Source organism: Passer montanus, unplaced genomic scaffold, assembly GCF_014805655.1.
Source record: "Passer montanus isolate IOZ18808 unplaced genomic scaffold, ASM1480565v1 scaffold178, whole genome shotgun sequence".
NCBI classification, from domain to species: domain Eukaryota; kingdom Metazoa; phylum Chordata; class Aves; order Passeriformes; family Passeridae; genus Passer; species Passer montanus.
The window spans coordinates 60990-131374 of record NW_024365159.1 but is presented as its reverse complement, the minus strand read 5'-3'; the positions used below and the strand labels follow the sequence as shown (position 1 = coordinate 131374).

General features: G+C 49.6%; 1 protein-coding gene and 1 long non-coding RNA gene across 3 annotated transcripts in view; both read right to left on the bottom strand.

Moving 5' to 3' along the window:
- LOC120500141 overlaps nucleotides 1-7601 on the bottom strand; it is an 8205-nt gene extending 604 nt beyond the window's left edge. The window contains exons 1-2 of the long non-coding RNA XR_005627035.1: nucleotides 7391-7601; nucleotides 6427-6508 (exon numbers count right to left, since the gene is read on the bottom strand). This is a non-coding gene — a long non-coding RNA (uncharacterized LOC120500141). The remainder of the gene's footprint in view (nucleotides 1-6426; nucleotides 6509-7390) is intronic.
- Nucleotides 7602-47235: 39634 nt separating this feature from the next.
- Nucleotides 47236-54959, bottom strand: ASB1 (ankyrin repeat and SOCS box containing 1). Of its 2 annotated transcripts, none has more exons than XM_039704613.1 (5): nucleotides 54797-54959; nucleotides 54264-54405; nucleotides 52423-52725; nucleotides 49030-49415; nucleotides 47236-47611 (listed from the first exon to the last, which is right to left on the bottom strand). In XM_039704613.1, the coding sequence occupies exons 1-5, from the start codon at nucleotides 54855-54857 to the stop codon at nucleotides 47478-47480; spliced, it is 1026 nt and encodes a 341-aa protein (XP_039560547.1). In that variant the 5' UTR covers nucleotides 54858-54959; the 3' UTR covers nucleotides 47236-47477. The 2 variants fall into 2 exon arrangements, with proteins under 2 accessions (XP_039560547.1, XP_039560548.1); XM_039704614.1 differs by lacking the exon at nucleotides 54797-54959 and adding an exon at nucleotides 54491-54548 and having other exon boundaries at nucleotides 54264-54410.
- Between the last annotated feature and the right edge of the window lie 15426 nt (nucleotides 54960-70385).

Here is a 70385-nt window from a genome sequence, read left to right as displayed (position 1 = left end):
CTGGCTTGGCTCAGAGGGCTGCACTTCAGCACTCAGCCTGTAGGGAAAATCCCAGCGCTTCATGGAATATCACCTGCTAGGCAGCACTATTCCATAAAAATGGGGGCTTTTCCTGGCTGTAAATGATGGGATTTTACACACTCACTCACAGAAATGCACCTGTGATGGATGTCTGCACATACAAGGGGTTTTGCAGAAATGCAAGGGTGGGATGGGATGGGATGGGATGGGATGGGATGGGATGGGATGGGATGGGATGGGATGGTTCAGTATCTGCTCCAATCCTGGTTTAGGCATGGCAAGATCTCAGCCTCATGATGCCCAAGGGTGTCCATCGATCATGTTGCTCCCTATGCTGTTTTTTTTTGGAAAACACCCTCTGAGCAGGGAGCTGGATTTAGGGACAGATACAAGAGCCATAAATCCCAGGAAGCCCCCAGATCAGAGCAATGGGCTTTTTGGAGATTGTACACAGTGGAGAAGTGCTGATGAGACAGATTTTTCCTAGGAAACTTGCCACTTCACAGAGTTGCTGTTTCCCATGGGGAAGAAATGTGCTGAAAACTTACAGTGTTCTTCTTTTATGTCTTTTTTTCTTCTCCCTATTTTATTTTGGTAGGTTGAGGGGAGACAAACCTGAAATGAAACACTTCATTTTGGTCAGTTTAAGCTGATAGGGGGAATATTTCATTCTTTTGATTGGATGGGTTTCAAATCCATTCAGAATATGCTTCAGCTTTGCTTAGGGAAAGTGCAGCTCCATCTCTTCTCCTTTATTGTGGATCTGCTCTTGGGGGGACCTCCATGCCCACGAGGCAAAGAGCAACTTTTGTGCTGGCCAGGCCCATGGGAATGGAGTTGATCCAAGGGCATGGCTGCACATTCCAAAGAACAGGGAGGTTGAGAGCAGCCCTGATAATCCATAGTTCCTCTCCAGAGCTACAGGAAGGAGAATGAGAAAAAGAGAAACTCTCTGGAGATCCTTGTCCCGAGCCCCTCCCTGCTGCCAGCCTTCAGCAAAGCACACAGGGTAATTGATTTAACACAAAGACCTGAAAATAAGTATTTTGCAATAGTTTCTGCTCCTTTTCAGGTTTCCAGCATTTCAAATCATCTTTATGTCACATCAGTTCAAACATATCTATAGAAAATATTGGGGTTTTTTACTCAACAAGTGTCCTGGAGCCTCATTTGGAATTTCAAGTTGTCCCAGCCTTCCTTCCCTCCAGCTGAAGTCTGTGGCTGAGATAGAAAGACAAAGAAGAGCTGGGTTGAGCCATCAGTTGCTGATGTTTTCATGCTGAAGAGCTCAGTGATCACTACTGGTTGTTTTTTTTTTTCCTGTTTGTTGGCCAGCTCCCTCCAAATTTCTCTGGTTGCTTTCTCCAGAATGGTTCTGTTTTCCTCAGTAAAATTTAAAGCACAGATCAAACAGAGCAGGTTGTCTTGTTTTTCTGTTCACATTTCTCAGGAAAAACCCCCTAAACTGCTGTGTTTTGAAATGGTATTACCTTATCCTAAAAGTGCTGAAACCCAATCTGTTATCAAAAGCAGCATTCTCCTGGGATTTTGGGATTTTTTTATTTTTTTTTTTCAGTCCAAATGCTACAAATGATGCTGGCTAAAGCAAAATAAAATAACAAAATAGGGAGTCATGAGGTTTTACTGGGACAGACTGGGGAATGTGGCCTTGTTTCATCCAGGATCTCTGGCCACTTCTGCAGCTCCTGCAAGGTTCAGTGCAATTGCAGAGTGGAAAATATGATTTTCCTGCAGGAGGATCCCTGATATTCTTTCTGTGTGCATTCACAGAGCTTCTGTGCTGGCATGGGTGTCAGAGAAGGAACTGCAGATATGCATCTCCCCTGGATTTTTTACTTCATGAATTTTCTGGGAGAAATGCAGGAATTGCTGTCCCACAGCAGGTGGGAGATGTCCTGTCCACGCTCATGGACTCTGCAATAAACCCCCCAAAGACACAGCAAACCTGGTTTGAGCATTTGCTCTTGTCTGAACCTTGGCAAACGCTCCTGCAAACCTGCTCCAAGTGCAGAGTAACCTCTGTGAGGGAAGATTTATTGCTCTGGACCCAAACCAGGCAGCATTTCATCGTTTTGGAGCCCCACACTCCGGGCTGGGTGAGCTGTTAGGTCCTGATGTTCAGCCCACGGGCTGGAAGGAACCTCCAGATGACATCTGCTCTGCCCTCCCCGCTCCAGGTCTCAGGTGTGGCTTCTCCAGAGGTTTCTCCTCAGGCTGGAGTTCCCCTCCTTCCTTCTGACTCCTTGATGGGCCTTTCCTCTCTTCCTGTAATGTTCCTAGCAGTCGTGCAACAAAGAATTCCCCAAATCCAGAGGTTTTGGTGTGTTTACTGTGAGCTGGATGGGAGCCCCGATGACTCTGATGCATTCAAAAGACCAGGGGAAACAAGGAATAACAGGATCCGTTGCCATAACAGAGGATGATCCAACTCCTTCAGCCCTAAAAATAGCTTCTCCCTGTTAACCTCTCTGTGGGAAGGAAGGACTCCAGGAAGGAAGGACTCCAGGAAGGAAAGAAGGACTCCAGGAAGGACTCCAGGAAGGAAGGACTCCAGGAAGGAAGGACTCCAGGAAGGAAGGAAGGAAGGAAGGAAGGAAGGAAGGAAGGAAGGAAGGAAGGAAGGAAGGAAGGAAACCTGGCAGTTCCAGGAGCTGGAATGATGAGTGGAAGAAGAGGTTTGCTGTTAAATATCTGGGATGAGGTTTGGCAAGACCCAGTTCCACCCTTGGCTTTTCCCATGCTCCTCATGGACTGATCCTTTCTGTTCCTGGTTCCTTCTGGCTTCTTCCTCCCTTAAACATCCGAGGGAAAAGACTATTCCCAAAATGTTCTTCCAAAGGGTGGAGTTACCCCAGTCTTGCTGGCCTTGGAAGCAGAAGTCCAAGGAAACACTTTTGAAGACCTCTGACCCCACAGCCTGTCTGGCCTCATGCCCTGTGCAACAGTCACCACCAGTCATTCTCAATAGTTGGGAAATAGTTGGGATTTCCCTCCTGGAATTTCCCAGTAAAACCAAGGACTGACCCCAAGCTGTCGTGCTGTGTCCTTGCTCTGCAGCTGGAATTTGGTGGTATTCCCTTTTTTTCCCCCACTGACAAAACACACCAAGTTGTGGAGGAAGGGGAGACCTCGATGGATGAAAGGCCTCCCCAAATTCCCAATTCTGGAAAAGGGCTGCTTTGTTCTGAGCCTTTCCAGGGGTGTTCTGGCTGAGGATTTGCTGTGCCAGAGATCCTATAAGAAATCCCAGGAACTGGTTGCCAAGGCCTGGATAGCTTCCACTTCTCCCCTGGGCAGCAGGATGCTAATTGCCCTCTCCTAATGATGTCTGCAGGCTGAGGAGCTCATGAGGGGCAGCTCTGGGAGAAGCCACAGCTCCATTCCTGTGCTTTAACATGGAACTCAGGAGATTTGTGTGTTTTAAACAACCCAAACCAGAGCACATGGAGCAGGGCTGGGGTCTCTGCCCACTTCTTTTGGATATATCTGCTAAAGATCTCATCAATTCCGGTTCCTGAAGTTCATACCACAGCACAGCCAACCCAAAGCCATGGAAAATACAATTTATTTGGAGAGTGAAAAAGGCCTCTGGATCTGCAGCTGCTATAAACTCACAGGAGACTTTTTTTAAACAATAAGTGGGAAAGTCTCATTAATTTTTCCTGCCAGTTTCTGAGCTTTTGGGGTATTCCAGCATCTGCCTCTGTGAAGATTAGAAACCTTGTTTCTGTGAAGGCTGGGATCCTTTCCCAGCAATAAAAGACAGAGGTTATTTTTAGTGGAGGGCTGAACTTAGCAGGGTCACGAGAAAATGGGAGATAGACGGGAAATATTGGTTAAACAGTCATTATGGGAAACCCCTGGGAGATGAACCTGCACTTATTCCCTAGGTCTGCCTATCCCTGCTCTCCATAGGTTTCAGTGCCATGGATTTGGTGTCTGTGTGGAGCTGGGGGGGGATTACCTTGTCCTTGGATCTGTCCACTGTGAGAAAGGGTCATCAGAAAGTCAAGGAATCACCAACCACTGCTGCTCTGTCCCCTTCCTCTCCTTGTGAAGGACTCCCAGACTTCTCCAATCTCCTTCCAAGAGGAAGCTGATGGGTGCTAAATAGATTTATGGAAGAGAACAACACTCCAAACACTCTGATATTGCTGTTTCTGCTCATCCACCATGCTTTCAGCATTTTAAACAGGAGCAGTCTTAGTACAAAGCTGAAAATTCCGCTTTTAATTTGGGAAGAAAACTTTGATTTCACTGTTTTGCATCAAAATCCCTATGGAATTCTCACTCTGTCAAGTTGAGGGGTGATGATAAATTGCAAGTGGCAGAGCTGGAGATCAAACAGGGGAACTCCTGGTTCCCTTTGCTTGAGCAGGACCATGAGAGCAGTTCCTGGAATGCTGTTCCCACAGACCCTTGGGCACGTGCAGGTGCTGATTGTCGCACTCTGAAGGACCAGGAGGCCACCTGGGAGGCATGGTCTGGCCACAGCTGCTGAGACTGGGAAATCCACATCCCCTCCTCCACTGGCAGCAGGCTGGCGCACTGACATAGGAGGAGACACTCAGGTAGGCACTGGCAGAGGCCACAGCACATCCACAGCTCCCCAGGGTTTGGCTCCGAGATGGGAGCTTGCTAAAAACCACGAGCTCTGCCAGGAAACAGCTGCCTTCGTTCATTCTCTCTCTGTTTATTGAGCTCATTTCCCGGGCATCTCCTCTTGACAGCTGTAACAATGGGAATCTGCCTCTGGATCATTGTTAGCACAGAGGGTGTCCCAGCATGGGTGGTTTGAGTTTTCTTTGATGAAAATTGAGGCAGTGCTGTTGGATAACATTGACCTGCAGTGTGCTCAGGTGTGAATCTCCTGGTCTGGAGGCACAGGGAACTGTTGTATTCACGGGACCCTTGTGGAAGGAAGAAATGATGCATCTGACTCCATGTTCTCAGAAGGCTAATTTATTACTTTATAATACTATATTATATTAAAGAATACTATACCATACTATACTATACCAAAGAATACAAAAAGGATACTTACAGAAGGTTAAAAATATAACAATGGAAACTCGTGACTCTCTCCAGAGTTCTGACACAGCTTGGCCCTGATTGGCCAAAGAATGAAAACAACTCACAGCAGAATCCAATGGAACAATCTCCAAACACATTCCACATGAGCACAACACAGGAGAAGCAAACGAGATAAGAATTGTTTTCCTTCTTCTCTGAGGCTTCTCACCTTACCAGGAGAAAAATCCTGGGCAAAGGGATTTTTCTGAGAATGTGAATGCCACAGGGAACACCTCCACTGAGCATGGAGCTGGAGCTGGATATTCCAGGCAGGAACTCCTGGGCTAGAATATAACCCCAGGGAAGCAGAGGGATGTTGTGGCATCTTAACTCCTTTTTGCCAGGGTTGTGATTAAATGTGCGAGATGAAATTTCTTGTTGGAACTCAGATGTTTGTTAGCTCTTATCTCTGTTACAGTCTCACAAATCGTGAGTTCTACAGCACTCAACTCCAATGAACTACAAACTAAAAATCTATCTCTGTACAAGGCCTTTTAAGAATAAACTGTCCAGTTAAGAAATGACACCTAAATTATTTTCAATTTTAACCCAATAACCAACCACAATTGGTGGCCTGCAATGGGGACTTTTTATTTAATTATCCAAAACTACCCAAACCCATGGAGAAGAATGTGAAGAAGAAGGAGCAGCCTCCAGCCTAAAACCTCCATCTTGCTGTATATATGTTACTATATTCTAAAACCTTAAACTCTAATTTCCCACCCTGTGTGATATTACACACTTCTATTCAAACTCCACACCCATCATTTTAGTTCTATTATTCAATTTTGGAAGCCTTCTCCATGCCTCAGGTCAAATGCAGTGTTCTCTTGGGGGTCAGTGCCTGTCAGCACACAAAGTCTAAAATTCCCAGCAGCCAGGGTTCCAAGAGGATGTCTAATTTGGGTGTTCATCAACCACTCCATCTCTGCCCTGGTGGTTTGAGTCTGTGTTGGTTGTGGCTTCCCTCGTTGGAGCTCCGTGGTGTGGAACCGCCCCCGCGTCCCTCCGGCCGGGAGGGCCTGGCTGACCCCTCTGCCCGTGCTGGGAACCCCACGGGGCTCCTGCAAAGTCAGGAAATCTCTGCCACCACAACACAGACAAACCACATCCATGTCTGTCCGCGGCTCTTTCCAGAACTCCTGGATTCCACTTGCAAATTACAAAAAAAAACCAAACCAGTTTGGGTTGTTTAGTAACACCGGAAAACCCTCCGTGAGTGGGAGTGAGTCCTCCAGGACCAGACATGGACATTGGGAATGCTCCATGGTAGGAGCAATTACCCCATTGCAACAGGCTTTTCCCACTTACCTTCAAAGCCAAGTTGGGCTCCAATATATCCAATGCTGTGGCATGGAATAATGTGTGCTTGGGAAAGCCGGGCGATAGTTGGCTGAAGAAAAGAAAAATATCTTTCAGATATTTTATAATCCAAAAAACGTGGTCTCCAATGAGCTTTTCCAAGCACATTAGTGCTACAGCCATTAATAATCATAGGGCTCAAAGAAGGAAAAAAAAATCAGCTGGAAGAGAGTTGAAAAGGAAACCTATTAAAATAAAAAAAGCAATTTCCCAAAAATATATACAGCTTCATTTCCAATTTTTTTCTGGGTTTTTTGGTGTTTTTTTTTTTTTTAGGGTTTTTTTTGAGTTATTTTTTGCTGTAACTAAAACTTTCAATGACCTAATAGTCCTTTAAAAAGACAGCTGCAGGGAATAAAATGGGGCTGTTTTGTTCCTCTTGCATTGTTCCTAACAGCGGGACCCATTCCTCCTTGTCCTGATTGAATGCTTCCCAGAGTGTCTAGACATGTTACCACCACTGCTGAGGAGCCAGAAGGTACCAGGGCTCATCCCAGGAGCTGGGAAGGCCCCTTATCTGTCCTCCTCCCCATGGAGACTCTCTCCAAACCCAAGACTTGGGTGAAAACCCAGATTATGCGATTCCTAAAAATATCTCCTGCGTTGTTCATTTTTAGATTGTGCTGGGGTCATATTTTCCATGTTTTCGGCAGCGGGAAGCCCAGATTCCTGCCAGACAACACAACTTCCAGAGCAGGGATTTAGAGGGCAGCACCCAGCTCCCCACGCCTGATGACCACAGAGCAGAAGGTCACAGGAAGAGCTGTCCCATCCTTCCCCAGCCGCTCACATTCCTGCAGCCTGGGACAGCTTTCCCTGCCTTCCAGGGAGGCTCCAGCTGCACCTACCTGGCCCTCCAGGTAGGTGCACCTGGAGACCTGCATCTGACACTGCAGATGTTCCCAATATTTACCCTTTGTGAGATGTTTCACCCCAGTTTCCGCTGCATTGTCCAACTCTCACTTCGCAGCCGCTCCTGGAATGTCTCCGGCCAAGATGAAGTGCTGGTCCAGTCTTCTCCTTCCTGCCAAAGGTTGTTAGCACATCCATCCCACAGCTCATAGCTCATCTCCAGTCACGCCCTTGGATCCCAGAAATCCTGTGTGCTAAGGACAGGAAGGCTCTTGCCGGCAATCCCGAGAGCACTTGAGGCAGTAGGAGCACTTCCCAAATAAAAAATAGCAGGGACAATAATAGCCCTTATCCCTGCATCCCCCCTCTGAAGCACCAGGACTTGGCCAGAGCCTGTCATCTGTCAATTACAATCTATTTCTGTCTTGTGCAGAAGGATCTGGCCAGGATTCCTGGGATTGGGCTGCTAGCATGACTCATTCCCAGCTGATTGCTCTGTGGCTTCAGCCAGGTGCTCCTGGGACTTGGTGTCCTCATCTGGTGTCCATAAGGAATCAATGCTTCAGGGGCAGGAGGGAGAAAGGGAACGGTGGTGAGGAGCACATCCCTCAGAGTCCTCTGCCCAGAAATCGTCCTGTGTGGAGGCTCAGAGGTATTCCAGAGGTAAGGATAGGAAAGACAAGGATGAAAGTCCTCAGTGTGGGTTTCTGTTGCGCTGAGGGAAAGATGGGGTCACAAAACCCTCAGGAATCAAATCTCAGGGATCCACAAGATTCCTTGAGGGATTTCTTGTGGATCCAATCTCAAGGATCCACAAGATTCCTTGAGGGTTTTCTTGTGGACTCATCTCAAGGATCCATCCACAAGATTCCTTGAAGGATTTCTTGTGGACCCAAGAGCCAGAGGAAGGATGAGATGGAGGAACAACATCCATGGCAGGGTCTGGATGATGAGGTTGGCTCTAGAGTTGCAGGATTCACTATGGGAGGGCTCAAAGCCCTTCCTCAGGAAGCACATGACTGGGAAGTAGGGCCTTTCTCAGCCCTAAGGATGATCCCTGAGGAATGCCCAGGAGCAAAGGCCTGCACCTGTGTCCATGAGGCCCCTGTATGTCCATGTTCACCAGAGGCATCACTAACATCCATGGGCTCCTCTCCAGAGCAGAAATGCTGGCTCCTGCTGCCTGTGATCTTCTGGGCCTGGAAGAGCAGATCCATGAGTGTAAAAAGGGAGGGAAAAGTCCCTTTAACATGCAAGGGCTGAGAGGAACTCCGGGTGAGAGCTCCAGCCCAGGACTCTCCCTCAGGGGCACCAAAGGGGGATATTCTCTCCCTCAGGGGCGCCAAAGGAGGAGGGATGTTCTCCCCCATTAAACACGATGTCAGTGGCATCCCAGTCCCATTGGTGTCCAACACGCTGTGTTTTCCAGCACAGCCTGGAGCAGAGGGCTTGGGAATGCAGCCCAGGCCGGGCTGGCTCAAGCTGCATCCCAAAACCAGCAGCGTTTTCCAAATTCTGTGGTCATTCCCAGCTCACGGAGAGCCATCAGCAGGATTTTGCAAGAAATGAGTCCTGGATAATCCTTGCAGAGGTTGTTATCCCATAGGTGGTGGGGGCAGAGGGCTGGTGGGTGGCATGGGGGATGGAAAACGGGGAAACCTTCTCTGGCGCCCCTTCAAACTCAGTTCCTTTCATTTCTTTTTTACACACAAAATAGATGCTGCAGGTGGCAAGGAGAGGAGGCCTGTAGAGGGGGAAGCACGATCCCCAAAAAAAACCCAAAAAACAAAAAGTTGTGCTGGTGTTGGTGTGCAAAAGGCAAAGCTGAAGGTGAGCTGAGATCACGGTGCAGAGCTCCGGGCAGGCAGGGGAATGAAATGTGGTCCTAATTACTCGCTAACTATCCCACATTTCACAAGTCATTTTAATGGCCCAAATGGATTCCTTTCAACTGGGAGCTAGTGCTGGAGCGATAGGGATAGAGTTCTCTCGCAGGGGGACATGTGGTGCCAGAAGCCTGCTCTGAGAGGAATATTGTTATCTGGAATGACATTAATACATCCTGTTATTCCCTCACGCCGGATCATGTGCCGGGAAGGGACCGTGCTGTTAAAATGTCAGCATTCAGGCAGCATCTCGGCACAGTAGCTGGTGCTGAGGGGTCAGGCAGGCAGCCCTGGGAGTAATCCCTATTGCCCTGGGCAAATTCAGACCCTTCCCAGGAGCTGGATGCTCCATTCTGCTCCACCCACCTGTGCTGTGCTTCCAGGTGATCTGGAGAAGGGATGGGTGACACTGAATGCTGGTTTGGTCCAGGGTTTTTTTTTCCTCCAGTGTAATTCCTCTGCACCCAGCAAAATGCTGCTCGGTGGATAATGACAGCTCTCACAGGAGATCAGTGCTGCTTTTCCATAGCCTCTGGACACCTCACAGTAATTGGAAACAAGCTATGGAAAGCTCAGTAAAGGTGGCTGCTGAAACTCACCACATGCCTTTAAAAAACAGAATATTCTTCCTTCCCCTTCCCCTTAGGTTTTATTGGACTTCAAGTGGGGAGCTGTTAAATTGTGTGGATGTTCTTCCAACCTCACCTGCCCAATGAGTGCCTCTGCTCTGCTCTTGTGGCTTGGCTGCTGAGGAAATAAACCAGAAAAGGGAAAGGAAACATCAGCTTTGGGTTTTCCTAATTGTGGGGAAAAAAAACCCACAACAAAATGAAACAAATCCCTTGTTTATTATGCAGAGCACTGGTGTATGGGGAAGTTAAAGGTGTGGTGGTCTCTACTACTCAGTTACATGGCTGCTCTACAGAAAAAATTGGGATTTTAGGGTTTTTCCAAGCAGGACAGAAAATTTTTTAGCCCCTGTCATTGCCTTAGTTTCTCACAAGTAAATTCATGCCTGGTGAGACCCTGGGGTTGCAGTAGAGAAGGATTTGTCCCCTGGAAGGCTCCAGGCCAGATGCGGCTGTTCCAATGCCATAAGTGGGAGAACAAGCCTGGTTCCCCTCTGGAAGATCATTCCACAACGCCAAGGGCTCTGTTCTCTGCTCTGATGTGAGTACCTGACACACTGTCGGTGCAGATGACCTCATATCCCCCTCCCCACTCCCTTCTCCTGCTTTTCCACTCCATCTCCTCGGCCTGGCTTGGCTGGTGTCTCCCAGTGCCGTTTGTCCGGAGCTGGATGAGCACATGGATGTTGGGAGGGAGTTGTGCTGACACCCCTGCTTGGCCAGCACAGCCCAGCACGTGCTGAATCCATCCCTCCCCTGAGCAGCAGCTTTTAACACATCACACTTGAAGCTTTGCTCTGAATTTCCAAGCCTAAAAGGCGACATGGAAGGAGAAGCACCAACTCTTTTTCCGCCATGGAACGGTTTGGGTTGGAATCGACCTTTAAAGCTCATGAAGCCACAAGCAGGGACACCTTCAATTAGATTTGTTAATGCCTCATTTTCCTTGCCCATAAGTGGGATAAACTGGCATGTTTTCAGTCCCAGCCTGCCTGAACACAGGAGGTTTAGGGCAGGTCTGTGTCGCTGTTCCGAGCGCGCTGCTCAGCGCTGGGCCTTGGCCGGGCTCACTTCCACTGCTCACTGTGATTATCCAAGATAAATCTGGGACATGTTGGGATCCAGCTCACAGGGAACTCGCCTGGGCCCTCCTGAGGGAGTTTGTTGTTTCATTTGGGTCTCCTCATCCATTCCTGAGCTCTGATTGTCAACACTCTGCAGAGGGATGGAGGCAGCTCCTGGCTGGGGAATAATGGCTTCATTTGGGAGTGGAAACCAGCTTAATTTTGGGAAGCATTACCCTGGCTCTACTCAGGGACACAGGTTCATATTAAATGACAGTCCATCCTGCACTGCACCACCTCCATTGCACCCTACAGCTGTGCCAAAGTGCTCCCCTGCTCCCAAATCCCACAGCAACAACTTTTCCACCCAGGGCAGGAAAATTTACTGCCGCCAAGGAGAAGCACCACGTATCCACCTCCTTTCAGCCCCCACGCTTCCAAGGGAGCTCCTGCCCCATCCTGGGGACAAGATGTGTCTCCCACCACCTTCCAGCCAAGGCTGTCTCCCTTGCTCATGAGCTTCATCAAGGAATCATCAGGATCAGAGAGCTCTCCCAGTGGCCAAATTTGAACTCCCAAGTGGAAAACTCAATAAAATCATGTGTTCCTCGACAGATGTGCTGACAGAATCCATGTTGGATCAAATTTCTCCTCAGGACCCTGCCTATCAGAGAGATTGTTTCTGGGGAGAAAAACCAGTTCAAGGACATCCCAATGAAACAAAATGGATTCTTGACCAGCTTGGAGCCAAAGTCAGGTGGATGAGTTTGAGTCAGACCTCACTGCACAAGAAGAGGTTCACTTTTCTGAAAATCTGCTCTCAGATTCCAGACCAAGGAGAGGAAAGCTCTGGGATTCATTTGCCAAAGATTTCTTGCAAAACTACCAAGGAACTGAATGTGCAGCAAACCATATGTCCCCTGTAGAGCTCATGTGTGTGAAGGGTTCCCAAGCCAAATTAAATTGAGATGTTCTCCAAAAGCCCAACCAAAATGATGGAAAAGGTACCACGAGATGCAGCTCAACAGGGTGTTCAGCTAACAGACTGAATTGTTCCTGTCCAAGCCCAGGGGCTCTTTGCTGAGGGTTCATAAATGCTAATCTGTGAAAAAGTTTAAAGATTAACGTCAGATTCGTGGATTTATGGGAGGCTGTGATGGAAATGATTGCTAGGCCTCAGAAAAGACTGAACAGAAAACAGCCTTCCAGCCTCTGATGCTATTTTTGAGAATAAATCAACAGCAAAAAAAAAAATCGTATTCTGATGTGGTATCAATGTCAAGTTGAATTCAAATTTGACCCAAACTACCAGCTGAAATCTACAGGGGGGAAAAAAGCCTCTTTCAGATCAATTCTGTTGCTTCATCTAATTTTTTTAAACATCTCCTCCAGTAAAAATAAAATTATCTCACATTCTAAAGACACCAAGGAAGAATTATTTTAAAAAATTAATTTTTAGATTAAATTTTAAATTAAAAATAGAACATCTCAGCAGTTTGGAAGCAGTAAATGCCAGGTGTCCAGAGCCCCTCTTTAAAAATCTTTCATGGAAAGCAGTTTCATTTTTAGCAAATCTGTTAAGAACAAGCAGGCAATGCTTCCTGGAGGAGACAAAAAATAAGTATTTCTTCAATATTTCTCAATCCACGACCTGTTTTCCTGCTACTCTGGTGTGAAGCCTCCTCTCCATCAGCTGTTTGCCAACCTCCAAGGGGTTGGAGAGGGTGTCCTGCTGAGGAGGACGCAGCTTCACCCCTTTTTGGGACCAGGTCTCTGCTGGAAACTCTGCTCTCCTGTTTCCCATGCTTTTGCACTTTGCCTAATTTAGGTGCTTTTCCCACCACAGCCACTGGAAGGTTGATTGACTGTTGCGAAGTGTTAAATTTTTGTAAAGCTTTGTCAGATGCATCCTTGGTTGCTCTGGCATCATCCTGGCTGGCCACAGGTGTCCAGCTCATGCCAGCTCTGGTGGCAGAGAAGGGCAGGCCAGGAGCATCCTCCAGCTGTTCAAAGCTTGCTGATTTGCATTTTTAACAGCAATCTCTCAATCCCAGCCTCTCTCCTCCTCCTCTCCACTCCACTCATCCAGTTACAATGATTCTGGAGACCTGGATCAATTATTCCCAGATTTCAAATGCTGGCATCACTCCTTGTGCAGCTGCGAGCGCAGCATTTAATCTCTTCACTCTTTTAGGTTAAAGTGGTTGTTATGTTCTGTGTTTCAGCTTCATGCCTGGCCTCAAGCTCTGAACCTGCAGTGCCCTCATTTCCAAGAGCATCCTGCTTCATCCTTGTGCTTGGCTCATCCCTCTGCAATGGGCTGGACCAAAACTCTGGGGCACAGCACACTCAAAGTTCAACACCAAATTTGTGGAGTTATTTCATCCTGCTTCATCCTTGTGCTTGGCTCATCCCTCTGCAATGGGCTGGACCAAAACTCTGGGGCACAGCACTCAAAGTTCAACACCATACCCAAACCTTCCAAATTTGTGGAGTAATTTTCCCCCTCTGGTTTCAAGCTATTAGAATATTGGAAAATTCCCTTCAGAGTAAAAACTGTTTCCTGAGATTGAATAAAACATGGTTGCCCAGCTTGAGGATCAAACTTTCACATTTTTGTCACAAATGGGAGCCCAAAATGCTGAGCTATCCGGACACCCATGGGAGAACTGAGTTCTGAACCATTATCCCTCTCCAGGTAGGGATCTTATCTGGGATTTACCTGATCTGGTGGGTCCTGAAAAAGCCAAGGGCTCACTTGGGGAAGGTCCCTTTGAATTTGTGTGAACTGTATCAACGTGAGGTGCTGAAGGATTTTCCAGTGTTGGCTCCAGGAAGGAGACATCCAAATATCCCTTCCATGCTCAAAAATGTTTTCCCAGGCTGAGACACCACAGGAAAACAAAGCAAGTTGTGGGTTTGCATTTTCCTTTCAACTAATAATTAATCACCTTCCCAGGCATTCAAATCTCCAGCTTGGCCGGAGGGAGAGAACGGGATCTTTTTGGCAGGAGGTGTAAATCAGCAGAGCCCTGCATGAAAATAAAGTGCTGATGTTTTAGGGAAAGAAGTCCCTGTTGTCCTGAGCTGCTTCACTGCCAGAGGGTGCTGTGCTCTGCCACAGATCCAGCCTTGGGCAAGCCAGGAACAGGGAATCATGGAATGGTTTGGGTTGGAAGGGACCTTCAAGCCCATTCCACCCCCCTGCCATGGGCAGGGACACCTTCCACTCGCCCTGGTGGCTCCAAGCCCCAGTGTCCAACCTGGCCTGGAACAATTCCAGATGTCTTGGTAGCTCCTGCCAGAGGTTGGTGGAGGGGAACCAGCACATCCTGGAAGCAGCAGAGGTACCTGGTGTGGGGATTTGGGTTGGGATTTGGAAGCTGCTCCTGTCTCTGGCTGGTGTGGTTGGAGGCTTTGCAACCCCATCAGGTGCCAGGTGCAGGGCAGGGGATGGATGCTCCTCTCTTGGTGCCTCTGGTAGAGCTGGTGAGCAGCCCTTTCAGGCTTTGAAGCTAAAATTTGGGAAAGGGGGGCCAATTCTCTTACCCCTCCCCTTCCTGAAGGTGTCCCATGGCAAGGGGGTTGGAATGAGATGATTTTTAAGGTCCCTTCCAACGCAAAGCATCCTGTGGTTTTTGCTAGACTGGTTTGAGCATGGAGATGGTTTTCCATCATGGGGGAGATTCCTTCAGCTACTTCTTTTTTTGATTATAATTGTTTTTAGATTGGTCCCAAATTGCCAGGTTGATTGATTAATTGCTGGTGGAATGGAAGAAAAAAAAAAATAGAATCCTGCAAATCTGAGAAGGCACAGGGGGATTTGAGGAGGGAAGGGAGGAAAGATGATCCATGCTGCAAAGCCAAGGAGGGGATTTTGTCCTGCAAATAATAATGGGTTTGTTTTTTTTTTTTCAGGGTAGGTGCTAGAGCTGTGAGAGCTTGAGGGAAAAACAGGGAAAATTGGATTCACAGCCACGTCAGCCACAACACAGCACTAGAGTGAGCTGTGGGGGAGAAACATGGAAAAAAAAACCCAGTTTCAGGTGGAAGGAGAGATGTCTGAGGAAGAGATGAAGAAAGACTGGAAATTAGAGAAAACAGAAGTTTCAAAATGGTGAGTGACACCTCGGAGGGGATTATGGGAGCTCACAGGCTTGGCTGCAGAAAGGAAAAGGTCAGCAGGCAGCAGTGGGTGTTATGGATTATACACACACACACACACAGATGTGCCCTGACTGTGGCACATCCACACTCCCACCCAGTCAATGTGCTTGGGAATCAATTCTTAGGAGAAACACCAAGAGGGATCCTTCCCCCAAGTCATAGAAGACATTTAATCCCCCAGTCTGCAGCCAAAATCTACAAAACTCCTTAAAAACTATGGGAAAATAATGAGGCTGGAGTGACCAAAGTTTTCTTCATTAGCCTTTCCCTCATTTTCCTGATCTTCACAAAAAACCCCAAAAACTGGCTTTTCTTAGAAAAAACTTCTCCAGATTGATGTGGATGTGCTGTGCAAGGATGGTTGGCTGAGCTGGTGACATGAAGAGTCAATCCAAAGGATGGAGCTGGGAAAAGGGGGTTTTTTCCTTGTCCAGGGCTCAGCTGGAAGAGATTCATTGATGCTGCCACGCAGGGACTGGGAGAAGGGGCTCTTTATGGCCAAGCCTTGATCCAAGGGTGGCCTGGGATGGTGGGTCTGGGACAATTCCCTCCTCCAGCCAATGTGTGAGCAGCTCTGGACGTCCAAGCCATAATTTTGGCATAACAGCAAGGGCTGGATCTGTCCAGGCTGGATCCCAGCACCCTGGGAGCTCAGTCCAGGTAAGCTGACACCTTTCAGACACGGAGCAGAAGGGCTGGTTTAGTTCTAGGAGAGAAACTCATGTGCAGAGAAAATCCCACCGTGAATCCCCGCGAAAGGCGCCTCAAAGCCCGCGTCAACAAACACACAAAATTCCTGCTGGAAATGCATCCCGGCCGGACAGGTCTGGATCCCATAACTATAAAGGTGTTTTATTTCCTGGAATTCTGACATCAAAGGGGGGATTTTCAAGACAAATAGCTGCTATTTTCATTCCTCTGGAGAAATCATATGATGTGATTGACAATTAAGATCAGAAAAAGGTTTGATGGGCAAAAGATCAGGAAATAAATCTCGCCACACCACCAAATCCAGGGCTGTTATCAAAAGCTATTCCTCCCTGCTCAGCACTATGAGGATCACAGGAATGTGGGACCTAATTTAGGGGTATTTTTTTAGTAACACTTACAGAGGATTGGGGGAATTTGGCTTAGTTTTACCTGCTCCAAAGCTCCCTGAGTGCTTGAGTGAAGGAGCAGATATGGAGCCAGATTCCCAAATGATGGCACAATGAAGACATGGGATTGGAGGATAGCCTCTGGACATTTTAACTCTTTGGGGCCAAGATCAGAACCTCCTTCCATCTGGATCCCTCAGTGGATGGAAGAGCTGCTACACCAGGGGGAAAAAGAACAATAAGGACTTTATTGGTAAGTGGCACTGACAAACATTTTGGAGAAATGTGGTTGGGAGCTGTGATGGTAGGAATGAGGCAGAGGGTGTGATACCCACCACAGCCATCCCAAAAATCCAGGAGGGTCAGCAGGCCTCGGACTCTACATCTGAGCCCTGTCTCCACCAGGAGCTGGATTCCACTGTCCCAGGCTGCTCCAAGCCCCAATGTCCAACCTGGCCTTGGGCACTGCCAGGGATCCAGGGGCAGCCACAGCTGCTCTGGGCACACTGTGCCAGGGCCTGCCCACCCTCACAGGGAACAATTCCTAATTCCCAATATCCCATCCATCCCTGCTCTCTGGCAGTGGAAGCCATTCCCTGTGTCCTGTCCCTCCATCCCTTGTCCCCAGCCCCTCTCCAGCTCTCCTGGAGCCCCTTCAGGCCCTGGAAGGGGCTCTGAGCTCTCCCTGGAGCCTTCTCCTCTCCAGGTGAACATTCCCAGCTCTCCCAGCCTGGGCAGAGGGGCTCCTTTAGGAGGGGAGTCAGGTAAAACAATCAGAAAGGATCCCTCCCTCCTGCATCATCCTTCCTACCCTTTCTGGGATCGGGACAGAGTTGGATAAAACTGCTTTCAGGTGGCCAGCTCTGCCACCAACCGAACAAGCAGAGGACTTCCATTATTCCCAATTTTTAATCTTTTTTACGTTATTTTATTCCCCCCTCCCCGCAAAAGCTGCCCAAACTCAGCATGGTTATTTGCCCATTGTTCCAACCCGAATCCAGGAAAGCACCTTAAGCACACGATTAACTTCTGGAATGTGAGCAATCCCTTCTCCTCTTTGGCAGAGCACTTAAGCGCAGCCTAATTTGAAATTGGTTCTTGAGCTCTGCTGAAACGTAAGCTGGTGTTTGAGTGCTCTGCTGGATGGCAGCCAGGGCCCTCAGCACCTCCGAGGGCTCAGCTCCTCCCAGGGAGATGCCAGCATCCAGGAAAGCTGTTGACTCTCAGGATTTGCTGAAGTTTCAGGTGTAATGTGGTATAAAGTCTTAACCTGTAAAGCCCGAAGTGAGCAAAGTGAACAAATGCCAGCCAGAGCTGGTAAAAGAATGAAAAAACATTCCCTCCTTGGTTTTCAACTTTTCTTTCTCTTTTTGAAATATCAGTGATATCTCACTTCTTTTAGAAGCATCAGCAGCTCTCTGCATGAGTTTTAAAGTGGCCAAGCCTATTCAAAAAGCCAAAGTGTGTCAAGATCTTGAAATTCCCAGATTTTTACCCACCCAAAGGAAAACGACCACTTTTACAAGTTCTTTATGAAGTCAACACGTAGAGAAGACGGATTGTAAAGGTTTTTAAAGAAGTGATGGATGTGCTTGTGCATAAGAAAGTTCCCACACACACATAAATGCACATATATTCCTTTTCTCATAAATCCCAGGCACTCTTTGAATCAGGGATGCAACTTTGGAAGGGAGAAGGAGCTGCAGACAGCACTCCAAAACATGGCCCTGCTTTTGAGACTTCCCAGCTTTTGAGGCTTCCCAGCCATCCAACATCAGGGCATGCACTGAATATCCCAGATTTTCAGCTGGGTTTCAAGCCCAGGTGGTTTGTGAAGCATCCAGCAAGTCCCTGGCTGAGATCTGGACGTTGCCCATCTGAGCACACAACTTTAGTTGACTTTTTATGGGAGTGGGGGAAATTCCACATTTTGAAGGGGAAGGAAAAAAAGAATAAGAATAATAATAATAAAAAATTTAAAAAGGAGCAGCAGAGGGTTTTGGGTCTGGTTCCCTTTAAAACATGGCAGCTGTTTGAAAGCTGCCTACAAATTCAAAATGTTCAGAGCTGGTGCTGGGAGCTCCAACCTGGTGTTAACAGGGAGGGAGGAACAGATCTCACAACCGCAGATGTTGCTGCGAGGGCTGAGGGGAGCTCGGAGCTCTTGCCTGGATGTAACACACTTGTAAATTATGTTTAGGGTCTTTTCCAGGCTTTTATCCATGCAGGATAGCTGCCTGCCATCCCCTCGGTGGGATGAAAGGGTTTCTGCAAGCCCGGCAGCAGAGCTGAGGTGCTGGTGATGATGGGAAGAGGGTTGGCTCCTCCCTAAGTTTGGGCTGCACTTTAATCCCAGCGTTTTCTCCTCCAAATCCAAACAAACACAATGAATTCAGGTGAAACAAAACTTCTGGTTTAATTAATTCTGGCCTGCTTTGGAGGCCTTCCAGAGCCGAGCCACTTTTAAAAACAAAAATAACTGCGATGGATGGATATTAACGACAAAATTAAGTGTTTGAAAGTTTTCCAAGCGAAACCTTTTCATTTTTAACGTGTCAGAGCGCAGCATTTTGACACCTAAGAAAATTTAAGCAGGTATTTTTCTCCTTAAAATGCAGCATCTTGCCAAGCCCTTAATTCAGCACGAGATTCTACTCTCCCCAAAGTGTAATTTTTGGGGGGTTGTAAAAAGGAAAGGAAAGGAAAGGAAAGGAAAGGAAAGGAAAGGAAAGGAAAGGAAAGGAAAGGAAAGGAAAGGGCATCAGTCCTTTTGCACCTCACAGCCTTTCTCTTTTGAGAGTTGCTTTGCAAGAGAGCAAAAAAAAAAAAAAAAAGAAAATTGCAAAAGAACCTGAGCTATCATTTTTAAAATTGTATTTTGTCAAGGATGTTTTTTCAGTTTTTGGAAGATTAGTTGAAAAGAAAGGATGGGTTTATGTTCAGACCCAGGAAGGGTCTGATCAGGAAGACCAGCAGGTCACATCCCGTTCTCCCACAAATTCCCTGAGTTCCCAGGAATGTGCCATATCCCTGTTGGATGATAACCCTTCCCTCTTGTGAGGAATATTTATCTGGGGGCAGCCTCTCCAGAGGATTAAAATGTGTCCCTTGGGCTGGGTCTGCAGCATGGTCCATCTCCCTCTGCATCAGATCCAGGCCACAGAAGTTTTGCCAAGGATTTTATGTCTAATGAAAGGTTTGTTTGATTTTTTTTTTTAACCATAAAAATAATCAGTTCTGGACACTTCAGAGCATTTTGCAAAAGTTTGCAAAATTTACCTTGAGCAATTCAGCTGAAAAATGTTTCTTAAAAGTCTGAGGGCGTGGATTTCTCCTGATCCATGCTCTGAAATAAAACACTGTGGGTTTTCCACACAAAACCACCTTTGCTGTTTCAATCCTTACTTTGCTTTGCTTTGGGTTTGGAGCAGGATTTCCACTTGCTCAGAACTGCAAGGCCATGCTTCTCTCCTGAGCTTATCCAAAATAGTTCCCTCTCCCTGGAATTGCTATAATTTTGTTGGTTTGATGGGAAAAAAAAAATAAAGTCAATCCAATATTGCTTGAATTCATGACTTTTGGGATTGTTAATGGATCAGGGATCATTAATTTGGAGGAATCTGCCAAGGTGGGTGCAGGGGACAGGGCATGGGAGAGCAGATGAGAACATCTGCTGAGCAATCTCCTGTTGCTTCAAGAAAAAGGGTGCAACTTCCCTGGAAGGGTTCCTGGCCTGGATGATGCTTGGAGAATTAAGGAGGAGCTGGTTTGTCTCAAACCCACTGAAATCTGCACCTCACTGGAAAAAAAAAATCTCATTTGAAATGCATTAAAACATGCTGTGAGGGCTCAGTAAAAAACTTCTCAATTAACTATTAATGACAATCATGAAATACCACACGTTTTCACTTCAGTAAGAAATCCTGAATGTTTTCAGAGCAGTTTTCATCCCTAAACCAGGTCATGGCTGCTCAGCCTCTAGATTTATTTTTTGGGTATTATTGTACTGTTGATTAAAATCACCTAAAATGGGGGGGGGGGCAAAAAACCCCCAACAACAACCAGAAAACAAACAAACCAGAAAACCCTTTTATTTTAAAGTAAAATTCTTCTGGACAAGTCAAAACCTACCATTTTCATATTTCCAGCACAGGGAAAGCACTGACTTATAAACCAAATTCCCTCATCTTCAGGTTTTCTGAATAGATTTAAAAAAAAAATAATTAGGCTGTAACAAACTAACATTTAAGGAGCAACATCGAGAATGTGACTTCCAGATTTAAATCAAAGTTAAGATTTCATAGCCATGACCATGGCACAGAGCAACACTGGAATTTTCTCCAGAAAACATGGACTTCCTTGGAGGCATTTCTGCACATCTCTGCTTCCCTGAGATTTATGTTGGATACTGGGACAGGTTTCTCCACAGAAAGGTTGGTCAGGCATTGGAACAGGCTGTGGTGGAGCCACCATCCCTGGAAGTGTCCAGAAAACATGTGGATGTGGCACCTGGAGCCTTGTCAGTGCTGAGTTAAGGGTTGGACTTGATGATCTTGGAGATCTTTTCCAACCTTAATAATTCCACAATTCCTTCTCTTTGTCCTCATCCTCCTTACCCTTCTCATTGTCCTCCTTGTCCTCCAAAGAAGGAGAAGGAGAAGGAGAAGGAGAAGGAGAAGGAGAAGGAGAAGGAGAAGGAGAAGGAGAAGGAGAAGGAGAAGGAGAAGGAGAAGATCCTTGCTTTGAAGGAAAATGTGAGTTTGAATCAGCCATATTTTAAAGGTTTTATTTCATTCTAGGATTAAGGACCACAGCCTCTGTAAATCTCTGTTTGACTTGTAACACTTTATATGGCTATTTATAGTATCAGCGTCAGGTTTTGGGGTAATTCTTTTTTCCTGGTATATTCCCAGCTCTTCTCCTGGGCAGCCATTTCCCCTTCCTGGCTCATATTGAATGAACATTTTTTACAATGCTTCTTTCATCTGATTTTTAAAAATGCTTTGATCAAAATCTCCCTTCTGAAAACTGAATGTGGTTTGAATCACCAAGCCCCGGCTCTTGCTAATAAAAGGAAAGAACTGACTTATAATGACTTTGTTGGTGTTTGTGTGATCCAAAAAGGAATCACTGGGAATATACCTGCAAGTACCAGAGGCCCCTTAGTGCTTATTCTTTTTCCATGCTTTATTTTTTCATCCCCCACTTTTTTTTTTCTTTTTTTTTTTAAAGAATTTTTATGGAGTCATCTGAGAAGCTTTGCTTGGTTTTATTCTCAAAGAATACAAATTTATCTGATTCCTGCTCTCTTTTCTCTGGGGATATCCTGTGTGAAATGAAGATTCTTCACAGCAAATCTCTGCAGGAAAATCTGTCCCATGAACAGTCAGGTTTTGAAGCAGCTCCAGGTAACGCACGACGGTGCCAAGGAGCGTTTCCATCTTTCAGCCCAGGAACACCCTTTTTCCTCATGCCAAAACTAACGTGGAAAAGATCACTGCAATGCCAGGCTTGGGTGGTGGGATCATCCCAGGATGCCCTGATTCCCAAAGGAAAGAGCAAGCCAAGGAAGGTGTGTGTGCAATGTGAACCCTGCCTGCCCCGCGTGCAGCAGCAGCAGGGCTGGAGACTGGGACCTGGGGTGCTCTAAGGCTCAGGACAATCTGCTTTGTGTTTTTCCAGGCTGGGGAAGTGCACAGGCAGCTGCTCTTCATTAAAAGCACTGTTCTGGCTTGGTACAGGTAGTGTGTTTTCACTCAGTAGCTCTGGCATTCAAATCCTATCTCGCGAAATAAGAGTTTCAGGGGAGAAAACATCAGCTCTCCATTTGTGGGTGTCCCATGTTGGGGAACACACTGGGGCTGCGTCCAAGCTGGTAGAGATGTTCCCAGCATCCAAGAATTTCACCTGCAGCCTGGATTAGTTTGCTTCAAACCCTTCATGCCTCTGCCAAAACTGAGTGTGGTCAGAAGCATCCCTGACTTCGGACACTGTGGAAAACTCTTACTCACTTTCAAATCCTCGTCTCAGGTCATGCCCATCCATTGCTAGCTCTTCTGCCTTTCCCAGAGCCACCCTTCATCCCTTCTCTACATTCCCATCCCAGACCCTGGCAAAGCAACCTCTCTTGGAGTAGCCACAAGGGAAAAACTGTGATTTTCTGCCTTTTTCCCCCCCTCTTCAGACACCATCTACTGCATCCAGCTCACAGCCTCCCAACCCCTTGGTCCTGCCCTCGAACAATGCTGCAATTAACTGAGTGTGGGAATGACGATGCGGCTCATTTGAGGTTTTGTTTCCACTCAGACCAGAGTTAATCTCCCCTGTGACTTCCAACATTTCTCCTCCTGATGAATTGTTTATTTTCTGATTCTGGATGGTTTCTAAGAATAGCACTTTGGGTTCTGTACAAATTTGCTCTTGTGCTTTGATTCATTGCACTAAAAGACGCTGTTGTCATTCTCCCAAGTGTTGGCACGCAGTATTTGACAATCTTCAATGGAGCAAATTCCTGGAATATAAGAACAAGGCCTCACGCTTTGATTGAATTTCCTTTTTTCCCTTTCTCTGCAGATGCAGAAATGGATGTTTATTTTTCATTAGCATTGCTGCAGGATTTTTGAAGGCGCGTTCCCTTCGCTTTTCGGGCTGACTGCTTTTCCGGCCTTGGGTTTGCCGAGGCTCTCAGCTTTTGTTCTCTGTGGATGTCATTCCCGTCGGAAACACGGCCACGGCCTGCCTGTGTCATGTGGTTTCCACAGCAGGATGAGGTGGTGGAGCCGGGAGAACTGGCTTGGGATGAGGCAGCAGACAACATACTTGAAGGCAGCTCCACGTGTGGGGTGAGGCCAACCCAAACATTCCAGCTGGTACCACCTGATGTGGATTTTTCCTTCGTTATCTCGGGGTTTTGCCGTTCTTAAGGCAAGTCCTCCTCGTCTTTCCCCCCACCAGGAGGGTAACGTCAGGTTCCTGCAAGTGCCTGAGATGCTCCTGGTGGCTGGAGCTCCCAGCCAGCCCCGTGGTGGTGCCTGTGAACTGATCACAAACAGCTCGTGCTCCATGTGCACCCTGGCACGGGCGGGAAGCGCCTCAGATCCCGACACAGCGGCCAGGCTCTGGTGTCACCCCCGCCATCCATCACTGCTCGGGCCCTTATGAGATCCAGAAGAGATCCTGACATGCGATTTTCCCGCTCTGTCACAGGGGGCTGGGAGATTTGGGGGTTTTTTGTTTTTTTTTTTTTCTTAGGAAAGCAGGCGAGCGAGCGAACTGGCAGAGCTCCTGCCACAAGGAATGAATTTGCACACACACTTTGATCCCTTTTATGATTTTTTTATTTGTGTTAGCCACATCCTCTTCGCTGCACCACTCAGCAAAAGATGCTTTAAATTAGATGGGGCTTGGAAAACGCTCTCCCCGTGGCTGCCTCCCCCCCTTGCCTCGCCTGCCCCCGAGGCCTCGGATTGGTCTGGTAGCCAGAGCCTTGCCTAACATGAAGCTGGCACCGGCCGAAAGGCGGATAAATAAACGTCCAGGAATCTTGTTTGTCATATTTAATCCATCACATTTCCCAAACAGCCCGCTCCAAAAATGCTGCAGCAGTGTTTACATCATCCTGATTGAAGGCTACATCCGTGCATGTAAATGCCTTTGCTGGATGTAGCTCCAGTTTCACACGAAGGCAGCCCCCAAACAGAGGAAAAAAAGTAATAAACTCACTTTTGCATTTCTTCTTCTCCCATCCTTGCCCATTGCAACCACCCAGCATTTGCACACTCAATTTTATTATTTTTTTCCTTCATTTTCTCAAGTTTTCTGGTGAGCGTTGCCTGATTCTGTGATTTCCTGCTAAATGAGCAAGTGGAATTCACTTGGAGACCACGAGGAGATGGGTTGATCCCTGTGCCAGGGGAAGTGGCACAGTGCAGGCACTCAGACAAGCAGCCTGGGAGGGTTTGGCATTGCCACCAGCCATGGCAGGGGCACTGGGGCTGGGAGCATCAACCTCCCCAGAGGGGAAAACCATGGGAAACCACTCCAGGCCACTGAAATGGGAGATCCTGACTGGGAGGTGTGAATGGAAGAGGGGAAAAGCTCTTTTAGCACCAGGTCAAGGAGTTGGAGATGGTCACTGACCCCACATGAAGGCATTCAACCCAGGCAAGGGATCATTTCAGCAGCTGGACTGGTGGAAGGTGTCCCTGCCCACGGCACGGGGGGTTGGAATGAAACGAGCTTTAAGGTGCCTTCCAACCCAAAACATTCTGGGATTTTCTTATTTCGTGGTGGTGGAGCTCACAAAGGACCACAGAGGGTCTCACACTCCACTAAACACCTCCTGACGGTTCCAACTCTTCAACAGAGTGAACAGCTAAGAAAAAATAAAATTAAAAAACAAAATGAAAGGACACTCCACCTGTTTGGGACCAGACACCAGTTTGTCTCATCAAAATGACATTTTCTATTTCTTTCATGAGCTTTTCCTGTTAAAAGGAAGACAATCACAGCTGTCATTTTCCCTTCTCACCTTCTCCTCCACCAACTTCTTTTTTGTCCCATGGCCAGAATCACTCATCACACTGGATGCAATTCATCCACAGCATTTTGCTGTGGGAAATGTCACCCCGTGCTGCCTCCAGTGCTGTCCAGAGGATGGATTTCTAAAAGGATTGGAGACAGACAGTGTAGAAGTGAAAACCTTTGAAAAACAGGGCTCTGACTTGGATGTCCCCTTGGATTTGGGGATGGCTTTTGAACCCTTATGGTTGAAAATCTCCAGCCCCAAAAGAAACAGCACCTGTTTCATCCAGCCAAGCAGCACAGACATTTCCCAGGTGGCTCCTTGCACTCCCTGGAATAAAAATAAGGCTGTCAGGTGATGCATCACAGAAAAACCAGTGTTTTGCCTGTCAGAACATACCCACCCCTCTATTTATAAGTGCTCTCAGCACCCCTAACTCTGAAATTAGGGCCTTGCAGGGGACTAAGACAGACACCGCTCCCTCAAGCAACAGCAACCCGTGCAAATTTATAAAAAAGTTTTTCATCCCTGTAAAAAAAAAAAAAAAAAAAAAGAGCCTATAAACCCACTTTTCCCCTTCCTCCTTCACCTCCTGCCTACTCCAAAGCAGGAGCTGCTTCTGGCCTCCAGATGTCAAAACCCACGAGCTCTTCCCCTTTTTTGCTATTTTTGCCTCGCGCTTTGATCTTTAGCCACGGCTGCCCTGGGAAGGGGGGGAGGCACTCGGGGTTTGGGGCTGGGGGTGCTGCTGTGCCCCCTCTGTGGCTTCACCCCCTCACTTCCCTTTGCCTTCCAGAGGGAAATCCACCCCAAAAAAAAAAGCAGGGTGAAAAGGGAATGTCATTGTGAGGGAAGGGGGCGGTGATGGGCAGAGGAGGATGTGGGTGGGCACAGATGGGCAGAACAGGGGCAGGAGGGCCTTTTTTTTTTAACAAAACACCAAAACCTGCCTGGGGCTCAGCAGGGATGGGTCCTGTGTGGGGTGGGAAGGAGTTTGAGCCATTATTGACCAAAATGGGATGCAGGACTTGATGGCAACCTCGCCTTGAGCCACGGGGGAGCTGGAGGTGCAGAAGGCAACAGCCCTCAGCCACCGCCTGCCCCAGTCCATCTCACCTGCTTCAGGGACCTCCAGGCACCCTTAAAAAACATGGAATTCCCTTCCAAAGGCAGCTGAGTCATGTCCAGAGCACCATCTCTGTTATAATTCACTGCCTGATCAATGGGCTGCATCGCCCCATGCTGTCCTAGCCCCACTAACATTTTGCAACCCACCCTCTCTCCCATAAAAATGAATGAATAAATCTTTTTCATGCCATCACACCAGAAAAAAAATGAAATTATACTGCCAGTGGGACTCATCCCTGGAGCAAAGGAAGCAATCTTACAGCTGGAGAGTCAATGTCCAGTTGGAGAGTTGTGAATATCTTCTTTTTGCTTCCTTGCCAAAGTTTTATTGTTGTGATGGGTAATATCAGAGAGCTCTCACAGCACAGCTCAGCTCTCACTCAGCAACTGCAGGCTGGCAAAATGTTGCCCAGAGGATCGTGTGGCTTGATGCTTTTATTGCCAAAGGACCCAAAACAAAACACCCAAAACGCACACAAAAAACAGAAGGAAAAACTGATGAGTTTAAAAAACTATGGGGACTGGAGGTGGAAATTGATGTCTGTGACCAAAACAAAACAAATCCCATCAGGTATTTGCACAAATTCTGCATCCCATGTACTCCTGGATGAGAGCTTGAGGTGAGGAGGGCCTAAAACCCTAAACCCAGTGTCACCACCACACGAGCAGGTGTTTCCTCTCTGTGCACACAGAAACAAGCGTGTGCCCGGCGTGGCACTGAACCTGCTGGCTGCTCTCTGTTTGAAAGCTTCACTTCTGCCCCGGGGTGCTCACAAAAGCAAGGCCATGATGCACATTACAGGCAGAAATCTCCTCCCCTGCAGCTGCAGCGCCTCTGTCCCTTGCAAAGGGATCAAAACTCGCTGCCTCCAAAGGAATTCCTGCATCCCCACGAGCTGCATAGCTGTGGCTGTTTAGTATTCCCAATTTAGGCATTGGCAGAAACAAAGAGTGAGTGAGTCTAAGAGCACATATGCTGAGAAAGGCAGTGCTGAAGGGTATCCCACCCTTCATTTAAACAGGAGAACTAAAATATCTCCTCTGTGTGTGTGTGTGTGTGGAGGCACACAGGCACACATGTCACAGCACTGAGGCAAACACGAGATCCACAGACCATGGAGCATTTGTTTCTCCTGTGCCCCGTCAGGAAAAGCGCTAATGCCTTCTGGGAAAGGTGGAGAAAATGTAAATATTTATTTATTCTGAAGCAATGCAGCTTGTCACTCTGCTTTTCTGACTGCTCTGCAGCAAATCAGTGAGGGAAAAATGCATCAAAAGCTTCTGCTGCCCCATGTCCAAGCTCGTTCTGTCCCTTTGGAGCAGGTTCACACAGGACTTTTTATGCTTTACAAAGCACAGAATTACAGACTGGTTCAGGGACCTTAAAGCTCACCCAGTTCCACCCCCTGCCATGGGCAGGGACACTTCCCACTGTTCCAGGCTGCTCCAAGCCCCATCCAGCCTGGCCTTGGACACTGCCAGGGATCCAGGGGCAGCCACAGCTGCTCTGGGAATTCCATCCCAGCCGCTCCCCATCCTCCCAGGGAAGAAATTTTTCCTGATATCTCACCTAAATTTCCCCTCTTTCAGTCCCAATTTCCCCTCTTTTGGTCTGAATCATCGATTTCTCAATTGAATCACCAATTCACATTGCCCAGGGGTAAAATTACCTCTGCCCAAGCTGATTTCCAGGGAAAGGACTCCAGATGCAGGAATGGGGCTCAAATCCCCACCTTTCCTGGCTGGTGCCATGAGGGGTGGGATGGATCCTCCTCCACAATCAGCCAGTTTGGGACTGGTGTGCACCTGGGCCACCCTCTTGAGGAGCACCAAGGGCTCCAGAGGGACAGCCAGGCCAGTGACCCCACGCTGCAAATGGCTCAGCAGGTGAGGAGATGGAGAGGTTCTCTGAGCCCTCATCTTCAGGGAGAAGCTGATGGTCCCTTCCGTGGGGAGACAACTCTGGAGCGGGAATATCATCAAAAACATCACAGCAGCCCAAAAAAACCCGAAAATTTTACCAGGAAATGCAAATGGAGCTGGTGGAATCAGGCCAGCTACAAAACACTTCATTAATGTGCATAAATTTAATTAATTAACAGGCTCCCACCACACTGCCCTTCGTGGGACCCTCCTGAATTATGGGATATATTTTTATTTGCCACAAAGAAAAAGCTCTGGCCCCCAGGATGTTGTTATTTCCTCAGTGGCTCTCTCCAGGTGCTGAGGGTGTAAAAAAAGATATCCCGGCAAGGGCAGCAGGAGGGCATAAATTTCTCCTGTTTTTTGGGTTTTTTCCCTTGCTTTTCCCTTGCTGGAAAACTGGCTCCAGGCTGGTGGCACTTGTGACCTGAGGGTCTGACGTGTCACACAGAGGTTTTAAAGCAAATGATGAGCCAGAGGCAACAGGTTTGGGAGAAGGGGGAAATGGAGGCATGAATTTTTGTTGTGAGGGAAGATCCCTGCTACTGGTGGATGGGATGGAAGCCTCCAGTGGGAAAGGATTGCTGCAGCCCCTGGGCTCCCTCCCAGCTGCCTCTGCTCGAGGTGTTTGCACAGGACCATTGCAGATGAGGCACAGGTGACCAAAAAAACAGAGAATACATGCAAACATTCACCTCAAACACATTTGGCTCCCTCCCAGCCGCCTCTGCTCGAGGTGTTTGCACAGGACCATGGCAGATGAGGCACAGGTGACCAAAAAAAAGAGAGAATCCATGCAAACATTCACCTCAAACACACTTTTTCCCAGAGATTTCTCTTCTCTCTAGGTGGAGGTGACACCCAGTGGTTGCTCCATGCCTTTGGAGCCAGCATGGATGGGTGGCTTCCCTGGGACCCCCAGCAATCCCTCAGAATGAGGGTGAAAATGCATGTGGGAATATTTGCTCTGAATTTATGGACACCACTGAAACTGCTGGGGGAGGAAAGACAATCAGGGCAAACTGAGCAGTGTTCCAACGTTCGCATTCCTCCACCTTCCACCCCAGGGGCGGGGAGACGCTCTCCCTCATGTCCTGCCAGGAAAAGGGATGGCTGTAAAACTGCTGAGATCATTTGCAGTTCCTTCACCCTCCCACCCCCCCCCCCCCCCCCATTTCCAATCTGCAAACCTCATCCCTGCTCCCCTCTCAGAGACTAGGAAACGGTTTGGGTTAAATTAGCGTGGAAGCTGGAAAGCCTGGGATTGGAATCATTTCCCCGCTGGCCTTCCAGGGGCTCCGAGGGGAAAAGCCCCCAGGCACAACCCGAGAACGAGATCTCCTGCCAGGTCTTCTGCTGCTTACACCTCCCCATGCTCCACCTCTGGGATCTGCTTTAGCACTTAGGTGGTGGGGCAGCGGGGGGAGAAGGTTGTTTTCCTTCCCTTCAGCCTTTGCAAATGGACTTCCAGATCTCCCCCCCCCCCAAAAAAAAAGAAAAAACAAAAGAAAAAAAATTGGCTCAGGCAAATGCAGGAGCTGAAAGGCATCACTTGGCAGGTGGAGGTGTCGCTTCTCCCATCACTCCTTCAGGTTTTTCTTGCCAAAGAATGGAATGGTGAAAGCTGAAGGGAAGATGGAGAGGGACTTTGGACAATGGCCTGGAGGGACAGGACACAGGGAATGGCTTCCTGCTGCTAGAGGTCAGGGATGGATGGGATATTGGGAAGGAATTTGTCCCTGTGAGGGTGCTGATGTCCTGGCACAGGGTGCCCAGAGCAGCTGTGGCTGCCCCTGGATCCCTGGAAGTGCCCAAGGCCAGGTTGGACACTGGGGCTTGGAGCAGCCTGGGACAGTGGAAGGTGTCCCTGCCCATGGCAGGGGTGGGATGGGATGAGCTTTAACTCTCTCTTCCAACCCAAACCATTCTGGGATTTTATGATTCTGTGTACTCCTGGCCTCCAGAGTTATTATCTGAGAGATGGTGGCACAACCCATCCTGGATGTTTTGGGGTTGAATATGCTCCAAACAGGCTTGGGAACCCCAGAGGAACCAAAGGGTGCTGAGTAGGTGCAGTTATGTTTCAAAATGCAGCTGAAGGTTTCCCAAAATCCCGTGTGAAGAGCCATTCTTGCATGGATGAGCACTTTGCTCCCCCACAGCCCAGGAAAAAGCCCTTTTCCCCTCCTTTCAGGACTACCTCGTTCCCTGGAGCTGACACAGGAGCCTGCAGCAGAGGTGGATGTAGGGCCCAGGCTCCATCAGGACCAGCTCTGCCTGTTAATCCCCAAACCAGCCTTCCCTCGATGAATAGGAGGCAATTCCAGCACTCTGACAAAGCTGCTTGAAGAGAGGTGATGGAGCCCTAAGGCTACTCCTAAATCTGTCACACAGCACGTGCTCCTTCCCTCAGCACTTACATATTGATATTGTTGGGGAAGAAAAGAAAGAAAAAAAACACCAAAAAAGCAGGCCTGGCTGTCCCTGTGGATCCCAGAGGAAATGGTTTTATGGGACTCTGGTGGATGCAGAAAATAACTTCCACTTAACGGCAGGCGCTGGCTCAGCGCTTGCTGGCCCGAGACAGATCAAACACTTCAGAGCAATTCCCAAGTTATTGGTCCTTCAGCTCAGAGGTTCCCAGCCAAATCTTCGTCCTCTGCTCCTAAAAGCTGGTTCTACTTTAATATTGGGGAATAATATCCCTTAAAACACGCATTTGTGAATGAGCAATACTTTCCTCACCTCCGCACAAACCCGGCACCGGGCTGGAGTCCAGAATGCAGCAACAGCATCTCCTGCACAAAAGGTGCTGAGTGGTGGTGTCCAGACCCCTCAAGTGCTTTGGGCATCAGATCCAGCCTGCCCCTGGCACCTTTGCAAGCTGGGCATGGGGACAATCACCCAGCCATGAGGTTTGGTTAATGAGCACCTGTGCAGTGGTTTTGTGAGGACGTTTTCAGTCCTTGTGACCCTTCATCCCTCATCACCCAACCAGCCTGTAGGGATGGGACTTCACCTCCCAGGCCAACCAGGCTTGTGGATGGACACTGCAATTTCTGGGTGCAACTTGGGTAGGCTCTGCATTTTTGAGAAATGAAAAAATGCACTCAGGCTGGGTGAGCCTCGGTGGCCAAAGCCTTGGCACTTTGGGAAAGAGCACGTGCAGCTCAGGGAAAGAAAAACAGCACAAGGTAAATGGAAAACTCTCACCCAGGGCTTTGCTAATCGGCACCAGCTGGTGCTCTGTTAATATTTTGATAAAGTCCTGCTTTCTCTCCAGAACAGAAATTTTACAGATTTTTTATTTTCCCTCTCCCATCCCTTCCCTGCCCTCTCTTTCTGTCAGGGTTCTGGCATGGTGCAAAGGGGAACATGTGTAGCAGACAGAAACGCTGGATGAAAGGAGAGGAGAAGAAGAGGAGGGTAAGAAACCCCTCACATCAAACGTGGATTGCACTCCCACTGTCCCCTTCTCCCTCCATCCCATCCCAGGCTCCCACAGTCTCCCTGTCTCAGCACTGAAGGGGAGCAGAGCACACGCAAACCTTGACCAGAGTGGAGGATTCTCCTTAAAAATATGAGGAACCAATCCATTCCATATTCCATGCTGGATCGCTCTTCCCAGCCAATGCCTAGAGAAGCTCTGGAAAAGTTGCTGGGCTTGGTCATCCCAAAATCCAAGGAAGGGAGATTCCAGGTGTCAAACCCAAGGGAGATTTCAGGAATGCATCAGTTTTATGCTGAATGAATGTGTGAGAAAAGGGAGGAAAAAAAGAAATTATGTCAATGTCAACAGATTGGATCTGGTGACCTTGGAGGTCTTTTCCAGCCTGAAGAATCCCATGATTCCAATGTCCCTCTCAGGGAGCATTGGGGGATTATTTTACTTATTTTGTTTTTATTTTATTTAACCTGCTGTTGGATAATAAGGCAGATGTCCACACTGTGTCTTACTTTAGCTAGATCTAAACCAGAAACAAATGTATAAATGGGATGAACGAGTGTGGGGAGTGTACCCTGATCCAGGATGTCTAATTGAAGCAAGAAAGGGCCCCTGACTCTTAAAAAAAAAAAAAAAAAAAAAAAAAAAAAAAAAAAACCACAAAAAAACCACACAAAACAACCAAAACATTTTATCATTTAAGGGAGCTGCGTTTTAGATGGAAAATGGGGATCCTCACACAAAGGAGGGATTCTTGGAACACAACGACTCCTGTAGGGAAGAGTAAACCATAGGTGAGAAAATAGAGCTGGAAACGGGCAAAATGCAGGAAAATGCAGGAAAATACAGGAGAAGTGGTGGCTCTGCCTCCTAGTTTGGTCCCCAGGGGATGGGGAAAAGAAAAGCCTCTTGGGGAATGCTGAGTGTCTCGGATTCTTGGAACACAACGACTCCTGTAGGGAAGAGTAAACCATAGGTGAGAAAATAGAGCTGGAAACAGGCAAAATGCAGGAAAATGCAGGAAAATGCAGGGAAATACAGGAAAAGTGGTGGCTCTGCCTCCTAGTATGGTCCCCAGGGGATGGGGAAAAGAAAAGTTTCTTGGGGAATGCTGACTGTCTGGAGGAAAGATACACACTCAGACGCCTTTGAAAGTTCCAAGGTGGAACAGAGATCAGGCTCAGGACTGAAGAGGGAGGAAACAAACGTGGGGTGAAGTGGAGCAACAGAGGCTGCTGGGGTGAAGATCAAAGGAGAAGGGCAGGTTCAGGGAGCCAGCTCTGGAGCCAGGGATGTCTCTGGTTGCCCTGGCCTTCCCTGCACAGGTGTCCCTCTGTTTGCACAGCTGTCCCTGCCCCTGGCTGCCCGAGGGGTCGGTGCTGGTGGCTGGGAAGCTCCCGTGGCTCTCTAGGGCAGCCTGGAGCCTGTGTGTGGTCAGTGTTCCTTCCTTCCCTCCCAAAGCCAGGGATTGAACAGAGCACAGCTGAGGAACTCGGAATGCTCCAGAAGGAAGAGAAATGGAGCTGGGAATTCAGCACTGTGGCTGCCCAGGGCACCAGCATCAATCAATAGGGGCTTTTTGAATTTTTAGAGCAGAAATTAGGGATGGAGCTGTACTTAAAACCTGTCCCAAAAGCCTTCATCCTTTCTAAAGCTGAAAAGACAACCAGAGCACCCCAGATGCCCCCAGCTCACTCCAGAGCAGCAAAAACAAGAGAGAAGAGCCATCATTCTACAGGACTGAAGGGTTTGTCCCCCCATTTGTCACCTCTGGCAGGCAGGGCTGGGGCTGCCATCTCAGGACAAACATCTCACTGGCTGCTCACCTTCCTGAAGGCCAGAGTCACCTCCTGATCCTGCTGAGCCCAGAGAGCAGCTCAGCTCGTGAGGCCACAGTGTCACTGTCTGAGACTCCTCTCACTCTTTTAATTTCCCTCAGCACTTTGCCCTGCCCTCAAATCTTTACTTCACTTGTTGGCTTTGGCACCTCTTTTGTACTATTTCTGGAGGAGTTCGGAACATGTTTCTGACTTTGGCCATCTTCTTCCTATAAGTATTAATAATACTTTTCCTTCCAGACACTGGCCTCGTTCCCACGTTGGCTGCAAGGCTTCGATCGTCATTTAATTCAGCCTTCCTCTCTTTCCAGGAGCACCTTCTCACAGCACTGTTAATGAGGTAAATCCATGGAAAATAAAAACTTGGGTACCCAGGGACTGGGATTTACAGAAAGCATCTTGAAATACGTCCCTGAGTAGGTTTTGTCCCATAACTGCTTCCTCTCCTCTTCCATGTGCCTGGTAGGACACAGGGAGATCCCTAACGACTCAGGAAGGTTAAAATGCAATGTTTCTCCCTCCAAAGCTGGGATCTAGCAGCCTCCTGCAGCGGGGTATCCATGTTTGAACACGAGGGATCTCTTGGCTGGATCCCACCTCCCACATCTGGGACCAGCCAAGGGTTCACCTTCAGAGCCCCAGGAACCAAGAGAGGTTCCAGCAAGGAAACAAGAGGAGACCTCACACAACACAAGGAGAACCCCAGCATCTCAGAAATGTTAAAGTACAATTTTTACTCCCTGAAAAGCTGGGATCTGGCAGCCTCTAGAGTGGGACATCCACGTTAGAGCAAGAAGGATCTCCTGAACAAGCCTCCCCGATTTGGGATCAGCCCAGGGTTCCCTTTTGGAGCCCCAGGAACCAAGGGAAGACCTGAGGTCCCAGCAAGGAAAAAAAAAAGGAAGGGACAAGGAAAAAGAGTCTGGAAGAAGCAATAGGTATTCCTGAGCCTGACAGATATTCCTTCTCCTCTGTGGTACTGGCACTCTGTCTCCTCTCCTTCAAACCTGAGACTGTGCAACATTCCCAACCCACATCCCTCCCTCAGTTCCCCAGAACTCCCCACCTTCCCTCCTCCCAGACCTCCACCTTTTCTCCTGCCTCTGTGTGTGTGTCCTTACACAAAATTAGCAAGCAGCATCTCGGGGAAAAATCCTAAACCATTTTAAAGGGATTGATGGGAAAATAACGTCCTTGCCAAAGGAGCACAAGCCAAGTGATGTTATTCCCAACAGGCTTCCTAGAGGCAGGGAAGTGCTTTCAGCAATGAAATAACACAGCCTGTGTTGGGACCCCCTCCCACCTTCCCTGGATCGAGCAGCACAATGATATCTTAAGGCACCACTGGGTTTTCCAATAATAAAACAAGGAAAACCTTCATTTTGGGCACCTGGGGTCTGACACAAGGCAGGCTCCTGCCTCCACAGAAAGGCAGCACAGTGCAACTGGGTGAAAATTCCTTTATTTGTTTGAGTTTGATATTCCTGCCTGCTCTGCCAGAAGCTTTCCTTGCCCTGCACAGCAAGTGCTGTTACACAGGACATCAATTAAACAATCCAAGGGGATTTATCCCACTGAGTAAAAACAAGATGAAATTCAGGTTGTTTCCCACTTGAGCTCAAAACGAAGCAAATTTTGCCTCCTCTTTGGGGTGAAACTGAAGCACAAAAAAAAAACAAAAAAACCTGGGGGGCAAGGAAAAGGAAACCAGGTAAGCAGGGTGGGTTTTTTCCTGAACTCACGTCACCCCAAACCACATAAACCAAACACTGAACTCAGAGCTGAGCTTTAACATGGCTCCAACCACATGCAATTAGCCCAATTAAAGGAATTTTTTTAAGGCCCTCTTAGGTCCTGCCAGCATTTTAAGTGGGAGCAAACTTGCTTTGCCAGCAGATGTTGCCATTTTTGCAGCAGGGCTGGATTTTGGGGCCGTGTTCTCGGAAAAGTTGCGTGCTCAGGCCATGAGGAAAGGCAGGGAAAAGGTTCCCTGTCAAGATGAAATACATTAAAAAAAGCTCACATGCTCCCTGATCGTGCTGTGCCAGGCATCAGGGAATGTGACCAGCTGAAATTGCCTCCCAAAAAATAAAAGCAAGGGGGTGGTGGGACTGCTGGAACCCAGGATTATTGAAAAAGAAAACAAAACCTGGAAACGTTCACCGAACGAAACCAGATTTTGGTGATTATTTTGTAATTATTCATGGTTGGAGGGACGGGAAAAAAATATCCAGGATTTAAATGGGCTTATTTGTTTGTTTGTTTGAGTCCAAATGCTAATGGTGATGGTTAATGGGAATAAAGAAAAAAAAAAGGAGAAGAAATGTGTATAATTGGCATGCAGTGCATTAGTTCCCAAGTCAACCAGCAAAACCGGTCTTATCACTGTGGGCCCTGTGTGGATTTTATTCCTAAATCTGTCTTTCAAATCCTGGGTGCTGTCCAGGAATTACTCTAATAAAAAAAAAAAATTTAAAGATATCCTGGTGGTTTAGGAAATACATTTCCCTGTACACCATACTCCATCAATGATGCTGGCATGGAAAACAAGGGGAAGAAGCCCATTTCTTTCTCATTTTTTGTAAGTAAATCGATTTGAGAATGATTCTGGGCTGCTCTGAAATGGCTCTGGCCCCCTGGAAGTTCTGCCTTCAATCTGAAAGGGATCTCAGGAGTCCAGGAGTGCTGGTGAGCAACAGAACTGGTGGCTTGACAAGCCCAAGGCAGGATGTGAGGGCTCAAGGTTCCCCTCATGCTCCCTGGCATCCTCGTCTGCTGTCTGTGAATATCCAAGGAAAATTATTCTGCAGACTCCCAAAGCAGGGCAAAGATGCTGCTGCCCTTCAGGACAAACCAGCAGGACTGTACACACCAAACACAGAATCCCAGAGTGGTTTGGGATGGAAGGGACCTTAAAGCTCATCCCATCCCACCCCTGCCATGGCAGGGACACCTTCCACTATCTCAGGCTGCTCCAAGGCCCAGTGTCCAGCCTGGTCTTGGGCACTGCCAGGGATCCAGGGGCAGCCACAGCTGCTCTGGGCACCCTGTGCCAGTCCTGCCCACCCTCCCAGGGAACAATTCCTTCCCAATATCCCATCCATCCCTGCCCTCTGGCAGGGATCCTCATCCATTCCTGTGCCCTGACACTCGAGGCCTTTGTCCAAAACCCCCTCCATGGTCAACAACAGAAGAATTCCTTCCCAATATCCCATCCATCCCTGCCCTCTGGCAGGGATCCTCATCCATCCCTGTGCCCTGACACTCGAGGCCTTTGTCCAAAGCCCCCCTGCATGGTCAACAACAAAAGGTCAACAACAAAACCATCAGCTCAGACAATTGTCCTGATGGCTGGAGAGGTGACAGGTCTTCCCAATGTCCATCAGTGATTTAGGAACACACATTCCCCTGGCACCTCAGACATTTAAGGACCTCTGAAAGTGCCCAAAAGCAGGAATGGAAAAGCCCAAACTCTCTTTGCTGCTCAGAGCGTGGCCTTGCACCAACTCAGACCGAGACCTCACAAAGTCCCAGATGTGATGTCCCAGATGTGATGTCCCAGATATCCCAAATGATGGCACAGCCATTCCTGCCCTCTCTTGGCTCCTGAAAGAGCAGCCACTGCCTGAGGCTGTTCCTGTTTCCTGTTGGAAGCAGCCCTAGACATGAACTAACACCAGGAGTGGGCACTGAAACACCCAAGCTGAGACTTTTTGGGTTCCTTCCTGAAGATGGGAGCGCCGTGCATGGAGCTGTCCTGAGTTGCTCCAGACAGAAGTACCAGAGGTCCCAGATCCTTCTGGAGCAGCGCTGGGAGGCTTGGCAGCCCAGCTCACCAGCCCTAAAGTGGTGACATCTTTGAGCAATTCACTCCAGTCTGGGATGTCTGGAGCATTTTTTTCATCCAGAGACCTCGTCCTGGCCCTTGCAGATTGAACTCGGAGAGGGCAGTGTCCTGCTCTGGCAGTGTGGTGGGAGAGAGCTGGGAGTGCAGCCACAGACAGAGAGAAGGGAACATTTCCTGTGAGGAAGGACAAACAGGCACAGGGAATCATCTTCTGGAGACGTGGCCATGAAATCCTCTTTCCTGAGGAAGGAAGGAAAAGGACAGTTTTGGGGGAAAGGCTGGAGGAGCCTCGGGGATGGCAGGTGCTGACCACAGGAGCAGCAGCCTCCTCTTTTGTCCCTGCCCAGGGGACAGGGCTTGCCTGCTGCACCAGGGATGCTCCGTTCTTCCAAAGGGATCCAGACCCACCTAGTGATCCTGGCTGGAGGGAAAGATCCTGTTCAGGCCCATTCTGACAGGGGCACTTTAACAAACTCCGCCTTGCAGCTGCCAGCAGGCACTGGCATTAGCTGGATTTATAGCCAAGCTTTATCTGTTGCCTGCAATTCTAATTTGTGGCTCATAGGCCATAAAATTCCAAGTTTTCCAGGCAGAGGGGAAAAAAAAAAAGTGACGATTGACTGTTACTGCTGCCTCTTTTTTTTTTCTTCTTTTTTTTTTCCACTGGAGCTGTTCCTTATGCAGTTGTAACCAAATGGTAACCAAATAGACTCTCTAATGGCCAGCACTGTTTATTCCAAAACAGTATGGATTTTCCATTTGTGATTCAAAAACCATAGGGTGTCACTTTCCCTGCTTGGCATGAAGCAAGGTCAAGCTTTGGGGATGCAGAGAGGATCCTGAGGAAAACTGTCCCTGCCTGAAGGAGAATCCCTGAGAATTAAACTGCCTTTCACTGTGGGTGAATGATGGATTTTTTTTTAAAGCATCTCCAGCCTAAGCTGCAAACCAGCCACTGGTTTCCCAAAGTGAGTATTTATTAGACTCTGCACAGCTCAATGCTTTTTATTCCCACTTAAAAATCCATTTTTCTTGGTCAAGCTTCCATTTACACTGGAAATGGGATTTTGAAATGAGCTTCATCAATAGCACCCAGCCCACCACACGCCAGGGATGCTTCCTCTGTCATTCCCACATGGAATGACAGAGCCCTGCTGAGCTCCACCTGCTTCCATCCTGCAATTTGGGGGCTACGGAGCAAAGTTCCTCTCCCTCCCGATCCAGGAGAAAATTTGGCAGCATTTTAGGACTCCAGAAACAGTTGCAAAGATGCAGGAACCCAAAGGAAGGTGGGTGGGGTGAAAGACAGCAGCTCAGAAAGATGGGGTTTGTCAGGTGTGGGATTCTCTACAATCCCTGAATTCTGAAAGCCTGGAAAACACTGGCATGTTCACCTTGCAGAGGGGGTAAAGCATCCAGGCTCTGGTGCATTATTCAGTGCAGGTAAGATCAGGGATTTGGGCTGGGATTTCTAGGAAGGTATGGAGAAATGCAAACAAAGGCTCGGGAGAGAAGAGCCAGGTGGGATCAGATCCTGCCCCAGCAACACAGGAAAGACCCTGCAGAAAGGACAGCCTCAGCAGGAGCAAGGGAGATTTGGGGAAGCTTTTTTGTGAGGAGCGCCAAGAAGGGGAATAAAATGCACGACAAGAGGGTGGGGCTCCTGGGAAGGAGGCTCAGAGCACATCCCTGGGAATAGGTTAGATCAGGAACAGGGCGAGCACGCGGGACAGCGCTGGGCTGGGCTGGGCTGGGCAGAAGAACAGAGTCCAGCCCAGGCACGACTCAAGGGACCACAAAGCATTTTGGCAAGCAGAGCCTCCCCAGGAGCCAAAGGGCAGAGCAGGGAAGCTTCCTTGCAGGCCAATTACCTCTGCAGGAATCTAAAAGATATTCCCATTGCCTGCGAAGCCGCACGCCAAGTCTGGTGTTTGTTTGTGTCTGTGTTTATTTCTCAGAGCGTTTCTTTCCCTGCACCCCAGGGAACCGGCTGGATGCAAGCTCTGGCCTTCTCATGGAATAAGAATTAACTCCTGGATCTTGGCAGCACCAGCAAGAGACCGGCTCCTGCTGAGTTGCAGCCTGACACAAGTCCCATGAGCCACAACATACCCAAAAATCAAGTTCTGCCTGTCCCTCATCTGCCTGGAGACCCCAAAAGCCCCGGGCCCCTCTGTCCCCTGGCTCTGTGCTGCAGTGTGGGGCTCTCAGCACTGCTTTGGCACCTGCTGCATCCAGGCCACTCAGAACATGCAGTGCCCACAATCCACGGCTCCTTGTCAACTCTGCAGGTGAACAGAGGGGCAAAAATCAAGAGTGAAAGGTGCAGCAATAAAGTTCGCCCAGGTCCAATTTCTCACCGGGCTTTGGAAGTCCTGAACCAATTAAAATCTCCTGGTACAAACTGGTTTTGCTTCTCCAGCGGGCGACGTCACCTTGCACGAAGGGAGGCTCTGACCCATCCTTAGAGCAGCCACTTCTGCTGTTAGGAGAGGGTGAGTAAGAGCTGAAACACGTGGGGGCTTCAGCATTTGGGGCCGTTTGGTGAAAAATCCTCTCTCCCTGTCCCCAGCGGGGCTAAACCAACGTCAGTGCTCGGCAGCTGCAGGGAAATGAATCGCTGGGTTGGACTTCCCGCACGCCGGGGTGAATCACAGCCACCAGACGTGGCACTCATCCACGGCAACCAGCTCGGGCTCGGGGAGTCTGGGCACGGAGATGTGATGGAAAAACCCTGAGTTCAAGGAGAAAACGGGCCTGGCTGCACCCAGGCTTGGATGTTCCCGTGGGATCCGAGCCACGTCAAGCTGGAGAGCTCATTGCTCCATCCCCCGTGTGGGATGCAGAGGAGGCCAAGAGGCAGCTTCAGACACTGGGAAGGCAAAATGCTGATGCACTGATGGAGTCACCTGCACAGGAACATCGGGAATCCCGTCAGGAGGAGGGAGCCGAGGGCCTGACCCCTGAGCAGTACTCTGGGCTGTGGAACCACTTCCATCTGGGAGGAGTGGTGGTCTCAGGAAGCCCATGAGATCCATCTGATCTGTAATCTAATCCCCAGATGACATTCATGGCATGGGAACTGTTTTCCATGGAAACCTATCTGCAGGAGGACATCCATGCCAGATGCCTTGATTTAATCAGCCCATGCAATATCCTCAGTTACGTTCCAACATCTGACCCCTGCTAACCAGATCGGGCACTTCAAAGCTGGGAGAGCGCTTTTCATGCCAGGGAAAAGAACCATGGAATCTCTAGAGCTGGAAGGGACCCACAAGGATCACCAAGTCTAGCTCCTGGCCCAACAATCCCACCCTGTGCATCCCTGAGAGCATTGTCCAAATGCTCCTGGAGCTCTGGCAGCCTTGGGGCTGTGCCCTTTCCCTGGGGAGCCTGGTCAGTGCCCAGCACTCTCGGGGGGAAGAGTTTTTCCTTTAGCTGGATGGACACCATAATTGGGAACCAAAGTGAAAGTCCAGCCAAGGCTTCCCAGTGAATTCTGTGCTGGTTCAGAGTGGACATGATGCATTCTCACCATGACTCTGTGGCATTTTGAAAGTTCTCTTGTGGGAACCAAGCACAAACCTGCAGCTGTTCACAGCCGCACAGAGTTCCAGAAGTCTGAATGTACAAATAATCTCTAATTCTCCTATTTTTTGTCTTTGGATAGCACAGCAATACGAATTTATGTTTACCTGCACCTTTTGGCCTCTCTTGATGCACAGACACATCCAGAGAGGGAAGAGGAACAAGGTTCCCAGCAATGGGAACAATAAAACTTCCTGGCCTTGTTTGCATTGGCACAAGGGCTTCTGCTGACATCTCTGCATCCTCCACGGTTCACGGGGCATGAAATATCCCGGGTTATCACTGAGCTGAAAGCTGATGGATCCAGCCCAAAGACTGCTGAACACCCAGCAAGAACAACTCCCAGCAAGAGGGACCAGACACTGTCTCGGGCTGCTGGGTTAAAAATAGCTCTGAGTTGTCAGATCCCACAGCTGGCCCCAGCTCGGCTGGAGCGATGGCCCATGGCAAGGGGTGGGGCCAGATGGGCTGGAAGGGACCTTCCCTCTGGGATTCCGTAATGCTTCAGCTTGGAGAAAGGTTGCACTAATGGAGGTTGGTAATTAAAGGACCTGATACAAAATGGAACTTAGGACAGCTGGGCATTTCTGCTTGCCTAATGGTATTTAGAAGATTTATTGGTTGCTTGGATGAAGGTAAAGCCTTGAACACCTTCAGACAACAGTCTTACAATCTATTTAGTACAAAGCCAAATTCCTTTCCAGCTCAGTAAGATGGACCTGGAGGTGAATGTCCAGGTGCCGTGGGCATCTTCCAGTACCTCAGGGTGCTCCAAGCCCTGTCCAGCCTGCCCTTGGACACATCAGGGATGAGGCAGCCACAGCTTCTCTGAGCAACCTCAGGGCCTCCCCAGCCTCACAGGGAAGAATTCCTTCCCAATATCCCATCTATCCCTGCCCTCTGGCAGTGGGAAGCCATTCCCCCACTGTCCTGTAACTCCAGGTCCCTATAAACACTTCTTGTGTAAAGATAGGATCAAAAGGACAAAACTTCCAGAAGCTGCTCCCACACTGATATAAAATGCTCAAGAGCTAAAACTATCCCCCCAAAAAAAGACATTTTTGGTAAAAACTGCATCTTGTGGGAAGCAAAACAAGGGGTGAACCCATGAATACATTCCAACTGCAAACAAAAGCAGGCTCAGAAACACTCACCAAACAATCCAGCCCACTCCATGTGCCTCCTAAATCTCCCATGCCTCCAACGGGTACCACAGGCTCACAATGCCGTGAGTGACACCACAACGTGGGGCTTACAGCACTCAGTGCTCTAAAAGCTGTTTCTTAATTTAACTTCCAATTTATGGAGGCATTTTACCATCCTTCAACTCTCATTTTCTCTGAGGAAACGCAGGCCCCGCTTTGCGAAATGTTAAAATAAATGGATGTCGCCAAATTATTAAAATGAAAGGCAAGTGCAGGGTTGGCCAAGCAGATCATGGCTGGAGCCCAGCTTCCCAAATTCCCCGAGCAGCTTTCAGCTGATTGTGGAAAGGCGCCATCAGCGGGAATGCCGTGTCTGCAAGCATCACCTCACCCTGGTATGTTTGGAAAGCTCCTGGACAGCCTGTGCCACGGGGAGGGGAGCGTGCACAGATCGTCCATCATCCTGATGCCTTGGGGGGAATGGCTGGAGCCATAAATCAACAAAGCTCTCCTGCTCCATCCTACCCATCCTGCCTTCATTTATCTCTCCGTGCTGGATTGTGGAATCACAGAGCGCTTTGGGTTGGAAAAGGTCTTAAAACCCGTCCTGTTCCGCGCCCTGCCATGAGCAGGGACACCTTCCACGAGGCTGCTCCAAGCCCTGTCCAGCCTGGCTCGTCTCACTTTGGAGTTTTTAGACCCTTTTTAGGAGCAAGGCCGTGGTGGCACACGTGGACTCCTGGCCAGGCATGCTGGGGCTGGCTGAGTTTCTGCTGGAAAGCTGTGCCGTGCCTCTCACAAACACCAGATGCTCCAGGCCAGGGAAACAAAGAGCACTTTCTGTAAACAACAGCACACTGCAGCCCTCTCCCAGGCACGAACAAGGGGAACCAGCAAAACAAGTGACAAGAGGTGGAAAACAGAGCAGCGCATGTGGGCTGGGGGGAGAAGTGCAGGATGAAGAGGGAAAAATGGGAAAGGTGCTGGATGCAGGTGAGGGAATGGGAAAGGTGCTGGATGCAGGTGGGAGGATGGGAAAGGTGCTGGATGCAGGTGGGAGGATGGGAAAGGTGCTGGATGCAGGTGGGAGGATGGGAAAGGTGCTGGATGCAGGTGGGAGGATGAGCTCCCTGGGGGCTGCAGCCTCCTCTCACTGTGCAGGGCTGGGAGGGCTTGGGCAGCCTCTGCCCTCTCCATGGAATCCCAGAAAGTTTGGGTGGGAAGGGACCGTAAAGCCCATCCCATTCCATCCCCTGCCATGAGCAGGGACAACTTCCACCATCCCAGGCTGCCCCAAGCCCTGTCAAACCCGGCCTGGAACACCTCCAGGGATGGGGCAGCCAGAACCTTTTCCTTCTTTTTCTTCCACAACCCTCTTCTTTCTTTTTCTTCGGGGTTGCAAGTTGCAGGGGTCACAAAGAGCTCTTCTGGGAAGGAAGACAAAGCTGGAGGAGCTGATGGGGAACAACAACAATAAAAAGTTAAATAACTTGGGGCTTCCCCAGCAGCGCCTGGGGAGTGGGAACAACAGATCCTAGAGGAAATGCTTTGAGACTGCCAGAGATTTGGTCAGCTCTCATAGCCCAGAGTGAATATTTGGGCATCACACAGTGCAAGAAGAAATATTTTCCTCACTGCTGCAGATCTTAGAATGAGATTAACGAGCGTGAGTAACAAGGAACATGTTGCAATGCTGTTATAAAAGCAAGGACAGGCTCTCAGGTGAGTCTGTCACACAGGAAATTCAGTGAGAGGGGACCAGAAATCCCAGCTTGTCTGTCCTGGAGGGCACAGGTAAATAATAAGCAATTCCTTTAAACAATTCCACATTTATTGCCCCCAAACTGGCAGCTCAGATCTCTCTTGTTTGAGGATAAATCTCCAGTTCCAAGCTGCAGCACAGAGGTGTTGTCACTGACTTGTGGGTAACAATTTGGGGTGGCCTGGGGGAGATGCATGAAGAGGCAGGGGGGATACGCTCCAAATTAGAAGAATATTGAGGGTGGAAGTGTTAAAATTTAATATTAGGGCTTGTTTGGCTTTGTTTTTCATCACCATAATTCCAGACCATTTGATCCTTTTCTTCCAATTCAGGAAAAACTCTGGTTTTGCCTTCAGAGGAAGCACTGGCACCAGATCAGACAAACATCTCCCAAGTGAAAAAAGCAGGAATCCTAAAAAAGGGACTGTGCCCTTGCCCGGAGGCAGCTGCATGGACTAAATCCTCAGGTACACATGCTAATCCTCAGGAAAAACAGAGCAACCAGCAGAAACTCTTGCTGCTCAAGCTTGTAGGGAGTTTTCCAGTGAAAATGCCACAAAATAAAAATGCTAAAAAATATTTTGAGGAATTACATCTCCTTGCATGCCAAGACAAACTGAGGAGCTGCATTTCCAGAGGGACCGAGGGAGCAAGGGCAGAAATGAGAGGTTTAAAGAGCCCTCTTCAGCCCGGTGTGAAGGTGGAGAAAATTCAGGATGCCCTGAACATGGCCCGGGAGGGGCGAGGCAGGAGTGGCACCGGCGCTGTCCCTGTAACCCCAGGCAGGGACCGCGGTTCTCCGGCCCCCTCCAGTGGCTACAGCCCAGGGAGAGACCGGCAGCATCCGGGCTTTCCCAAATCCAGAGCCATCCTGCTCTTTATTGGGCAGCAGGTGGATCCAGGCTCACCACAGGTACCTCCCACCCGCCCTCAGGTCTGATCCTGCTGCTGTCCCAAACCATTTCGACTCCGGGAAAAGCCAACAGGCACTTGTGGAAGTGGCACTTTGTCCCCTCTGTTGTGTCCTGCCACAGTTCTCTCCACTGGAAGAAGGAGGGCTAAAAAGGTACTGTAACTCAAGTTGGGCTAAAAAGGGCTTTACTTGACTGCGGGGATTGAAAAACAAGAAACAAACAAACAAACAAAACCTCCAAAACCAACCAAAAAAAACCCCACTTCAACCCAACAGATGCCTTTCCCTCACCCTTTGAGCAGGATGATATTTGGATCCCAGCCATATCCCAGATATCTGGATGAGCAGGAAATGGTATTTGGAAAAAAAAAAAAAAAAACTTCAACCCAACAGATGCCTTTTCCCCACCCTTTGAGCAGGATGATATTTGGATCCCAGCCATATCCCAGATATCTGGATGAGCAGGAAATGGTATTTGGATCCCAGCTACCAGCATCCCATGCCCTGGACATCCTCCCCCAGCAACAAAGACAAGAAAAGCCAGTGTGAAAGGACAGCTTTGGAGCAGCTTGGCTGATTTCAGACCTCGTTTGGTTCTTCAAGCATTTGCCAAATCTTCTTATCCTGTCCATTCCAGCTTCCAGCAAGGCCAGGCCACACACACTTTATATATACAGCACAAATATAATGGGCATTTTTCAATGGATGGGATGTACACTGCAGGAATGTTTATTTTCTCACCCACAGCTTCACAAAACTCCATTTTTACTCACATTTTCTGAGCACACCTTATGGACAACATGGGAAAAAATACCTTTACAAAAGGGAATGCTTTACTGCATAGGAAAAATGGTGAAGTCCAAGCTAAGGCAAAAAGAAATGCTGTTTATATAATGTGAAAGGATAGAAATGCATGAATTATTGAGATTCCATACTGGAAGACTATTGTTTCCTGGGTTTAAAAGGACAGAGTAAGGCAGAAGATGCAGGCTTTTGCCATATAGGACGTGACAATGAAGTCTATGAATATCCTGAATTTATTTCAAGATAATTATCTCTCTACAGTGACAATTCCAAATTCTCTGTGTATTAAACCAGCTTGGCAAAGCTGGTTTGAGTAGCCTCAGCAACCAATCTCCACAGGGACTTCATTCCAACAGAATCCTGTGCATTTACAGCTTAATTTCATGTGAGTTGTCCCCAGGCTGGACTCATTCCAGGCCCTCAAGCCAAAGGTTTGGCCTTTTCCAGAGGCAAAGTCCCTCAGTGAAGATGGAAGTTGGATGGATGATCCAGGCCCTCCAAAGCTTGGTTCTGCACATCTCCAAGCCACTGATGAACCTCAGGCTGGTTTGCTGCTGGGCTGGGAGAACCATCCTTAGACCTGGAGAGATCCATGCTCAGGGGAATGCTTTGGATGGGATCTCTAATTAACGGAACAGCTTTAATTACAGACCAGACCTGCATCAAGCACTGAGCTGAGCCCATTCTCTCAATTTCTCTGGGCCACCCTCTGACATTCCCACTGAGGCATTTCACTGCAGTTCATTCCAGGTGGAACCACCATCCAGAGGGGGGCTGAGCGCAGGAACAGGGAATGGCCCCAGCCCAGGCTGCCTGAGCTGCAGGAGCATTTGGACAATGCTCTCAGGGGTGCACAGGCTGGGATTGTTGGGGTGTCTTTGCAGGGCCAGGAGCTGGACTGATGATCCTTGTGGGTGCTTCTAGCTCTCCCCACATCCTTCCTACCACCTTTACCCCAACTGGGGGTCCCATTTACAAAGCAACTAAAAATCCTCAGGGAAAAACCAACCCCAAAAACTGTTCCCATGGCACTTTCTCAACACAGTCCATCTCACTTTCTGCCTCCCCACACTGGAGCTCAGGAGCACGGTGAGCTCCTGCAAACCATTATGGATCCCCCAGCAAGGTGCCAAGAGGCTTTACAACCTGTTTGCATCTCCCAGGCATGTTCACACCTCTATAAAGCCAGTGCATGACTCACTGCCAGCACCAGGAAAACCAAAACCAGCTGCAGGCCTGGGAAGGGAATGGTGCAGAACTGCCCCTCCTCACCTGCCCACAGCTCCACATCCCCTGCACCTCACCTGGAGAAGGTCTGGAAATATCCTCTGCTTTGGTTTGCTTTTGCATTTATTTATGCCTCTGGGAAAAGAACGTTTTGGAGCCAGCATTGAGGCCTATGGGGTAAACCCAGAGGGTACAGGGACAAGGCTTGGAGCAACCTGGGATAGTGGAAGGTGTCCCTGCCCTTGGAGGTGAGCTTTAAGGTCCTTCCCAACCCAAACCAAGCTGGGATTCTCTGGTCTTTAAGGTCAAATCTGGAAAATTACCTTTGCCAGCTGGATGAGCAGGGGAAGTGGAGCTAGCAAAGAAAAATCATCCAAAAAAATTAAAACTTATAACACAGTGACTTTACTTGAATCGGAAAAGTTAAAGCAAGTACCATTTATCACCTGAGATTTTTCCCAAGATCCTGAGGCACCATCATCTCTACCCTTCTAAAGTTTTGACAATGATTCCTCTGCACTGAGCACATCACTGGCTGGCCCTGAGATCCCAACTAAAGGCCACTGACTCCCTGTAGAATGACTCTCCTGGGAGTTTTGGCATGAAGAGGCACTGGAAGTCAAAGGAGCCCAGGCTGCTGGATGCAACACTATGATTAGAAGCACGAAATCTCCCAACTCCTCAAAATAAACCCCTTTTTTCTCCCTTTTCCACAGTGCAAACAAAACAGACCTGTTTCGTGGATCTGGGTGAGTTTTCTCTGGTCTTACCACGGCATATGAAGTAAAATGTAGGTAGAAGTTCTGGGTTTATCCTCTGTGATGGGAAAAATAGTGAAGTAGGGACACTTTCCCCACACAGAAGTGCCACAGAGACCCCAGGTGTGTGTGTGACACAGATCAGTAACAGAGGTTACACATTTGCCAACAGCTACAGGATATATTGTATTTGCTCGAATAACACCCACACACGTTTAGCAGCCTCTCCCCAAGGAGATAAGACACTGAATCACTGCACCCTAAATCTGGAGGAGAAAAAAAATCCACAGGAGCAGGGAATTATGTGCACTCCATGAAGGAAAAAGAGGCAGGATTGGCACCTGGCTCTGTCAGGGCACTCATCTACCAAGTCAAACTGTCCCCAAAAGCAGCCAGCCGCCCTTTAACTGTGTTCATGGAGTAAAAATTGTTTAATGGGGTCTGGGATGGGAAGGCTGGGGATCAGATCCAGGCGGGATTTGCCAAGGATTCTCCGCACAGCTATGCGGCACAGAGACAAGAGGCTCCGGGCGCGGCCTGCAAGGAAAAACACAGGGAAGGATTACTGGGGAAACAGGGAGGGAGAACAGCAGCACGGAGGCAGGCCGGGAGAGCTGAGTGTGCACAAATCCCGCCTGGTGAGGAGGTCAAACCTCCTGGGCTTGGAGCAGATTTCCAACCACATGGGCAGGCTGGAAGGCAGGATGGGCTGGAGACCATGGAAGCCATCACTGCCAAGCCCACAGCAGGACCTGAGGGAGCGGCTGGAGCTGTGCCAGGTTGGATTTCAGGAAAAGGTTCTTCCCTCAGAGGGTGCTGGGCACTGCCCAGGCTCCCCAGGGAATGGGCACAGCCCCAGGCTGCCAGAGCCCAAGGAACATTTGAACAATGCTCCCAGGGATGCACAGGGTGGGATTGTTGGGGGGTCTGTACAGGGCCAGGGGTTGGACTGGATGATCCCTGTGGATCCCTTCCAACTCCACAGTTCTATCTGGATAATTTTAAAATTATGTCAACAGCACTAATGGCCAGCTCAGGCCTTATCCCAACTTTCTTTTGAGCGCTTCCTTTGAGTCCATGGAGAGCTCTTCCAGCACAGGGACAAGAGGATGGCGGTGCCCATGTTGATTCACGAACTGGAACTCCATGGCATCACTCCATTATCCCATATGCTCCACCTGAGGAGTCCCATTTGCCTCCTAAACCCAAGCCTAATGGAACTCCAGCTTATGTGAGCCTCGCTCCTCAGAATCCCAGGCAGGCTTGAAAACCAGTCCCATGCAAAGATGAGTAACCTGGGGATATGAATTGTATCCCACAGCCTGAATTCCTCTGAAAATTCTCTGGAGTTCAAGAGGGAAACCCCACTTCTTCCCCTGGTGCAAAGCTGTGGCCTTCACCTTCAGGTAGAAAACCAACCTTCAGGTGGGTTTCCGAGGTGCTGCGCTTTTCCCCACCTTTTTCCATCTCCATCCGAGCCTCCTCCTGCCCCTTTTTACCCCTGTTTGTGGCTTTCCTTCCCAACCAGTCTGTCCAGACTAAACTCCCTCCTGGATCCAGAGCCCAGGGTCACACAGGAACAGCTGGGACACACCTGTGTGGCTCTGGAGAACTGGATGCCTCTGGTGATCCACAGCTCAGATAGGACCCTAATGCCTAGTCTACATGAGTGGGCAATGGAAAAGAGCTGGGAGAAATGAAAAAGGCGGAGTAACAGACAGAGGTTGGACTGCTGAAGGACTCAAGAGGGGAAAACACCGTGTGAAGGTACAAAATGCAACAGGGGAAAGGCAGGGAGCGGAGAAGTCACTAATGCTTTGTTTGCCAGCTTGCTGGACCCCATTATCTAATTGCTGACGGTCCTTGAAGCGAAGACAGCAACACCCACCCCACCAGCACCTTCAGTTCCAAACAGCCTCTCCAAAGTGCTCTCCCGGGGAGCCAAACCCACTCACCCCTCGCTTCTTTGAACACCTCCAGCGCCTCGGCGTTCACCTTGACCCTCCCCGTGGCCTCGACTGCCAGGGCCTCCACCTTGACGAGGTTGAGGTCCGCTCCGAAGTCAACGAGGAGGCGGACGAAGGCGGGCTCGCAGCCGTGCCGCAGGACGGCGTCCAGCACGCACACGGGCGAGCCCCGCGAGAAGCCGCGCACGTTGATGGGCCCGCAGCAGTTAAAATCCGGGTCGGCTCCCGCCTGGAGCAGCAGGCGGAAGCAGGGCAGGTGGTGGTAGGCAGCGCTGATGTACAGGGGGCACACCACCAGCGTGGTCAGCGGCCGCGGCGCCGCGCCCGGCCCGCGGGACGCCAGCTGCTGGTTCACGTCCACGTCCGCGCCGTGCCTGCTCCAGGGAGAGGGAGGGAAGGTTGGGAATGGCAAGGGAGGAGGCTGAAGGGCATGCGTGGAGTGAGAACCCCTGGAAGCTGCCCATCCCTACCCTCAGATGGGCCTGGCAGCGCTTCTGAGTGAGGACAACATCTCCGAGAAGTAAAGATGTTTCCCTGCTCACAAGAGCCCAGGATTTGGAGAGAGAAGGAACAGCAACATCCTTGCCCTCCTGAAGGATTGGGTTTGCATGGCCAGGTTTTGGTGGTGGGAGGCTACAGGGGTGGCTTCTTTCAGAAGCTTCCCTTCGAGAAGGAGGGAGAAGTGGGGGAAGGTGTTTTTGAAGATTGACTCCAGTTCTCATTACCCTGCTCTGATTTTATTAGGAATAAATTAATTTTATAGCCCCGAGTCTGTTTTGGCCATGATGGCATTTAGTGAGTGATCTCTCTCCTTCCTCATCCCCCCTAGTCCTTATCTCTCCCATTCCTTATCTCAATCCAGGAACTTTTAGCTGTATTTTCTCTCCTCTCGTGCCTTGGCACCAGGGATGGCTCAGCCCTGAGCCAGCACCACGTAATGCTGGATGCTAACGAGCTGCCTGGGGAGAAGGGATGTTTCCAGATGACTCCACTGAAGAGGGATGCTGAAATAACTTCCCTACGAGGGTAAAACGGGCCAAAAAAGCAACACAGGCGCTCGATCCCAAACAGCAGGGAAATGGAAACAGGAATCTGCACTCCACAGCGAAACATCTGTGACAAACCCAGCTCCCAAAGGAGCTGGAGGGGCTGGAATCTGCTGGGGATTCCCTCAGGCAGTGGGGACAGTAATTCCATGCACCTCTCATGCAGCCTGGATGGGAAGAAGGAGGAAGACAACACAATCCCTAAGGAGTAGCTGGTTTTAATCCAAAGCCCTGTCCGTTCTACCCACAGAGGGAGAAAAGGTTCCTTCACCCACCAGTCTCCCTCCCCAGATTGCAAACGGAGCACTCAGAGAACCAGGTTTTTCCTAGATAGCATGATATTCCTTTCAGGAGTTCATAAAACCAAGGAAAATACCTGGGGACAAAAGCTACCTCAAAGGAGGCTCAGTTCTCACTGAAACCAGCGGGGACCGCTCCCTATCCGGCAAATATTTAACCAAATCCTGCAGTTCTGAGCATGGCAAGAGTCTCATTCCACTTAAGCACACCCAGAACAAGGGCTGAGAGACTCCTCTAAGAGCTGCAAATGGCACAAAGTGTATTTTCCCCCTTAAAATCAGATTACACAAGCATTTGGACAGAGTTATCTGTGCTGCTCTGAGACTTCCACAGGGCTGTTGTAAGGCCACAGCCTCCTGAGCAGACAGCAGATCTCCCTTCATTCCAGTCCTTTCTTCCCCCATTATTACCACCAAAATTCTCAGTAGAAGCCCTCAATTCAAAGCAAACCCCCAGATTCTACTTTTAGCAGGGTCAGACATGCACCTGAGGGATGGGGGTGGTCTGGCAGCTCTCTTTGTCCCAGTTCTAGCCTGGCAAAAGGATCCTTTCATCCTTGCTACCCTCAGCTCCACTACAGGCAGCAGTGGATCCCACTACAGCATGATCCCAAATTATGAGGAATGTCACTTATACCCTGGCATTTGAAACCTAAATATTTCCAGCAGCCTCCCAGTAAAATGGATCCCCACTCCACAGCCACGTGTGGATTTACTGCTCATGGATGGGATTTCACCTCTTGCTCGGTTCAGCACTTGTAGGAATGCTCAGAGATCCCAACAGGGCTACCACAGGATTTTCAAACCAGGTGATGTTTACACACCTGCAGCACACATGACTGGGTTCAGGTTCTCTCAAATATTCCCTCCTATCTCAGGAAAAGTGTCTTCCTCGTTGCACTCTCCCTGCCAAATCCTGTGGATCTAACATTTTAAAAATCCCTGCAACATAAAGGCTGCATTTTTCACTAAGTAACTCTGCACAGATCTCTGAAATCCCTACTCTGAGATATTTGAAATTTTGGGCAATCTGACAATTTGGTATTAGCTTAGCAGCCTTGGGAGAGACATTGCCTAATAAAAAGAGATTGGACAAACTCCAGTTAATTTTTAATCCTGAAAGCTGTCCAAAATCTTGCTTTTAATATTGCTGGTGAGGTATCCCAAGGAGCAGACACATAAATCAACGCATCAGCTCTCCCTGTGCTGCTGAAATACCATTTGCTACATTTCACCCTGCCTGGGTGGAGAGAGCAGGGGAGATTTTTGGGAATGCAGCAAGCTGAACCCTGTATCAACAAGCCTGTGCTGATGGGAACATCCTCCTGTCAGCTTGTTGGGAAAGGAACAAGGAGGGGGGGATTATCTCCCCTTCTTCCTCCAAGCTGTACTTGCACGAAAATTCAAAAAAGGAAGAAAATCCCCAAGGATTTTGAGTATTTTCCTATTCAAATCCTTTTGTTATTTTCTAGCATTTGAGGTCATCAAAAGGATTCCTTCAATTTTCTTCCCTTTTCACTGTTTCTCTCTGCAACCTACATTTTCCCATTATGATCCCTTATTATTTGGCACCCACGGCCCACATAGTTGTCCAGAACAATCCCTTGGACAGAAATCCTCCCATTTTAAAAGAAGGAATAATCAGGGCACGCCACAGAAGGAACAATTCAAGTTCCCACAACCTCCTGCTACACCCTGAGCCCTGCTGGTGCTGGCAAGGGAGCTGCCTGAGGGAAAACCCAACACACAGGGAAATTTGTTGGGGGAATCCACCGCTCAACTACCTCCAGTCAAGGGCATGATGGAAGTTGGGGGAATTGCAAGGTTTGGATAGGACTGGATGGCAGGCTCAGAACTGGAGACTCATTGGAACAGGTGGGAACAGCCCCGTTGCCAAGGCCAAGTGACGGGAAATCCAAGGACGCCCCTTTGGGCACCTCTCCACCCTCTCCTCTCCAGCCCACGCGGTGTGGAGGCTGCAGCCAGGCGAGGAGGGAAGGGAGCAGGGAAAGGGAGAGGCAGCGCCGGGCTCTGACCTGATGAGCTCCTGCAGGATGTCGGCGCGGCCCACGCGCGCCGCGTGGTACACCGGCGTGCTGCGGTGGTGCCGGCTGCCGTTGGGATCAGCGCCGGCCTTCAGCAGGATCCTGGCACACTCCAGGTGCCCGTTGACCACGGCCACGTAGAGAGCCGTCTGGCCCTTGACGTCCACCAGGTCGATCTCGGCGCCCTTGCGCAGCAGGAAGTCCACGCAGGGCCCGTGGCCGGCGGTGGCGGCGATGCGCAGCGGCGTGCAGGGCAGCCACCCGCAGCACCACACCGACTTCTCGTTGATCCGGCTGTGGTTAGGGGGGACACGCGGTTAGGGCAGCCCCATTCCCTCCAGGAGGGTGCCCCCTGCACTGCCCAGGCTCCCCAGGGAAAGGGCACGGCGCCAAGGCTGAGGGTTTGGACAGCGCTGCCAGGGGTGCGCAGGGTGGGGCTGTTGGGGGGTCTGTGGGCTTGGACTGGATGGTCCCTGTGGGTCCCTTCCACTCAGGATAGGATTCTCTGATGTCTGGCACTTTTGGCAGCCCCAAAAAGCTCCTGTCAATCGCCTGACTGAAGCAGAGCAGTGCTTGGAATGGTGGGCTTTAGTTGTGCCAGGGGCTGCACACCGGCACAAACCCCACCTCAAAAATCACCTATAAAAAAACCAAAACAACCTCTCCCTTCTCTCTCTTTGTAAAGGGAGATGTCCCAAACTGGTAGCCCAGAGAAGCTATGCCTGCCCCATTCCTGGAAGTGTCCAAGTCCAGGCTGGACAGGGCTTGGAGCAACCTGGTCCAGTGGAAAGTGTCCCTGCCCGTTTAGGGTTAGGATTAGGATGAGCTTTCAGGTCCAGATCTACCTCCAAATTCAAAGACATCACTCCTCTGCTCACTCCATCACTTGTTGAATGGAGCTGTGGGTCCCACCCTCCTCTTCCTGTCAAACTCTGCTTTTTCCCACAAAAAACCCTCAGCCCGAGGGTCCCAAGAGCCCCAGCTGCCCAGGTAGCAGAGGGAAGGGCTGGCTCGTTCTCATTTTTTGCTGAAATAACACTTTTTTTTTTTTTGAGGCTGGGAAACATTTAGCACTCTAAGCAGATTTCTCCATGATGCAGGAAAATTAATTAACTATCCCCACAGTCACAGGGTTAGCACTGGGCAGATTTTGTAACATGGGGTGTTTCAGGTTTATAGTTGATTATAATCCCTTTTGTATGTTTTCCCCATTATCCGTAGGCTCCCGTTTTCCTGGTATCACATTCCTATCCTGATCTGAAAAGAGTTCATGCACAGCTGCCACAGCATCATGAGCAGCTGTGAGATCTGCCTCCTGGGAAACCAGGGGAATGATCCAGGGGAAAGGGGAGCATCCTGCCACCCTGACACCTCTCCCATAAAATCCTCTGGAACCGTCCAAGGCCAGGCTGGACAGGGCTTGGAGCAAGCTGGGATAGTGGAAGGTGTCCCTGGCTGCGGCAGAAGGTGGGATAAGATGAGCTTTGAGGTCCCTTCCTACCCAAACCATGCAATGGATGGGGGTCACCAAAAGGAGCAGGCTGTGGAGACAGCGAGAACATCCTAGGAAACAGCTCTCCCCAAAACCAGCGGGTGGGATGGGACTCCCAAACAGGTGCAGGCTGTGGGAACAGTGGGGAGAACACCCTGACACCTGTCACAAGAAAAAGGGCCGGGATGGGAGCCCCCGAAAGGCGCAGCAGCGAGCACGAAGCATCCTCCCTGACACCTCTCCCACAAAACCCCCATCCCTGGCAGTCTCCCAGGCCAGGCAGGACGGGGCTTGGCGCACCCGGGGACGGCGGCTGCCGTGTCCCGGGCTGCATGCCCACCTCTGGAAGCTCTCGTCCTGCAGCAGGCTGCGCAGCGTGGGCAGGTCCCCCACGAAGGCCGCGTCGTGCAGCCGGGTGTCCTCGCAGCGCTCCAGCGGGTGGTCGCAGAACTGCTCCCGCAGCCACTCCTTCAGGTTGCGACCTGCGCTGGAGAGCGGCACACGGCGGGGTGAGACAGGGCCGGCAAAGGGGGACACGGACCCCACCGCCCCGGGACCCCACGGTACCTGCCCGGGGCGGCCGCGTCCCCGCCCTCCGCCATCGCGCCCGCCGGCCCCGCTCCCCCGCCGGCCCCGGGCCCTCCCCCGGCCCCTCCTTCCCGGCCTCCCTTCCCGGCCTGATTGGGCCCGGCTCGCTTCCTGCTCCCGTTAAGGTGGATCCTCCCCGCCGCCGCCAGCCGCCCTGGATTTGCTGAGGGAGCTGCGGCTGCGGGCTCCTGCTGCGGGCACGCCGGAGCCAGGACAGCGGGCAGGGCTCGGACAGCTGCCCGCAGCCTCATGGGCTCTTGGTCTCCCCGCTTCTGGTCCTTTTACCGGTCTTATCTCGGTTTTCCCGCAGCGCAGCTTCCGGGATCTTCACTTGGAAGGGATCCATGAGAATCCTCCAGTGTAACCCTGCACAGACACCCCAACAATCCCAGCCTGGACATCCCTGGGAGCATTGTTCAAATGTTCCTTGGGCTCTGGCAGCCCGGGGCTGTGCCCTTTCCCTGGGGAGCCTGAGCAGTGCCCAGCACCCTCTGGGGGAAGAACCTTTTCCTAAAATCCAACCTAAACCCCCTCTGACACAGCTCCAGCCACTCCCTCAGGTGCTGTCCCTGTCACAGAGAGCAGAGATTGGAGCTGTCCCTCGGGAGGAAGCTGCCAGCCACGCTGAGACCTCCTCTCTCTCTCCTCCTCCTCCTCTCCAAGCTGAACAAGCCAAGTGCCCTCAGCTGTTCCTCATCCCTTCACCATCTTCATTCTCTCTACTGCCTTCACCATCTTTGTGACATTTCTTTGAACACTCTCTAACAGCTTTGTATCCTCATTATTGCTCTACAAGCGTTTAAAACACACTCTCAGCTTCTAAGTGCACATTTTCGAGTCTCCAGTGGCAGCAGGGAATGGTGGGCATCCATCCATCCATCCATCCATCCATCCATCCATCCATCCATCCATCCATCCCCTCTCCTGCTGCTCTGTGGCAGGATATCCCTCCACAGACACCAGGCTCTGGCTGCAGACACGGTTTCCTTTGGGCTTGAGGAACATGCAGGAGAGAGGTACAGTCTGCAAATCAAACCCGTTTTCTTTGCCTGCTGGAAGACCAGGAGGGGATGGGATTGATGGGAATTTCAGATCCACTAGCACTGCCACCTTCCCCTGCCTGCAGCCCTTACACCACAGGATGAGGCACACCCAGGGTCAGTAATCCCTTGCTTGGTTTCTAACCTAAATTTACAGCTGCATCCAGAGGCTCTGTGTGCCCCACTCTGGGCAGGGAAGCAGCCCTACACATCTCATTCCCTGCTGCATCCCTTGCCCATTTAATGGGAATACATTTAATGAGCTCCTCCAGCTCCAGTGAGGAGCGATGTGGGCTCATCCAGAGGAAAAAACATGTTGGCCCATGGGCTTTTTTTTTTTTTAATTTGGAGCTGATTGTTCTCCCACAGGGAAAGTGTGGACAGGCAAGAAAGGATGGAGGATGGATCAACACTGTTTATTAGCAATATATCCATGTGGGAAAGCAGAGCCCTAGAGGGGAACAAAGGGATGGATAAACAGGACAGACAAAGCTGGAGTTGCTCATGGTTTGAGGTTCCTTCGGTTCTTCCTGCAATGAAGGCAGAACGTTCTTACAGACCATATCCCAGGAGATTTTCCAGCAGTTTGTCTCCTGAACCAGGCTTTGATCCAGAGGAAAAAACATGTTGGCCCATGGGCTTTTTTTTTTTTTTAATTTGGAGCTGATTGTTCTCCCACAGGGAAAGTGTGGACAGGCAAGAAAGGGGAGCAGAGGATGCAACACTGTTTATTAGCAATATATCCATGTGGGAAAGCAGAGCCCTAGAGGGGAACAAAGGGATGGATAAACAGGACAGACAAAGCTGGAGTTGCTCATGGTTTGAGGTTCCTTCGGTTCTTCCTGCAATGAAGGCAGAACGTTCTTACAGACCATATCCCAGGAGATTTTCCAGCAGTTTGTCTCCTGAACCAGGCTTCGATTATCTCATTTTTTTTTTTAATTGACTTTTCCTTAAATGCATTTTTTTTTTAATTTGGAGCTGATTGTTCTCCCACAGGGAAAGTGTGGACAGGCAAGAAAGGATGGAGGATGGATGGATGCAACACTGTTTATTAGCAATATATCCGTGTGGGAAAGCAGAGCCCTAGAGGGGAACAAAGGGATAGATAAACAGGACAGACAAAGCTGGAGTTGCTCATGGTTTGAGGTTCCTTCGGTTCTTGCTGCAATGAAGGCAGAACGTTCTTACAGACCATATCCCAGGAGATTTTCCAGCAGTTTGTCTCCTGAACCAGGCTTTGATTATCTCCTTTTTTTTCCTTTTTATTTTTTTTTAATTAACTTTTCCTTAAATGCGCATGAAGAGCAGCCCATCCCATGTTGTCCTGTTGAGTTCTTGTGCAGTGGTGGTGAGAGGGAGTGACTGTGCAGACTCAGCCTCCAGCTCTGGAAATCCATAGGTATTTAAGAGAAATTCCACGGGGAAATGTACTAAACTCTGCTAATTTCTTTCACTCCAAGTGGCTGCAGTGGGAAAGTGGAAATTTGCAAACAGTTCACCATTTGGTGAAGACCTAGGAAACGCTTTTTCCAAGTCTGGAGAAATTGTTTTGTCCAGCATATCCTGACAGCTCCTACCAGCTGTGCCAAGCTGAGGGCACAGGCTGTTGGCAATCCACACCAAAAATGGAGCTTCCAGGATCTAAAAATAGTCACTGATCCAACAGAGCAACACATGCTGGCTCACCCATTAGGCAACACCTGTTCTCCAGTCCTAATCCTGAAGCAATGTAAAAAACCCTTCAAATTCAATAAATAAATAAATAAATAAATACATAAAGCAAATAGAACTCCTCCTGCTGATCCTGATCCAGAGGATCCCTCAACCACCCCCTCCACATTCACTAAGATTTCTCACTGCCCCCCCCCAGAGCAGACACATCCTCCTACTCCCCATCCTCTCCCAACTGTGCTCCTCATGCTTCAAATAAAACAAGTTCAGCCATCCTGCTCCTGGAAACAGGACCCCTAGAAAGGGCCAGAAAGGAATCAGCCCATCCACTGGGCTCCCACCAGAATCCCTTCCCAACAGGACTCCCTTCCCTTCCCTTCCGTTCCCTTCCCTTCCCTTCCCTTCCCACCTGATCGTGGCTGAGGGGAGAAGAGGGGGCAGGGGTGAACTCTGTTAATCCACTGCTTTTACTCCCTGGAATGAAGCCAGTGGTTGCATTTAGTGCCAGACTGAGAAGAAAATGCACCTCCCTCCCTCCCTCTCATTCCTGGATAAACGTGGACATCTTGCCTGAAAAGGACAATGATTTACACCTGGTGCTAAAACCAGTGGTTAGTCTCACCACCACCACCACCTCCAACGCCCTTTTCCAGGGGCACCACACCTTTTAAATCCACCTAGGTTCCTCCCAGACCTTCCAAGCAGCAGGAAAAAAGCTGCATTATGAAATACTTTGCAATTGTAACTGCTTCGATGCCAGGGTTGCAGTGAAGGAAAAGAAAGAAAGGAAGGGGGGAAAAAATGCCGTGACCAGAAGTGTAATTCACACTTAGCTCAGTCCATAAAACTTCTCCCTGCCTGGATCCAAGCCATCGGCTTGGATTTGTAGTGAACTCTCAAGTGGAGTTGCCCTAGTGATAAATGCATCTGTGGGGAAAGAGGTAGGGAGAAAAAAGTCCCTCATGCCCCTGTTTTTAGCTCAGCCTGATGTTTTTCTGGGGAATTGGTGTGGTTCCTGAAGTGGACATGAAGGCATGCATTAACAACAGAAAACAGGAATGAGAGATGGGAGGAGAATTGAATTCCAGCATCCAGGATGTCATTAGGACTGGGGCTGGAAGCACAAACATGACAACAGAAAGGTTGCTTGGAGTCCAGGAAGTCAATCCTGCTGCAAATGGGCCTAAATACCTCTGTGCTGAGGGAGAAGAGGCAGCACTGATCATCAGCCAGCTGAGTTCTAACCTTCCCTCAGGTGTCCAGCACTTTGCTCCTTCCATCCTGACCGGGAGAAAGCAGAGGGTGTGGAGTGGAGATTCTACTGCAACATCACAGAAAGGCAGGGAGAGAAAATCCCACCCATCATCATCATCATCATGAGACAGAGCTGAACAGTCGCCCCACTGCTCCCAGGGAAACTGGGACAATCCGTCCTGACAGTGAGGGAAAAGGGCTAAAATTGAGTAAAGAGCCATCAGGATTAACACAATTAAGGAAAAATAGCCCTAAAAAGGGAGTATTCCCTACTGGCTGCGCCCAGAGGGGTGTGGGTCACAGCACCTCTGGTTGTTGGAATTTTGGTTAGGATTTTCAGCCTTGCCCAGAGGGTGCCCGATGCTAAGGAAACAGGGCAGGGTTGTCCTACACATCCCTTCCATTTCTCCCAATTAAATTATGGGACTCCCTGCTTTTCCCTCATTCTTTTCCTATTATTTATTTCCAATAAGGGCATGAAAGGATCTGGAAATCCTTGTGGGCTGTGCTGCAGGAACACCTCAGGAGCATGAAGAACCCAAATCCACCAGCCTGGTGTCTCCAGCAGGATCCAGCCACAGGTTCCCAGCTCATGGATCAAGCACAGTTGCAGACATTTTCTTCTCCAGGGCCATCATCACAAACAAGTTTGAGGCAGGGAAGGAAAACACTGATGGAGCTTTTACCACCATTTTCCAGGAGAAACAGCTATCCTTTGATGGCAGACATGGGAATTTCACAGGAGAAGTGGGCGTCTCCTTTACCTCAGTCCACAAAGGAAACACCTCCTTACAGGCAGGTTAGAAAATACCAGAAAATCTGCTGAGGACAAGTTTCCATCCAAAAAGGCAAAGGGCTGCCCAGGAATGAGTCACTCAGGAACGTTTCAGCCCAACTCCCACCAGGGATTTGCAGACAAAAGGGATTTATTTATATTTTTAGCTGTTTGGGTTTTTTTAACTCTTCAAAAAATATTCAGATTTTGTTGGGAAAATAAAGCTGGAAAGGTTTTTTTTTTCACACCCACACCCCTGCCCCAATGTTTTTGCCACTTGAATAATTTCTTTCAGCACTCATGTGGAATTGTCAGAAGAAATAGCTCAAGGAAAAGCAAGAATGTGGGGGGAAAAAGAGCTGGGGAGGAGAAAAGTTTGCACAGGAGTTGGACCTTGATGATCCTTGCGGGTCCCTTCTAACTCAGTGATTCTGTGATTTCACATCCCTCCCTCTTCCCCTGAGTCTGGCCATTGTCCTCTTCATCCCAAACCTGCATTTCTGACACACAGAGAGGTCAAGCACTGAATATTTCATAGAAATTATTGAATGGTTCGGGGTGGAAGGGACCTTCAAAGATCCTCCAGTCCAACCCACCAAACAGTGAACATTCCATAGAAGTTATAGAACTATTTGGGCTGGAAGGGACCTTTAAAGGTCATCCAGTCCAATGCATGAAGGCATTCCAGGCAGTCCAGATCTATGCCCAGGGATGCAGTTCCCAGTGCCTTGGGAGTGAGGTTTTAAATGAGGTCTGCTACAGAATTTGGTGTGATCAGCACTGAGTAGCCCTGTCAGAAACCTGCATTAGTGACAAAAAGCGCATCAAGAACCCCACAGCAGCATCTACACTTCCACATTCCCTCAGAGGAGGTGGTTTGGGAGGGGCATCCAGCCAGGAACAGGTATCAGGAGCTCCACAGTGTTGGACATCTGTGGAAAAGCACAAAGGTGACGAATTCTGTCAAAAAGGAGAAAATACAGCAAGCAGGGGACTGTGCAAAAATAGGAGACATAAACAGATGAATTAGGCGAGCTCTCCGGGCACTCTGGCCTTGCCAGGGCTTAGCTTTCCCACCTTAACACCGTGCTCTCAGAACGCTTTTTTCCCTGAAATTCCCTGGAAATAGTGCTGCCCATCCACCTGCTCCGCAGCTAGAGAATCCCAGCTGTGGCATTCACATTCTCAGAAAAATCCCTTCGCCCAGGATTTTTCTCCTGGGAAGCTGAGAAGCCTCAGAGAAAAAGGAAAACAATTCTTATCTCATTTGCTTCTCCTGTGTTGTGCTCATGTGGAATGTGTTTGGGGATTGTTTACCCACAGGTGATTGTTCCATTGGATTCTGCTGTGAGTTGTTTTCACTCTTTGGGCAATAAGTGCCAAGCTGTGTCAGGGCTCTGGAGAGAGTCACGAGTTTTCATTATTATCTTTTTAGCATTCTGTAAGTATCCTTTCTGTATTCTTTAGTATGGTATAGTTTAGTATTCTTTAGTATAATAGAGTATCACAAAATAATAAATTAGCCTTCTGAGAACATGGAGTCAGATGCATCATTCCTCCCTGCCACAGGGGTGCCTGCAAATACAATACCCAGTGCTGAGTGAGTGCAGGCTCTCAGGGCTGCCCCAGGCACAAGGGTCTCTTTATGGAGCAGCTCTCCAGGCACACAGCACCCGGAGCAGCCTGGGTGAACCGGCAGAGAAAAATAAACATCCTTCTCCTGGAAGTGCCTCACACAATTTCATTAAGCCAGGCTGCAGCGGATGTGTGTTTATTGAATGGAGAAACAAAAAGGGGGGAAAGAAGGCCCTGGGCTGCCCTGCTGAGGGGGGATTTAATGAAACCCAACCAAGCAAGAACCACCTCCGCCCTGCTCGAAGCCCAGCGCTAAAAAAAGAACCCCCAAAGTCATTTTTAGCCGCGATTTCCGTGAGCGCGCTGCGGGCTCCAAACCAATCCCTGAGGAAGGAAAGAAAGGTGTCTTTGGGAGGGAGGGGCGCAGGAATTCCAAGCAGCATTCCTGCCTGTTTTCCAGCAGGCCCTGGATGCTGGCCCACCTTCGAGGTGGGCTGTGAACACAAAACATTTCCCCCCTTGTTTACGCTGCTCCCATCCTGGCCTGGCTGCCGCTTGCTAATTAAGAAATTAAAATGAACCCTCAGCTCCACACATTCCTCCCAGGAAAGGGATTTCTCTTAAAGGTGTTCCAGGTAATTTTTCTCTGCTTGTGTTGTCTCTTTTTTCAATTGGAAGTGGCTCCAGGGACGCTGCTTAAAATGTTTCAATTACCAAAACTCAGCTTCCAGTCTTGTTGCTCAGAGAGGCTGTGGCTGCCCCTGGATCCCTGGAAGTGTTCAAAGCCAACTTGGACAGGGCTTGGAGTAACCTGGGATAGTGGAAGGTGTCCCTGCCCATGGAATGAAACGAGCTTTAAGGTCCTTCCAACCCAAATTACAGGATACTGTGGGGAAAATAATGCTGATGATCCTTTTTGCAGCATCTCTCCCACCGGTGATGCAATATTTCTTTTATCAGATGACCCCAAGTTCCTGTTTCTCCACTCAAAAAGAGGTCATGCAGTGGAGATACTTTAGAAATGTCACCCTGCTGTGCTTGAGAGGCACAGAAAACACAGCTAGCCGTGCCTGAAGGATGTAAAATGTTTTACTTGTGATCAGGACAGCAATATAGCAATAAAAACTTTAAATGCTAACTTTAGAAATGTCACCCTGCTGTGCTTGAGAGGCACAGAAAACACAGCTAGCCGTGCCTGAAGGATGTAAAAATGTTTTACTTGTGATCAGGACAGAAATATAGCAATAAAAACTTCAAATGCTGCTAGAAAGGTCTGATTTTAGCTTTCAGAATCACACAATGCTTTATTCCTGCACTCAAAAAGATTTGCAAAGGGAGGTGAGTGGTTTTACTGCACATGGCTGGGCTGGGGCAGAGGAGCAGAGATAATTATTATCCCTAATTAAGAATCCATACAAACCTATTAAGGCTTTGTTCCTCAAGGAGTGAAAGTTAAGCTCTAATCCAGCACAGTTCACTCTTACTTTTGTTTGTTTAATTAAAAGCTAAACCTAAAGAAAATGGCAAGAAAAGGGAAAAAAAAAAGGAACAAAAAACTCCCCCAAACAGTCACCAGCACCTGGTTATTGCCAGAATCCAAGGGTATGGAATCTGACTCCCATTGCCTTCATCAGCTCAGGATTTGACAAATCAAAGATTATTTAGATTTTTCAGGGCCTCACAACAGCTCAGACAAGCCAAAAGCTGAGCACGCCAGCCTCAGCCTTATTAGCAGCCATTTTCATAGCCATAAACCAAAAGAACAATGTCTCATTTTCTAATTAATGCAGATTGTCATTAATAGATCCCAACAAAGCTGCCTTTCATTCCTTTCCTCGCTGGTGCATTTGGTGAAGCACTTAAAGGGGGCCAGCCCAGTGCACGCACAGAACTGTTTTAATTACATCCTGTGAATTTATTTTTCCAGGGAGAAATATTTCTCAGGGAAAACGTCTATAAAAGTAACTTTAGAAGCAAAGTAATTTTGTGTGTGTTTCCTATAGGAAATCTGTTTAGTTTAAGTCCCAGGTTCTAACACTCTCTTTCATGCAGCAGCGTGACCTGGAGAATGCTGCTGACAGCCACGGTAAAATCCTGGTATCTCCTTCTGAAATGAAATTCCTGATGGATTTGGGAGCTGTCTCTTGATGGGACCTGGCCTCCTCCCCTTTGATGGGATTTCCCTCGCAGGGGGTCACAGACACCCCCCAAAAGGGGCACCTCACCTTCAGGGCTGCTCCAGGTGTGGGTGTTATGTTTGTGAGTTATTTTTACTGTCATTTGTTTAACCCAGGGCTTGGTTGGAGTCTCCCAGCTCCAAGAAGAAAAACTTCGTGGATTTTCCAGCCATCAAAGTGAGAGTTCCCTAGAAATGTATCCTCCAGGAGGGGCTGTGCTTGGGTTTCAGTGTTTATTTCTTTCCCTTAGGAAGCGACAAAGCTGGAAATTCCAGCCCATGGCCCCTTTGTCACCCTTAAACTTCTCCTTTCTGGGTTCTGCTGTTGTTCCACCTTCCAACTTCATCCTGATCCCCTGGAGCTGCACCAGGAGCAGCTTCCCTCACCTGAGGAAAAGGGCCTGGCTTCCTAAGGGAGGGGAAAGCAGCTTTTCCTCTGGATTAACAACAAGGTACTGGGACAACTTCAGAGTGTGCAGTGTGTGCCCTGGCTGGTGAGGGAACACGAGTGACCAGGCTGCCCTTCCCGGACTGCAGGACTGGAAAATCAGCCTGGCTTTGTGCATGGAGCTGTGGAGCTGCTTGGGGTGGAAAGGCCCTCTCAGACCACCGAGTTCAGCCATTTCCCAGCCCCACCAAGCCCACCCCTAACCACATCCCCAGTGCCACATCTACACGGCCTTTAAGTCCATGAATAAAAGCCCATTTCAGGCATAAGGCAAAAACCTGAAAGAAAATCCAGGGAAATCAGCAATTCCATTGGCAGAGTGTGGAGGATCAGCTCTGCCAGCTACAAAACCCTCTCCCGGTTCCTTCCTCCTTGTGGTGACGGAATGTTTCCACTTCTCACTCCAGGCAGTGCATTAGTGGTACCACAAATGGGTCTGTAAGGACCAGTTTTAATCTGGGGAAAGCCAGTCTTTCAATGCCACAGAATGTGCTGCCACATTTCCACAGCCAAACACACGTGGGAAATGGGCGGGAAGTGCCGGAGGGCAATAACGCAGGAGAACCATGGAATCACAGAGGGATTTGGGCTGGCAGGGACCTTAAATCTCATCCAGTTACACTGTGACCATGGGCAGGGACCCTTCCACTACCCCAGGGTGCTCCAAGCCTGGCCTGGGGCACTTCCAAGGATCCAGGGGCAGTCACAGCTGCTCTGGACACCCTGTGCCAGGGCCTCAGCGCCCTCACAGGGGAGGGTTTCTTCTCAATATCTGAAATTAACGTGCTCCCTTTCAGTTTAAAGCCATTCCTCTAGAAGAAGTTATGGCTACAGGAAGGATCAACTCACCTGAAAAACTCCTAGAACTCCTGGAGAGTGGAAGGTGCTGTGTTGAACAGAGGGAGCACGGAATAGGAAGGCTGGCATTTCCAAAACACCTTCCACTTGGACTGGTCTGAGGGAAAAAGCCAAGGGGCCAAGGCCTGGAGGTCTCCAGATGGAGAAGTCCAAGGCTGGAACACGCCATCCTTCTGCAGGAGATTGACACTGACTCCAGAGACACCTCAGGTTTGTGCTTTTAACCAACTCCCCCTGTAGATAATCTTCCCCCTGTGAAAAGATTTAGTGCCTAATGTGAGAAGAAATCATGGAAATCCTGAGGATGTACAGCAGGCTGCAGCTCTGCCCCCTGCCTGAGGCCTTCTTTGAAGGCTTCCATGCACCAAGGGTTCAAGCAGCTTTTTCCATGGCTGATCCTTCCCTGCTGGCTCTCCTGGCAAGGCAAGGACACCCAGCTCTCTGTGGCAGGGGACAGAGGAGGTTTTATGTCCCATCTCCCAGGCTTGTCCCTGGGTAAGAACCACCCTGTGAGAGCGCTGGGATTTAGGTAATTTCCTCCTTCCTTCACTCCAGGGGTTTTAATTAACATTGCCATTGCACTCCTTAATTTGACCACACTCCTGGCTTCCAGGTTAAGCCCCCCTTTCATTTTTTCCCCTGGTTCTGATCCCTTTAAGACCCAGCTGTAAAACTCCGCAGACCTCGTGTTGTAACACTCCATAATCACACTCGGGCTGGAGCAACCTGGCAGAAATCAGCTCGTTCCTGGGGATCCAGGGGGATTGGGAGCAGCATCCCATTCCTTGCTGAGCTCCAGCAGGGCTGCTGGATGCTTCCCACTGCAGGTTTTATTGGCAGGGCCCTGTGGCAACCACTGGGATGAGCTGAGGCACCTTGTGGAGGGTCCTGTATTTCTGTGGAGAGGGGTAAGGTGGGACGGGAAAAACAAGACTCTTTTTGTGTTGTGAGTGTCCAGGAAAGCGATCTGTGTGTGAAGACAAAAGCCTGCCAGTGCAGAAAATGGAGTCATGAGTCCTTTGGAGCACACACACACACATGTGGGCACGTTCATCCACCAAAACTAGGCTTTCACTCACAGGTCATGAAATCCTGGAATGGTTTGGGTGGGCAGGGATCATAAAGCTCATCCAGTGCCACCCCTGCCATGGGCAGGGACACCTTCCACTGTCCCAGGTTGCTCCAAGCCCCATCCAGCCTGGCCTTGGGCACTTCCAGGGATCCAGGGGCAGCCGCAGCCGTGCCAGGGCCTGCCCACCCTTACAGGAAAGGATTTTTTCCCAATACCCAGACTAAACCTCATCTCTTCCAGTTTAAAGCCATTCCTCCTTGTCCTCTGGCCGATCATTCCCTTCCTCTGCCCTGCAACGTGCTGCAGCCCTGTCCTTACACATTTTCCCTCCTGGCTGCACTTTCCAGGCCCTCATCCAACCCTCTGAGGAGCTTCCCATCGAGTGGAGCAGGTCTTGGATCAGGTGCCTGGAGTGAAACCCGTCCCAGCCAGATCCCATGGCGGCGGTGTCCTTTGGGAGCCTGGGTTTCAGTCCCAGCCTTGGCTCCCTCTCTGAGCTCTCCACAAACCTCTCCTGGTTTTGCTTGGCCTCTCCAGAGCTGCCTGTGGGCTCCGTGGTGGCTCAGGTTACTCGCTGATGGCCTGCTCTCCTCCCTCTGCCTTTCAGGAAGGGTTCACTCCAGGATTTATAACAGGTTCTTGGTAGCACCCTCTGTACTTCAATCTGTGAAACCATTTCAGTTTAACCACCTGTTTTCACACGCTCATAATTTCACAAAGCATCCACCTTTTGGGATAAAATTTTCCATGCTTCAGCTCTTGCCTGAGGTGCTAGTTTGTTGGGTTGGGGTTTTTTTAACTTTAAATACAATTCCAAAAGAAAAAGTAAGTTTGATCCAAATCCATTCCACATTTCTGTGCTTGGCCCCAGGCAAGAAACTTTCCCCGTTAAAAAAAAAAAAAAAAATTCTAACCACACTTCTTGTTGTGGAACTCAAAGGAAAAAAAATTCTGCTCGAGAGCTGCCACAAACACTGTAGGAAAAGGATTGGAGCCCAGCCATGGGCTGAAAAACCCTGATCCACCCCAAAGACTTGAAAATGAGGTGCTTCTCCTGCCTTGCTGTCAGGCCGTGGGTGGTACAGAGCCTGGGGTTCCTCTGGCACCAGAGCCCATGGCCAGGCTCTGCCCCAGCCTTTCCTGGAGCCACTGAGAGCTCTTCTATAAAAATGAAATTTTTATAGAAGTCCATCATGAATTATGGGTGGGGTCAGAGTGCCCTGGGGTCAGGAGGAGCTTCCCCGTGACATCGGCCACTGGGCAGGCTCAAGGGGCTGCTGGGGTCTGGGGGAGAGGCCAGCACAGGTTGTAAAATATATCCCAGGTCTTCCTTGGATTTTTCACTCCCTGCTCTTCAGGATACCCTGGGAAATGGAACACAAAGAACTAACAGCAGGCTGTGAGATCAAGCAGTCAAAGTAATCAGGAAATTGTTTTTAAAAGCTTTCCATTGCTCCAGAAATAATGTCTCAGCTTCACTGTGCAGTTTGTGTTCTGGCCGGTGCTGACAAACACATCACTTGTCCTGTCTGAGCCTGTCCTCACTCCTGTCACCAGAGCCACAGACAGGGCAAGCAGAACAGTCCTGACCCCAAAACAGGGCTCTGGCTGCCCCCAGCAGCATTTTCCTCCTCCTGCCCTGTCCCACTAATTGCCTCCATGGATTAATTCCTGGGGGCACAAGCCTTCACTCTCAGCTCCAGCTTGGAAATCCATAACCTGGAAGTGTCCAAGGCCAGGCTGGACAGGGCTTGGAGCCACCTGGGATAGTGGAAGGTGCCCTTGCCCATGGCAGAGGGTGGGGACTGGATGGGCCTTAAGGTCCCTTCCAACCCCAGCAAGTCTGGGATTCCTGGAGTGCAGAAACACAGTTCAGCCCAGGCTGGATATTTTTCCCAATATCCCATCAGAAGGAGTGGGAGCTGACCACATGCCCATGTGGATAAATCCCTGCTGGGAGCACTGGGAGTGTGTGGAGGTGTGGAGGTCACCCAGGACAGGCAAAGCTGGGCCAGGTCCACATGTTACTATTTGATTTAACAAAGGGAACTTTGCACTTGCACAAAATAAGGACAAATTTTCTGGCCAGGCGCTGGGAATGAGCTGGAAGTGAAACCCAGGGGCCATCAGACACTTCACACAAACCCTTGGCAAATTTCAGGGTTACCTGGGCACCAAAATCTGCCCTTGACAAACCAACACTTCCCCAAAAGTGCAACAGAACCTCCTGCCCACCGGCTCCTTTCCTGCAGAGCCCGCATGGCCATCACTCCATGAATTTGGGAAGGGCTTCCTGCCTCCTGGAGGGGCACCAAGCACACTTTTCACCATGGGATGGCTCCCCACAAAGCCCAGCCTGGTGCTGAGGGCAGCAGTGGGAGCTCCCCCACGTCCCCCACCTCTGGAAGCAGCTGGATGCCTTGGGGTGGTCCCGTGCTCCTGGAGCTCTGGGCAGTCCCACACAGAGAGCAAACACAGCCCTGACACCTGAGAAAGTGACACTGGAACTAAATCCCACCTTCTCAGCGTTCCCACACGGCTCCCGGTGGCTCCGGCAGCAGGTCTGGAGGCAGCACAATAGAACAGTACTTGGGTGTGAGAGACCTGGGGCTCCCACCTTGCTCCAAAGACAAGGATCCCATTAATGGGAGCTCCCAGTTCCTGGCCCAGAGGGGTTAAACATAAAACCAGCCCTTTCTTGACACTTCCCTGGAATGCTGGAGCTCAGGAGTGCTGAAACTGGAGGAGAGCACCTTTCCTTCCTGCCAGGTTACCTGAGCAGCACCAAGCTGTGGTGGGTGGCCTGGAATTCCTCCTGACTGCAGGGCTGGTCCCCTGCAGGAATGCTGACACTTTTCTTTTGCTCTCCTCTCCTTTTCCCGTGAATGAGGACAGGCACAGTTTTCACACTGAAAAACCCTCACCCTCTGGAGACTCCACTGGCTCTTCTGCTCAGCAGCTTCCCCCACCCAGGCTGCTCAGGATCATGGTTGGATGGGGTCCTGGTCCACTGGAAGGTGTCCCTGCCCATGGCACAAGATTATCTTTAAGGTCCTTCCCAAGCCTAACCATTCTGGGATTCTGTGCTTCCTTTAAATCAGGGTCTCTTGGAGCACACTCCAGAACTGATATCCCTTTGCTCTCCTCTCAGGACATTTGTGTTGGACCCAAACTGTTGGGACCTTTATTCAGCTGCTGCCCTCCCAGGAGCAGCAAGAAGCAGGAATGAAGCTCCTAGTGAAACCAGAACAAATAAACCTTCCTGTACCCAAGCTGCACGTCCCCCAAAGGGCTCTGCATCTTTGTCCAACCTAAATAACGCTGCCTCTCCTTGCAGGCCTCTCCTCCACATGCAGCTGTCGGGGAAGAAAACCCCACACCAGAGCAGGGAGATGCCCAAAGGAACCTCTGGCCCCATGGGAAGCTTCTGCTGGAGCAGGGTCCTGGCAGGTCGTGTGACCCCATGGATAAAGGGACCCACACTGGTCAGGTCCTACAGGACTGACCCCATGGATAAAGGGACCCACACTGGTCAGGTCCTACAGGACTGACCCCATGGATAAAGGGACCCACACTGGTCAGGTCCTACAGGACTGACCCCATGGATAAAGGGACCCACACTGGTCAGGTCCTACAGGACTGACCCCATGGATAAAGGGACCCACACTGGTCAGGTCCTACAGGACTGACCCCATGGATAAAGGGACCCACACTGGTCAGGTCCTACAGGACTGACCCCATGGATAAAGGGACCCACTCTAGAGCAGTTCTTACAGGACTGACCCCATGGATAAAGGGACCCACACTGGAGCAGTTCCTACAGGACTCTGACCCCATGGATAAAGGGACCCACACTGGTCAGTTCCTACAGGACTGACCCCATGGATAAAGGGACCCACACTGGAGCAGGGAAGAGAGTGAGGAGTCTTCCTCTGAGGAGGAAGAAGCAGCATAGCCCATGAGTGACGAGTTGACCCCAGTCCCCATTCCCTGCCCCCCTGTGCCATTGGAAGGGAGGAGAGAAAACCAGGAGTAAATTTGAGGCTGGGAAGAAGTGAGGGGTGTGCAGAAAGTGTTTTTAAGTTTTGAGTTTATTTCTTACCCCACTCTGACGAGACTGATAATAAATAAATCTTAATTTCCCCTAATGGAATCTGTTTTTCTCATGACAGTGATTGGTGAGCGATGTCTCCCAGCCCTTATCCCAACCCCTGAGCCTTTCCTTACATTTGTCTTTCCTGCCTGGTTGAGGAGGGGAATGATCAAGCAGCTTTGGCAGGCACCTGGAATTCTGGGCAGCTAGGGTTAACCCACCACAGATGGTCAGGGGAGTAACTTGGGTATTGTGCAGAGGAGCATCTGGGGCTCTTTCTCTTCCCACTGCCACCTCTCCAGTTAAAATAAAACAAAGTAAAATAAAATTAAACAGCATTGTGCAAATGGCTAAGAGCTGTTTGTCTGCCTTTAGCAGGATGTGAGGAGGCAAAGCTGCTGGCACAGGGTGCCTAGAGAAGCTGTGGCTGCCCCTGGATCCCTGAAAGTGTTCCAGACCAGGTTGGATGGGGGTTGGGGGAAACCTAGGGTAGTGGAAGGTGTCCATGCCCATGGCAGGGGGCGGAATGGGATGAGCTTTAAGGTCCCTTCCAGCCCAAGTCCCTCTGGGATTCCATGAAAGGCCAGGTCTCTGTGCTCTGGCCACCAGTGTCACTCGTGGTTGTTTCTGTCCCCTCCTGCCTCCAGCCCACGATGCTGACCCAGGCCCCAGCTCAGGTTCACTCCGGTTTCCAGCCCTGTAACGTGCACTGGAAGTTCTGCCCAGATTTATTTGAATTGGACAGGAAAACTTCCTTTCTCCCTCCCGAGGTTAAAGCCAGAGCAGCTTGGAACCTCCAGCTCGGAGCAACTGCTGCTTATCCAAACAGCTTCTCCTTCCCAGACGTGGATCCCCAGCTCCTCCCAAGCTCAGCCGACACTTGGGCTCCAGCAGCAGCAGATGCTGCTC

Coding starts and splice junctions, on each gene's coding strand:
- ASB1 (XM_039704613.1), bottom strand. CDS start 54,857: ATGGATCCCTTCCAAGTGAAGATCCCGGAAGCTGCGCTGCGGGAAAAC. Junction 54,406..54,796: donor GGAAAACCGAGATAAGACCG/GTAAAAGGACCA, acceptor TCTCCAGCGCAG/GTCGCAACCTGAAGGAGTGG. Junction 47,612..49,029: donor GGTGTTCAAAGAAGCGAGGG/GTGAGTGGGTTT, acceptor TTTTCCTTGCAG/GCCGCGCCCGGAGCCTCTTG.